A 67,233-nucleotide genomic window follows, 5' to 3' on the forward strand; every position below is an offset into this window, starting at 1 on the left:
GTGGCGGCAGGTGCTTCAACCACAGTGGCGGCAGGTGCTTCAACCACAGTGGCGGCAGGTGCTTCAACCACTTTGGCGGCAGGTGCTTCAACCACAGTGGCGGCAGGTGCTTCAACCACAGTGGCAGCAGGTGCTGCTTCAACCACAGTTGCAGCTGCAACAACTGTGGCATCTAACATTGTTGTGGATGTCCTTAATGTGAGTGATGCATAACAATAAATAAATAAGTAGAAAATATAGATTTTTACAAAAAAAAAAAAGAAACAGCAACAACAACAGAACCCAACTGGCAAAGTAGTTTATAGTACTATTGATGACATTCACATGACCTAATGCACTGAAATGCTCTTTATGTCTTTTGCAGACAACTATTTCAAGGACAGGCTGTGGGACCCAAGGGCTCTGTTTGTCTCAGCCCTCTTCGTGCGACCCCTCCACAGTGGGATCCTGCTACTTTCTTTCTGCTCAGCAGCAGAGTGATCAAAACTACACATTCAGTCTCTCAGGAATCTCAACAGGCTACATTGCTACCACTCTGTCACTTTCCAGCACATTGGTATGTTAAATTCTTTCACTTGTCACTTGTAAAAGTAGCTTGATATGTAACGTTGAGTTCATATAGATTGTTTGACGTTATCTATAGAAACAGGTTTTGTGAACTGTTTCTGTTTGTACTCTACAGGGAAATAACGACACAACTTATGTCTGTGCAAACAACAACGGCAATGTTAAATTCTTTCCCACCGTCCTCTACAACAACAACCTGATTTTGACAAACAATGTGAGTTCTACATTTCTCAAATTTGGAGCTTTAACCAGAGTATCTAAGCTGTTATAATATCAGACCACTGAAATTGTATGAAATTCTGAAATTCATCTGTTCAAATGTCTTTTCTCTCCAGTTGAAAGTGAAAACTGTGAAGGGCAAGGTCATTGGAAACAGAATCCAATGCACATTTGTTGCCCCAGGACCAAGCCAAACTACTAGAGCAACAGCAACACCAACAACTGCCACAGTCTCCACTGGAACATATGACAACAGTAAGCTAACCTGTTACAGAGATCAAGTCCCACACATATCATGAGCACTTTCCATTTTCATATTTCTCCATGTGAAAACCTATTTCTGATCTTGTTATCTTTCTCTTGTTCTCTCAGGCTCTGGCACTTTGGGATCTCCCACACTCCAATTGAAGGTCACTGCTACCAATCTGTCGGACCCTAACAGCCCGGTCAGCTATACTAACCTAACTGCTAACACCACAGCTTCCCCGAATACTACCAGCCACGGCATTATTTTCCAGCAGTCACTGACGCAAGGTAAAGACAAACAATATTGTGTTTGTGTTTTTTAAACTATATATATATATATGAGACATTTACAAAGAATCAAAGCAAACAATGTCTAATAATATATTTTTCTGACTTTCCATCCTTCCCCATAGCTCTGCTAATCATTTTGGGAGTTTCGGGTCTGGCTATGCTATGAGGAAACCGGAACCCCAATAAGTCAAGACAAGAAAATCATAATATATTTTACACTATTCCTGTCATATTAATAGAGATTTTTGTTTTCAGTTCACCAAAGATTGAAGTAGAAGCATGACTTCCACTGATTTGAAATGGTCTGAAACTAACAAGAGAATTCGTTCATAAAGAGGTTTAATGAATCTATTGAATACTCAGAGGTGTGGTAAAATGGAAAAACAGAATTACAACTGGAACCATAATGACTAATAACACATCAGTCCAGATAAAGTCATCCAGTACAGGTGTACATAAACAGAGGACCCAATAAGGAAGATTGTGTTAATGGTTTTCCTTCCTCTCAGAATAGGTACTACTTCAGAAAGACTTTTACAATGAAGCCTTCACTGGCTGATCTAATAACTATGTACATGTGTTTGTATGTATGTCAAGATGGGAGATTGACTGCTGACTACGTAGAATATCAGATGTTGATAAAAATTTCTTTTGCACCTTGAATTATGTAACAACTTTTTAAATGTTTTAAAACATATATAATAAATATTTGAAGCCTAATTGTCTGATCTTTGTGCCCCTAAAGTAGAAACAAATATCTATCAACCTACAGATTGGATGAATATCTGGATTACAAACTGTAAGTCTGCTGATAGACTATGGACATCTCATCTATTAATACTGAAGAATAAAGCATGGCCACTCCTGTGACTCAGACATCTATGGAAACATTTAAGTCTTCTTCACTTTAATCTAGTTTAAGTATAGCCGTTCCAATACTTTTGCTTTTGGTTCAAACAAAAGGTGCTATCTATTCTCTAGGGACTAAAACACAAATATTAATTGTCAATATTATCAAAATATTGTTAATACTAATAGCACAGATAAACAAACAGCAATTAACAATGATTGATTTATTATTTCTGTCACTCACACAAAGAAGCTATCTTCCTTATTGGATTCTATCTAAATACAGGAAAGAGTGAAGTTTCATGTTGACAGAACTCTGGTGACACTGTTCTACATTTTCATTTTGGTTTCACTACCTCAGTGTTAAACCGAAAAGTTCATTAAGTGGTTAAAGTAAGTATTAAACCACAGGGACTCTATTGATCTATCCCCAGTAATCAGTGTGGTGAATTCAGAAGACAGTGATGAAAGTGTCCCCCCACCGTCCCAGCCCCCACTTCCAGTTTTTACTCTGTGTTGTACAAACAAAGGAGTAGTTCCGTGAGGTGTAATCTGATTCAACCTGTCTGTTCTGTTTCTGATGCATCTTGCCTAGCCTGTAAAGCAGGGGACTCAAATTCGCGGCCCACGGGCCATTTGCGGCCCGCGGGACAATAATTTGTGGCCCCCGCCTTCATATAAAAAGTTTAGATCAGCTCAATCTATCTTTACAAACAGGCTACCCTACTCAGGCTAATCCTACTCGGGACTCATGGGTTTTAGCAGAGCAGCCTGTTAGATCTTAGTGCTGCATTCGACACAAGAGATCACAACATTTTATTACACAGACTGGAACATGTCATTGAGATCAAAGGAACAGCACTAGGGTGGTTTAAATTGTATCTATCAGATAGATTCAAGTTTGTGCATGTTAATGATGAATCTTCCATGCACACAAAAGTTAGTGACAAAGTTCCACAGGCGTCTGTGCTTGGATCCCTGCTTGGACCGATTCTTTTCACTTTATATATGTCCCCTTTAGGCAACCTAATTAGTAAACACTATAAATTTCCATTGTTATGCAGATGATACCCAACTATACTTATCTATGAAACCAGGAGAAACTAATCAATTAGTCAAACGTTAAGCATGCTTAAAAGACATAAAGGCCTGGATGTCCTCCAATTTCCTTCTCCTACATCCAGACAAGACAGAGATTATTTTGTTTTGGCCAAAAACCTCAGAGACACTATGTCTACAAGGGTTGTTCCTAACAAAATTTGTTAGTTTCAGAGGTAGCAGAGTTTTTGTCATTTCTCTTGAGTCTGCTGGTTTAGCCTGTTTTTCAGTCTGTTTCGATACGTTTTAAGAACTGTAGTTAGAGAGTTTTGTACTGTTGTTTGTGGTATTTTCAGCATAGTAATCACCGAGCATTCACACCTTTGATCTAACAAAGGCACACAAATTAGTTTGGTTTCTACCAGGGGGTTGCTGTAGCCAATTAAGACCATATTAAAGGCACCTGTTTTGATGGAGCATCAGTGGAAGTGTCAAGACCTGCCCGAGTTCGCCCTGAAGATGGCACTCCTCTTATCGTCTTAGGAGACCTCAACATCCACCTGGACAAACCACAGGCAACTGAACATGTTTGACCTGAGGCTAGTCTCTACTCCTCCAACCCACAAAGCTGGCAACAACCTGGACCTCGTTCTGATCCAGAACTGCACTGTGGATGACATCTCTGTCAGTCCTCTGCATTTGTCAGATCAGTTCTTCATTCAGCTCACTGTCTCCATCTTGAGACCGTCACATTCTTCCACTACTCTGGAAACATTCGGCCGCAACCTCAGATCTCTCAACCCAGAGCAGTTTTGTTCCCTGGTTTCTGCAACGCTTCCATCGCCACAGGTTTTCTCCACCTCTGACACAGACGCAGCAACGGACAGGCTCTGCAATATGCTTTCATACCGCCTGGATAGTCTCTGCTCGTTATCTTCTAGACCTGCTCGTCCTTCAGCTCCCAACTCATGGCTCACTGACCAGATCCATGAACAACGCACTGTGCTCAGGAGTGCTGAGAGAAAGTGGCGCAAATCCAAATCTCAACCTGCTCTTGCCGATTTTCAGGATTTGCTTCAATCTTTCTCTTACAGTATCATTAGAGCAAAGACTGAATACTAAAAGGACAAGCTCAGCAACATAACAGACACCAGAAAGCTGTTCTCCACTTTCAAGTCACTTCTCTATCCACCCCCACCTCTGCCACCCACCTGTCTCACAGCTAACGACTTTGCCTCCTTTTTACCAACAAGGTGTCAGCCATGAGCTAAACTCTCAGACTTGGGCATCTCTGGATCAGTTCTAGCCTGGCTTCGATGATACTTGTCTGAACAAACATTCAAGGTATCCTGGCAGGGGCATGTTTCCGACTCTCATAACATCTCCACCGGTTGTCAGACAGGTGTTGGGCTTCTACGCCTTGATTCTCCCCTCCCTCTCAGTATAAATAGTTACAGGGAGTCAACAGGTGTCAACAGGCTCCCAGCTCAAGATTTAGGAACATCAGAGGCAGTTCACCTCTAAGTAACATCTAAGAAGGAACTAACAACTATTCATCACATCATTTGAACTGAAGACAAGAACAACTGCAGGTAAGCTTAAATAATGTGTGTGCAAGATGTTAATTTATTATTATGAAATTAGTTCTGGAGGAATGTGCCAAAGTCTATTTGATTTATCATTCAACTTTCTATAAATAATTGTTGTTATAGTCTGTAAAGATTGTCACCTAGGTTGATCCTTTGCTTTTACTCTACTGATGCAGTAGGCAGGAAAAGGGCGGTTCACAGACTCACAAACTGGATATGAGCAAATCACACACATAACAGTTTTGCTCATTTTGTGATGTGTTCACTGCTTTTCTATTGGTCAACCTATAGAAGTCCTCTTTTCATCTCTATAAAAATATGAGTGTATGTCTACTCTCTAATAATTTACTATCTTGTCTTTTTAGTTAACTGTTCTATAAGCTGAAAACAAACCCTAATCTTAGTCAGTACATGATTAATTATGTTTAGGAAAATAGGTTGAATTCCTCTAAACTTTGGAATTTGGAAGCAGTTCACAAGCTTAAAGCAAAAGCAACGCCGAGGCAGCACAATTAGGAGGGGTAAAAAATCAAATGCAACTCAGATTAGATTAGATTTCAAATATTATATTACATTTGGGTTGGTTTGAACGTTTTAACACCTTTATATTACGATAAATGAGAATCTCTATATGAAATATTTTATCTGAGCTCAACTGGTAGAACCACCGTTACTGCAGATGTAACTTTAGGTGTAGTGTCCCATTATATTATTTAACTGAGTACCTTTCCTTAACTCCTCTAGATATGTACACCAAACTGGTCATCTCTGTCCTGTTTGTGGCAGCTGTAACAGTAAACACTGCAACAGCACAAAGCACCACTGGAGCAGGGGATACGGCTTCAACCACATTGGCAACAAGTACTGCTTCAACCACAGTGGCAGCAAGTACTGCTTCAACCACAGTGGCAGCAAGTACTGCTTCAACCACAGTGGCACCAAGTACTGCTTCAACCACAGTGTCAGCCAGTACTGCTTCAACCACAGTGGCAGCAAGTACTGCTTCAACCACAGTGGCAGCAAGTACTGCTTCAACCACAGTGGCACCAAGTACTGCTTCAACCACAGTGGCACCAAGTACTGCTTCAACCACAGTGTCAGCAAGTACTGCTTCAACCACAGTGGCACCAAGTACTGCTTCAACCACAGTGGCACCAAGTACTGCTTCAACCACAGTGGCAGCAAGTACTGCTTCAACCACAGTGGCAGCAAGTACTGCTTCAACCACAGTGGCGGCAGGTGCTTCAACTACAGTGGCGGCTGGTGCTTCAACTACAGTGGCGGCAGGTGCTTCAACCACAGTGGCAGCAAGTACTGCAAGTACTACTTCGACCACAGTGGCAGCAAGTACTGCTTCAACCACAGTGGCAGCAAGTACTGCTTCAACCACAGTGGCAGCAAGTACTGCTTCAACCACAGTGGCACCAAGTACTGCTTCAACCACAGTGGCAGCAAGTACTGCTTCAACCACAGTGGCAGCAAGTACTGCTTCAACCACAGTGGCAGCAAGTACTGCTTCAACCACAGTGGCACCAAGTACTGCTTCAACCACAGTGGTGGCTGGTGCTTCAACCACAGTGGCGGCTGGTGCTTCAACTACAGTGGCGGCAGGTGCTTCAACCACAGTGGCGGCAGGTGCTTCAACCACAGTGGCGGCAGGTGCTTCAACCACAGTGGCGGCTGGTGCTTCAACCACAGTGGCGGCAGGTGCTTCAATCACAGTTGCAGCAGGTGCTGTTTCAGCCACAGTTGCAGCTGCAACAACTGTGGCATCTAACATTGTTGTGGATGTCCTTAATGTGAGTGATGCATAACAATAAATAAATAAGTAGAAAATATAGATTTTTACAAAAAAAAAAAAAAGAAACAGCAACAACAACAGAACCCAACTGGCAAAGTAGTTTATAGTACTATTGATGACATTCACATGACCTAATGCACTGAAATGCTCTTTATGTCTTTTGCAGACAACTATTTCAAGGACAGGCTGTGGGACCCAAGGGCTCTGTTTGTCTCAGCCCTCTTCGTGCGACCCCTCCACAGTGGGATCCTGCTACTTTCTTTCTGCTCAGCAGCAGAGTGATCAAAACTACACATTCAGTCTCTCGGGAATCTCAACAGGCTACATTGCTACCACTCTGTCACTTTCCAGCACATTGGTATGTTAAATTCTTTCACTTGTCACTTGTAAAAGTAGCTTGATATGTAACGTTGAGTTGATATAGATTGTTTGACGTTATCTATAGAAACAGGTTTTGTGAACTGTTTCTGTTTGTACTCTACCGATTCTTTTCACTTTATATATGTCCCCTTTAGGCAACATTATTAGTAAACACTATAAATTTCCATTGTTATGCAGATGATACCCAACTATACTTATCTATGAAACCAGGAGAAACTAATCAATTAGTCAAACGTTAAGCATGCTTAAAAGACATAAAGGCCTGGATGTCCTCCAATTTCCTTCTCCTACATCCAGACAAGACAGAGATTATTTTGTTTTGGCCAAAAACCTCAGAGACACTATGTCTACAAGGGTTGTTCCTAACAAAATTTGTTAGTTTCAGAGGTAGCAGAGTTTTTGTCATTTCTCTCGAGTCTGCTGGTTTAGCCTGTTTTTCAGTCTGTTTCGATACGTTTTAAGAACTGTAGTTAGAGAGTTTTGTACTGTTGTTTGTGGTATTTTCAGCAAAGTAATCACCGAGCATTCACACCTTTGATCTAACAAAGGCACACAAATTAGTTTGGTTTCTACCAGGGGGTTGCTGTAGCCAATTAAGACCATATTAAAGGCACCTGTTTTGATGGAGCATCAGTGGAAGTGTCAAGACCTGCCCGAGTTCGCCCTGAAGATGGCACTCCTCTTATCGTCTTAGGAGACCTCAACATCCACCTGGACAAACCACAGGCAACTGAACATGTTTGACCTGAGGCTAGTCTCTACTCCTCCAACCCACAAAGCTGGCAACAACCTGGACCTCGTTCTGATCCAGAACTGCACTGTGGATGACATCTCTGTCAGTCCTCTGCATTTGTCAGATCAGTTCTTCATTCAGCTCACTGTCTCCATCTTGAGACCGTCACATTCTTCTACTACTCTGGAAACATTCGGCCGCAACCTCAGATCTCTCAACCCAGAGCAGTTTTGTTCCCTGGTTTCTGCAACGCTTCCATCGCCACAGGTTTTCTCCACCTCTGACACAGACGCAGCAACGGACAGGCTCTGCAATATGCTTTCATACCGCCTGGATAGTCTCTGCTCGTTATCTTCTAGACCTGCTCGTCCTTCAGCTCTCAACTCATGGCTCACTGACCAGATCCATGAACAACGCACTGTGCTCAGGAGTGCTGAGAGAAAGTGGCGCAAATCCAAATCTCAACCTGCTCTTGCCGATTATCAGGATTTGCTTCATCTTTCAATCTTTCTCTTACAGTATCATTAGAGCAAAGACTGAATACTAAAAGGACAAGCTCAGCAACATAACAGACACCAGAAAGCTGTTCTCCACTTTCAAGTCACTTCTCTATATAGATTGATTGTTTGACGTTATCTATATAAACAGGTTTTGTGAACTGTTTCTGTTTGTACTCTACAGGGAAATAATGACACAACTTATGTCTGTGCAAACAACAACGGCAATGTTAAATTCTTTCCCACCGTCCTCTACAACAACAACCTGATTTTGACAAACAATGTGAGTTCTACATTTCTCAAATTTGGAGCTTTAACCAGAGTATCTAAGCTGTTATATATCAGACCACTGAAATTGTATGAAATTCTGAAATTCATCTGTTCAAATGTCTTTTCTCTCCAGTTGAAAGTGAAAACTGTGAAGGGCAAGGTCATTGGAAACAGAATCCAATGCACATTTGTTGCCCCAGGACCAAGCCAAACTACTAGAGCAACAGCAACACCAACAACTGCCACAGTCTCCACTGGAACATATGACAGCAGTAAGCTAACCTGTTACAGAGATCAAGTCCCACACATATCATGGGCACTTTCCATTTTCATATTTCTCCATGTGAAAACCTATTTCTTATCTTGTTATCTTTCTCTTGTTCTCTCAGGCTCTGGCACTTTGGGATCTCCCACACTCCAATTGAAGGTCACTGTTACCAATCTATCGGACCCTAACAGCCCGGTCAGCTATACTAACCTAACTGCTAACACCACAGCTTCCCCGAATACTACCAGCCACGGCATTATTTTCCAGCAGTCACTGACGCAAGGTAAAGACAAACAATATTGTGTTTGTGTTTTTTAAACTATATATATATATATATGAGACATTTACAAAGAATCAAAGCAAACAATGTCTAATAATATATTTTTCTGACTTTCCATCCTTCCCCATAGCTCTGCTAATCATTTTGGGAGTTTCGGGTCTGGCGATGCTATGAGGAAACCGGAACCCCAATAAGTCAAGACAAGAAAATCATAATATATTTTACACTATTCCTGTCATATTAATAGAGATTTTTGTTTTCAGTTCACCAAAGATTGAAGTAGAAGCATGACTTCCACTGATTTGAAATGGTCTGAAACTAACAAGAGAATTCGTTCATAAAGAGGTTTAATGAATCTATTGAATACTCAGAGGTGTGGTAAAATGGAAAAACAGAATTACACCTGGAACCATAATGACTAATAACACATCAGTCCAGATAAAGTCATCCAGTACAGGTGTACATAAACAGAGGACCCAATAAGGAAGATTGTGTTAATGGTTTTCCTTCCTCTCAGAATAGGTACTACTTCAGAAAGACTTTTACAATGAAGCCTTCACTGGCTGATCTAATAACTATGTACATGTGTTTGTATGTATGTCAAGATGGGAGATTGACTGCTGACTACGTAGAATATCAGATGTTGATAAAAATTTCTTTTGCACCTTGAATTATGTAACAACTTTTTAAATGTTTTAAAACATATATAATAATATTTGAAGCCTAATTGTCTGATCTTTGTGCCCCTAAAGTAGAAACAAATATCTATCAACCTACAGATTGGATGAATATCTGGATTACAAACTGTAAGTCTGCTGATAGACTATGGACATCTCATCTATTAATACTGAAGAATAAAGCATGGCCACTCCTGTGACTCAGACATCTATGGAAACATTTAAGTCTTCTTCACTTTAATCTAGTTTAAGTATACCTGTTCCAATACTTTTGCTTTTGGTTCAAACAAAAGGTGCTATCTATTCTCCAGGGACTAAAACACAAATATTAATTGTCAATATTATCAAAATATTGTTAATACTAATAGCACAGATAAACAAACAGCAATTAACAATGATTGATTTATTATTTCTGTCACTCACACAAAGAAGCTATCTTCCTTATTGGATTCTATCTAAATACAGGAAAGAGTGAAGTTTCATGTTGACAGAACTCTGGTGACACTGTTCTACATTTTCATTTTGGTTTCACTACCTCAGTGTTAAACCGAAAAGTTCATTAAGTGGTTAAAGTAAGTATTAAACCACAGGGACTCTATTGATCTATCCCCAGTAATCAGTGTGGTGAATTCAGAAGACAGTGATGAAAGTGTCCCCCCACCGTCCCAGCCCCCACTTCCAGTTTTTACTCTGTGTTGTACAAACAAAGGAGTAGTTCCGTGAGGTGTAATCTGATTCAACCTGTCTGTTCTGTTTCTGATGCATCTTGCCTAGCCTGTAAAGATAGTTTAATAATATATATAAACAAAAAACCCTTTTTAAAACTGGTTCCACATATTACTACTCATAATCAATCAAAATGTGTTAGTTTCAGAGGTAGCAGAGTTTTGTCATTTCTCTCGAGTCTGCTGATTTAGCCTGTTTTTTAGTCTGTTTCGATACGTGTTAAGAACTCTAGTTAGAGAGTTTTGGTCTGTTGTTGGTGGTAGTTTCAGACTAGTAATCACCTTTGATCTGCCTCAGCGGAAGTGTCAAGACCTGCAAGTCTACCTGCCCGAGTCCACCCTGAAGATGGCACTCCTCTCATCGTCTTAGGAGACCTCAACATCCCCCTGGACAAACCACAGGCGACTGACGTGCTCGTTCTTCTGAAAATGTTTGACCTGAGACTAGTCTCTACTCCTCCAACCCACAAAGCTGGCAACAACCTGGACCTCGCTCTGATCCGGAACTGCACTGTGAATGACATCTCTGTCAGTCCTCTGCATTTGTCAGATCACTTCTTCATTCAGCTCACTGCATTGGAAAACATTCCGCTGCAACCTCAGATCTCTCAACCCAGAAGTTTTCTTCCCTGGTTTCTGCAACTCTTCCACCACCACAGGTTTTTGCCACCTCCACCAATTCCCCAAAATCAACGTTCTAGTCTTCTGTCAGTCGTGTAGATATACCCTTCACAACATCAGAAAGTTTAGACCCTACCTGACGGAGTACATGACCCAACTCATTGTACAGGCGTTGATCTCGTCTTGACTACTGCAATGCACTGCTAATGGCGTTACCTAACTATCTTAGCTACAGATGTAGGGGTTTGGTTGTGGATGCCAAAATGAAGCAGCACGCCTCATTTTCAATCAGCCAAAAAGGAATCATATCACACTGCTCTTCAGATTTTTGCATTGGCTTCGTGTAGCTGCAAGGATCAAGTTCAAAGCTCTGTCTCTTGCCTACAGAGTGGTTAACTCCACAGCTCCATCTTATCTCAGTTCAATCATTCAGGTCTACATCCCGTCCTGTCCACTGCACTCGACCAGTGAATGACATCTGGTGGTACCAGCACCACACAGTCGACACCAAGGAAAACTCTTCAGCTAAAAGAGCAGCCAAACTCTGCACGCTCCACTACCTCACTTTCAGTATTAAAATATCTGTATCTTCCTTTGCACAAAAAAATAAACTTTTCTGCTCTTTGGTACCCAAATCTCTTGAAACAGAAACACTTTTTTGATAGCACTTTGCTTTGATGTTTTTTCACCTTGGATTTTCTTGTACCTCACTTGTAATTCGCTTTGAATAAAAGAGTCTGCTAAATGACCAAATGTAAATGTGATCACATTCTTACCCTAGATGACTTAATATTAACCTCAAGTAACACTGTGAGAAATCTCTAAGTTATCTTTGACCTGGATATCTCCTTCACTTCATACATAAAAGAAATCTCTAATCTCTCTGCCTTTTTTCACCTGAGAAACATTGTTAAAATCAGAAGCATCCTGTCCCAAAGTGATGCCGAAAAACTAGTCCATGTATTGTTTACTTCCAGAGTAAACTGTTGTAATTGACTTTTGTAATATATTAGTGATGTCCCAATAACTCCTTAAAAAGTCTCCAGTTAATCCAAAATTGTTTTTGTGCCTGCTGTTCGTTTCTCTCTTTTCTTTTCACTCACCCCAACCAGTTGAGGCAGAATACTGCTCACCATGAGCTTTGTTCTGCTGCAGATTTCTTCTTCTAAAGGGAGTTTGCTTTTTATTCTCCATTGTTACCTAAAGCTTGCTCAAATTGGATTTTTGGGTTTTCTGTATCATTTTTATACAACTATACTTTGTAAGGTCTTAAACCTTACACTGTAAAGTGCCTTAAGATGACTTCCGTTGTGATTTGGAGCTAAACAAATCAAATTGAATTCAATTGGATCTTAAAAACAGCAGTCAGCTAACTACAATTATTCTGGCTCTATTAAGTCAACTGAAGAATACCATGACTTCACTAGTATGTAACGCTACTCAAATAAATACAATGTAAACATGTTACAAGAAGTTTATTTTACATAGTTTTGCATAGTATTAAATAATCTGAAATATGGCATGAGTTTGTTTTTATTTGGTATTACAGTAAACATAAATTCAGTGAATCTCTTCCCAGAGAAAATCAATCTTAGACTGTCTACATACAAATGAACAAAATACTGGAGAGGTGAGTAAAAGGTTAAAATACAACACTTAAAAAGGGATTCCTGAAGGGGATTTTTAAATGTAAACAATGAAAACTAGTTCAGGAATACATTAAAACAAAGCTCATGACAATATAATTTATCATTAACAGGCAGATTATTAACAGACAGAGACAGTTATACAAAACACTCATAGAAATACTTATATACAATCCAAAAGTATTTCAAATTACTTTTAAGGTGATAGTTACAATATCTTACAGTGTTACAGTGTATCAAATGAATTTTTAACTATATCAATGGAAGATACTGTATAATATATAATCTAGCCACAGGGGTTGCAAGCCAGTGACTTCTGTGCTGGTCCTAAGCCTGAATAAATAGAGAGGGTTGCGTCAGGAAGGGCATCCGGCATAAAAATTGCCAAAAACAATCATGCGAATCATCCATAAGACTTTCATACCGGATCGGTCGAGGCCCGGGTTAACAGCGACCGCCACTGATGCTCTTAACGTAGAGGGCGCTGGTGGAAATTTGACTACTGTTGGTCGAAGAAAGAGGCGAGGCAGAAGGGTTCGTCGTCAGAGAGAGAAGAGGAAAGGCAGGAGCATAGGTTTGAGAATAGGGACTCTTAACGTTGGCAGACATGATGGAGAGAAGGAAGGTAGATGTACTGTGTGTGCAGGAGACAAGGTGGAAGGGCAGCAAAGCACGTAGTATTGGAGGAGGATACAAACTGTTCTAGAGTTGAAAAGAGTCTCAGACAAGGTGATGAGCCTAAAGCTAGAAATTGAAGGGGTGATGGTGAATGTAGTCAGTGGGTATGCGACACAGGTTGGCTGTGAGTTAGAAGAGAAGGAGAGATTCTGGAGTGAGTTTGATGAGGTCATAGAGAGTATCCCCAGAGGAGAGAGAGTTGTTGTTGGAGCAGACTTCAATGGGCATGTTGGTGAGGGCAACAGAGGTGATGAGGAGGTGATGGGCAGGTTTGGTGTGAAGGAAAGGAATCTGGAAGGAGAGATGGTGGTGGACTTTGATAAGAGGATGGAAATGGCTGTAGTCAACACTTACTTCACGAAGCGAGAGGAACACAGAGTGACATACAGAAGTGGAGGTAGGAGTACGCAGGTGGACTACATCCTATGTAGACGAGGTCAGCTGAGAGAGGTTAGTGACTGCAAAGTGGTGGTAGGAGAGAGTGTAGCCAGACAGCACCGCATGGTGGTGTGTAAGATGACTCTGGAGGTCAGGAAGAAGAAGAGAGGGAAGACATAGACCTGCACCCATCCAATATCACCCCCACAGCTCTGACGTCACTGGACCTCCTCACATTAATATTATATTCTTTTATCTCATCCTGTCTTTCGGGTCACCTCCGATTATGGAGTCTGATCCTGACCCTGTGACAACATTTACTACCAGTGAAATACAAAAAACAATAAAATGAAGTGCTCTGCTTTGTTTTAGTTTAAAGGCTGCCAATGCTGCCTGTAACACAGTGTATCTCATAACATATGTGAGCATCTAGAATTTGTTTATTAATCTGCATCTGGGGCCATAATCACAAGCCTGTGATGCACCAAGCGAACAGTCAGCCAAGCGTCAAGCTGTTATTCACAATATCTATAATTTCTTGTGAGATAAGTGTTTAGTTTCTGACAGATAAATGCCATCACTGCTAAATTAATGCAGATGCATTGTTCTGTTGCCTTATGTCTCTGTGTGTTGTGATCACTTTCATTCTGGTGTTAGATGAGCACATCTCTTATAACCTGGACCACAAACATTATCCCTGCATGATCTAATCTGTTTGACATTTAATCACTGCTTAATAAACACTTCTATCAATTAATGTTTTATTCATATTCTTCCCATTTTCTTCTAATCGTCTTAATTTTAATGTGCTGTTACACATCTACATAGGTCATTTATTCTTACCTCCAAATCCCACAACTAGTGTGGCTGACCAGAAGCAGACTGCTTCTTATTAGTTTGAGCAAACTAGCTGATGTTTCCTAGCAGACGATTTCCCAAATCATCACAGTGCCTTTGCCTGTGTGCCTTCTTCCCATAGTGCATCCTGGTGCAATGTGTTCACCAGGTAAGTGCACTGTAAATTCTCGTTTAAGACTTTTGTGGAAACAGCATACAATATTTTCAAATTAAGTTAATCTAAGTATCTAAGTTTTGTATTTTCAAGCCAATTCAACCTAACATTTTAAGATTTAATTAAGAGAACTTGTAAACATCACTTGTTCTGACTTGTCTTAACTTAAAATTATGAGTTGATTTATTTTGTCTGTCTCTTATTTTCTCTTTAGAAACTGTCCTAAACTGTCCTAAAGACATGGGTTCTAGCAGATCTCTTCTTTTGAAAAACATAGTGTCCTGAGTTGTGGCAGGTCTGTGGTTCTTTAACAACATTTTGTTAACATTTCAGGAAATCATTCCTGTAATCATATAATACATTCACAGTAGAATAACTGCTATCCATTTATATGGCATGACAGAGTTGTGTAGCCCTGGGTTGTTAAACTTACTGATATATACAATGGGTGTGGTAAAACAAACTTAAAAACTTGTATTTCTATTAACAAACCAGTTTTATTAAATTGTGGCACTGGTCTTGTGACTAGTTTCATACATCCACATACTCTAACACCCTACATGGCCTGTCTTTTTGTATGTTCTGACCCCTTACGTTATGGTGGTGAATCTCTTTTAAAACAGTAGAGGCAGGATTGAAGACCCACTTTTGTTGCTGTCAAATGGAACATGGAAAGAAAAGTACATTTTAAACAAGAGTAAACATCTCTCTGACTTGATTAGGTGCTCAAAGATCTTTTCTATCACGTTGATGTTAATAACAAATGGCATAAATAGAGGATTTGGACTTTGGAGCAATTTAAGTTACAAAACACTGCCTAGAACCAGACTCCCTGCATTAGGATTGCCACAAAAATGTAAGTTAGAAAGACTGGACCAGCCCTGAGTGTGCATTCAAATTTAGAGATGGAGACACAAACATTAAAAAAAGTGAAACGTAAATCTTTAAACTATACTTAAACTAAAGCAATTTTGATATATTTACAACGATATTTTTATGACAATTTGTCTGTTTTTATCATGTCAGTCATCAAGGTTGAGAGCCCAACAAAAATCTATGATGTCAGACAGGTGTTGAGCTTCTACGCCTTGACTCTCCCCTCCCTCTTTATATAAATAGTTACAGGGTGTCAACAGGCTCCCAGCACAAGATTTAGGAACATTAGAGACAATTCACCTCTAAGTAACATCTAAGAAGGAACCTACAACTATTCATCACATCATTTGAACTGAAGACAAGCGCGACTGCAGGTAGGCTTAAATAATGTGTGTGCAAGATGTTAATTTATTATTATGAAATTACTTCTGAAGAAATCTGCCATGTGAAATAGAGTATAAGTTCTTTTCAAAGCCCATTTGATTTATCATTCAACTTTCTATAAATGATTGTTGTCAAAGTCTGAAGGGGGAATGACTTCAAGAAGTATTCATCAGTTTCCCTGATATTGTTACTACTGACATATTATTAACACTATTAAAAGCTATATTGCTGGTTCCTTGGATTGGAATCTGATCCAAAAGATCATCAAGGCCAATTCAGATATAGATTAAGCATATGCATGAACCAGAAAACAGATTTTTGTCAATCAAATGCTGATCCCTCTTTGCTGATGCAATGGGCAGGAAAAGGGCGGTTCACAGACTCACAAAGTGGTAGTGATAGGTACTACTCGAGAAAGACTACAATGAAGCCTTCACTGGCTGATCTAATAACTATGTACATGTGTTGTTATATGTACACTTGTTGTATATCAAGATCTAAGATTGCCTGCTTACTACTTAGATTACCAGATGTTGGTACCAGATGATGATTTGCACCTTGAATTATATAAGATGTTTAAAGATGTTTTAAAACATATACAATAAATATTTTAAGCCTTATTCTCTGACATCTATGGAAACCTTTAAGTCTTCTTCACTTTATTCTAGTTTAAGTATACCTGTTCCAATACTTTTGCTTTTGGTTCAAACAAAAGGTGTTATCTATTCTCTAGGGACTAAATCACAAATATCAACTGTCAATACTATCACAGTATTGTTAATACTAATAATAGCACAGATAAACAAACAGCAATTAACAATGATTGATTTATTATTAATGTCACTCACACAAAGAAGCTATCTTCCTTATTGGATTCTATGTAAATACAGGAAAGAGTGAAGTTTCATGTTGACAGAACTCTAATGACACTGTTCTACATTTTCATATATCTGTATCTTGTATCAATTAAAATCACTGGGACTCCATTAATCTACCCTCAGTAATCAGTGTGGCGAATTCAGAAGACATTGATAAAAGTGTCCCCACTTCCACTATGAACTCTATGTTGTGATAGTGACTGCAATAAGCCTGACAGTTAGCATTTAGTATATACAAAGGAGTAGTTCCATGTAGTGTAATTCTGATTCAACCTGTCTGTTCTGTTTCCCATCTCCATGTTTTTAATACTGGGTGTTGTGAGCAAGCAGGAATGCAAAACACACTGATGGGAAGGTAATTAATAATTAATTCAACACAATATTCTTTAAACCTGTAAGGCAGGTGAATAACTAAAGCAGCTTTCACAAAATCCCACGATTGCACCAGAACCCATGCACAAACTACCCTACTGAAAAATAATAAAATCATTATTAAAAACATCAAGTAGAATTGTCAGTATAATGAGATTAAAATTTGTCAAAATTTAGCAGGAAGTTTCAATATGAGCAGAATTGACTATGACAATAGGTTATTTTTCTGTAGGTTTTTAAGATTATAAACAATGTGCCAAAGCAAGTTATTAGTTATATAGTAGTTAATATTTTCCTCATGTTGAACTGTAATGAAAAAACCTCTTGTTTTGAGTTTACCCTAAAGCTTCAATGGAGTCTTATTCAGTATGATGCACAGTACGACCATAACAAATGTGGAGTAATTTCACTATACATATTTAAAGAAAATTTTAGGTAAAGTCACCAAAGTTGTCAAAGGTAAAGTTGTCCAACAAACTTCTAACATGTTTTAAATATTGCATTCAAAACTATTTTTTAAGGCTGAATGAAGCCAGGAAGAAGCGACATTAAGGAACAGGAAAGGCTGTGGTAGTACCGTAGAATTCAACACTACTTTTGTAATGTTTTGTATGTTAGTAACTAAATTATGTAAGTAACTTTTTATCAACAGAACAACTATTAACAATAAAAGACACTAAAAGTTTCATCCTAAACTAAACTGCAGCAACTGCATGTGTGTATGTGTATCCAGCAGTGAACAGGATCATGGTCATCTGTTAATCCGTCTTTGTTTTGTGGCTGCACTTATTGTTTATTGGGGGCATGGTCGCGGAAGTAAAAATCTGTGTACAATTGCTGCCACAGTCAACCCTCTTGCCAACAAAAGTGACTAATGCGGTAGGCATGACATGTCATTCACCCCACTGGATCTTAAAACAGAAATTAGCTAACTCAACAAACCTTCCACCAACACCAATTATTTTGCCCCCATTAAGTCAACTAAAGAACAACATGAATTCACTAGCATGTGTAAGTGCTAGTCAAATAAATACAATATAAACAGGTTAAAAGATCTTTATCTTACATAGTGCAGCTATTAAAGAATCTGAAATCTGTTTTTATTTGGTATTAAAGTACACACAAGTTCAGTGAATCTCTTCCTGGGGAAAATCCATCCTACATACAAATCAAGAGCACTATTACAAATATAAATGGAAACACTGGAAAGGTGAGTAAAAGGTTTTGATACAACAATTCAGAAGAATTCAGAAATGGACAAGAGCTTGACAAAAACACAACCAAGACATTCCTGAAGGGGATTGATAAATGTAAAAAAATGAAAACTAGTTCAGGGCTACATTGTGACACAGCTAATGACAATAGAATTTGTTATTAACAGGCAGAGATAGTGTCACACAAAACACTAAAGTATTTTAAAACTCATTTAGGTGATAGTTACACAAATATCTTACAGTGTAATAGTATATGAAAGGAATTTATTAACTATATCAATAGCATATACAGTACAAAATATCCACTCACATGATTACACCAGTCAATCAAAACATTACCGCCACCTGGTGGTTTTAATGTTGCGATGAATGGGAAGCAGAAGAGACACTGACTGGTCCCCACAATCCCATAAACAGAAAAAGTATTATTCTAAAAAAGTCAAAATTAAAATATATATATATATATAGCATCTGGCAGCTTCATGTGGATGCCAAGTTTGTCCTTCGGGAGCTTAAAGAAGCCTGACCAGAAATGTTGTTTGTGGAAAGGCAAAAGTCAAGAAACCTTTAAAAAACATTTATTAGAGTAAATGTGTATTTATTTAATATTAAAAAACCTTATAAATATATCACAATTCACAACGTGCAATCTCATTTGTATCTGTAACTACTTCAGTTCATTAGTAGAAACATTTAGAGTTGCTTTGCGTTGTCTTTAATTACAGAGAGTGACTGTAGAACACAATGGAGATAATGAAACAAACTCAACAACTGGTATTTATTGACAAACCAAAACCTAAACTTGTGCCTAGTGTGCTGCACCCACACCCACACCCACTGCGTGCATGTACACGCACACCTACACAACCTCTGTTCTGTACCTTATTTCCTTTTACTTTACAATGTTAATAATTTAGAGGAGGTTTATGTGGAGAAGTCAATTAAGGGATATTAATGGCAAGTGGTAACGTGTTGAGATTCAAGCTTTTGTTTCTACTTTCTACATTTCTAATAAAACTGAGCTGAAATTAAAGTTGCTACTCACTCACTATGTACAGGTTTCCTAATGCAAGATTGCCATCAACATGTAATAAAAGAGTCAGCCCAAATTTGTCATCTCTAGTTTGTGAAGAGTCATAAAGTATATAAGAAGCCTAAAACCTCTTGTAGCATGTATATAATATTTTTACATTACTAACTATGACTTCATCTTAAAAATGACTCATAAAAAGTCCCATTTACCCTCCACCCCACCCTTTACCAAAGATAAGTGACGTCAGAGCTTATTTTCTTGTAATTGCATCCAGTAACCTGATCTTTCCTTTTACCTGGCTATAAATAGTGACACGGAGTGAACAGGTGTTACATTTACATCACAGCCTGTTAAGAACATCGGAGGAACCTGAATATAAAACTGCACAAGAAGCAGCTGTTTTCCATCATCTGAACAGAAAACCAGAAGCTCAACAGGTAGGCTAAGTCTTTATTATCTTTAACATAAGTTGTATGGAACTGCAAAAGTTTCACATTGGGACCTGTTGAATAAATAAATAAAGATAATTCATTATTGTAAAAAAAAAACAATTACAAAGCTCAGTATTGGTCCTGATCTAAGCATATTTCAATTGTGAGTTCAGCTTTAATAGAGTTTTTTTGTTTGTTTTTTTGTTTTTTGTTTATAATAATGTTTGTATTTAGGGATGTCTTCATCCTCACATCTGGAGTTCACATTAGCAGTATATAACAAAATCTGCCAGTACCACATTCTTTGCCTCCTTGTCAACAGTCATCTTGCTGCAAACCCAAATTCATCTTTGAAGCAGTATATATGGATGTTTACTCAACCATACAGTGCTCCTGAAAGTGTTGTGAAAAAGTTGATTACATAGTTAATTCAGGCATGTTAATGGAAAACATCCAACAGAGTACAGCGACAACGTTTGAGTGATAAAGGAAAAGCCAGCACTGAAGCAGCAAACTCTAGTGTTGTAATAATAATAATTATTATTGTTAATATTGTTGTTATCATTATTAGCAGTAGTACAATTTAAATTATTATTTTAATTTAATCTCATACACAGTCTTTATTGCCACACTTTAACAAAGTTAGAAGTGACCTATCATATGAATAAACTGAATATTGCCCTATCTATTGTAGGTATGGACGCCAGACTAGTTGTCACTGTTCTGTTTGTGGCTGCTGTAGCAGTAAACACAGCAACGGCACAAGCCGCTACAACAGCTCCACCCACTACGACAAATGTAACTACAAACGCCACCACAACAAATGTAACCACTGCAACAACTGTACCCGTCACTAGTTCATCACAGATCGCCGGCATCCCAGCAGCTAATCTGATTGTGAGTGACGTAAAAACACTAAAACACAGCATAGTGGAAAATGGAACATTAAAATAAAGTCACTTGTGTTGAAAAGTCCACACTATTTAATCCACTGAAATGCTCTTTATGTCCCTTGCAGACAAGTCTTTCAACCTCAGGCTGTGGGACCCAACAGCTCTGTTTGTCTCAGCCCTCTTCCTGCGACCCCTCCACAAACGGATCATGTTACTTTGTTTCTGCTCAGCAGCAGAATGACCCCATCTATCAGTTTGGGCTCTCAGGAAACTCATTAGGTTACATCGCTGTCACCTTATCTCTTGACAGCACATTGGTATGTCAAACGTTACCACGTTTACCAAGTCTAATATTGAGTTAAATCTATAGATTGATTGACGTCAAACTGTTTCTGGTTGTACACTACAGGGAAATAACGACACAACCTACATTTGTGCAAACAGCAGCGGCAGTGTTCAATTCTTTTCCGCTTTCCTCAACGGCACCACACTGAATAAGACAACTGTGAGTTCTACTTCTCTGAAACTGGTGGTTAATGATATTTAGGATGTTGAAGAGACTTTCCCAGCAAAAAAGTAGACAAAGTTTACCATTTGAAATGTTTTTATTAAACCTATTTAAATATAATAAAGTTAATATAATTTTGAAGTTAAAACAGAGACTTAATGTTCAATATTTCTAACATTTTGCCTTTTTGAACATCCCTGCCAAAAAATATCATGGCAAACTAGAATTTAGACCAGACTATATGACAACAAGTTGTAATGGCCCACTAGAGAAATCGTACTGTCATCTGTCTTTGTTCTACAGGTGGCTAACACCGTGGTGAACGGCAGTGTCAATGGAAACAAAATCCAGTGCACATTCAATGCCACAGTACCAACCCAAACTACTAAAGTGGCATCGAACATGAGAGTTGCAGTCTCCACTGGGTCTTTCAACTGTAAGCTAACCTATTTGAAATGCATTAATTTGTTATAAAATGTGATCTGATCTTCATCTAAGTCAAGAGTATTAATAAATATGATGTGCCTAAAATAATAACATCAAGTATCTTCTCTTTACCCTTGTCTCACAGCTTCTGATAATTCTTTGGGACCTGTAACGTTCCAATTCAACAGAACCGTTGCAAATCTGTCAAATCCCAACAGCACCGTCACGGAGGGAACCAGCAACCACGCCATCACTTTGCAGCACTCACTGACACAAGGTAAGCCAAATACATGAGGTGTTTTATTTTTTTGTTTTTGTTTTTTTTTTTACTGAAAACTAAAACTATAATATATTCTTAAAAGGAGCAAAGCTTGTACAATACCTAATCATTGTTTTTCTGGTCTTCCATCCTTCCCAATAGCTCTGCTTATCATTGGAGTTGTGCTGGGTCTGGCTGTGCTGTGAGAATACTAAACACCCCAATGAGTCAAGACAAGGAGACGATAATGCACTACACACTGGTCGCATCATATTAATAAGGCCCATGCACAGTTTAAATGGAGGTTGCTCATACTCCATCCGGCTACCATATTAAATTCCTTGACCAATAGTCAGCAACATTAACAATTAATAATCAAGTATTTGATAACAGTTAGTAAAATACAGTGCAGTTTAATAAAACTGTTTAACCATTACCACAAGATTAAGTCTGCAATTGACAATTGACAGTACAGTTTCTAGCACATCCTTGTTCTCGGCATTATCAGTTTACATATTTCTAATCCAATAAATTCTTAATGGCAATTAACACACACAACGATTTACTCCTCTCCTGTCACTCATAATGACGTCAGCAAATGGCAGATGTGTTTTTGTTAGTATCATTATGGAAGTTTTATCATTTTGTCCTCTTTGGTGTGAATGCACATATTGTTGTTCAAAGTTCAACAAAACGTTTACAATGAAACCGTCACTGGTGGATGTTTTTGTGTCTGTGTGTATATATACACAAATATCACATACAAATGAGCTGTTGCTCAAAAATGAAGCTATGTGTGATACCATATATTTATGAAGCTGATTCTGTCACTGTGTTATGTAACAATTAAGCTGTTGTAACTTGTTTTTGAAATAAATACTTCAATACAAGGCTAATTTTTCTTGTTTCTGTGCAATTTATCAAGTTGTCTCACAGTTGACAGATGAAAAAGGCTGGATGGTTGTCAACAGCACAACTGAATTTAAAGCTGTAGCAATTTAGTCAAATGTCTTAAGGTTCTAAAACTTTGCTGATTTAACTGAGCTTTTCCACTAAAAGCATTTGTGTTCATTACTGAACATTTTAGGAGCCCCAGCACAAATGTTAGGCACAATGCTTACAATAAACAATTTCTTTTTCAATCTCAATTGTATCATTGCAAAATGTTTCAAGAATAGAATTTCCAGATGGAGAAAAGTCAAAATAATATAATTACAAATGTAAACATAACTTTGCTGATAAGCTGTATATATTTTTTTATTTTATTTGAGCCTCGTCTGTAGACTCATTATTAAAAGGGCAAAGTGTTCAGTGAGACTTTGAGAGGACCAACCAGGAGGTGGGGTGTGGAGAAGTGTAAGGGAAGTTTACAATCAAATAAAAAAAGAAGTATTTGAATGGCTTTGGCAACAGGGTGGTACACGCACTTGCACAGTACAAGGAACTGTGCTTTGGCACTATTTGGTCTGAAAAATCTTGTAACTTATGTCCTAAAAGACTCACTGTTCTTGTGCAACATGTGCACAAAAATACACAGGGAGGTAAAGTGCATTTCTGGAAACAATAGAAGCACTGTGATTGTCTTTATAATCAGTTATTAGATGTCCTGTCTCCCGTCTATCTCTCTCTCTCTCTCTAGTTTTCTTACTTTGTCTCTCACTATAATAATCTGTGAGCCATTCATACAAATGAAAATCAATAAACCCAAGTGGTTCGCAACATTTTGCGGAAAAACAAATTGGATTAGGATTTGGAGAATGCTTAGCCTACCTTCTCAACATTAAAAATAAGGTGTATCAGATGAACACTTAAAATATCCTGACAAGTGAATGAATAAAACTCTGATCGTTGTCCAGACTGTTCAACTGACACACACCAGATGAAATTATTACATGCTTGCAATAGTAGATTTCTGCCTTCTAATTGCTTTAAAATTATTCTAGATATATACCTAACATTAATTTAGCCTATCATTTGAATCATTTTTACAGAGTGTTTTCAAGCTATCTTTGCATTACTTAAATTAGACTGAACTCCATTCAGTGAAATGATCAGTCACTGGATGGAGGCCACCAGACATCGTTGAATTTGAAGACAATTTTCTTGATTAGTTAAGATTACTGCCTCAATAATGCAATGACCTTGTTGATGACAAACCATTGTTTTCAAACGGGAAAGGTTATTACCTTGAAAATATTTTAAAGTTGTGCGGTGCTTTCTTGTGAGCACAACATGTCAACAGTGACTGTCTCTCTCTAATCACCTGCTTGGCAGGTTTCCACCTCAGCACTTTCTGTGGTTCTTCCCTATCCAATCATAACACCAAACATGTAAGGAATTTGTTTTTGACGAAAACGAGACGTTCAGCAAACGGTGGCACTGAATCAAAAATGCTTTTCTAGTCTTTACAAAACAACACCTTGGGTCCTGTTGTCACGGCATGTGATGGGGACCTGAGAGACCTGATGTTAAGTGGATGCTGCACCCTCACTAGTGAAGAGTCCCTGGACGAATGTAGACCTGCACATCGTGGTGCACACATGGACTGTATCTAATGTATCCAAGTTTTTGGTATTAGTTTTTGTAATAATTGTGCATAGGAAGCATCTTTCGGGGTCAGTTTATCATATGTGATACTGCCACATCAAAATAGTTTTTGTAGCCTTCAGTCCAGAAATATGAGTCAGCGTGTGATGTGTATATACGAGGGTCATTCAACAAATAAGGTGAATTTTTTCAGTATAAGGACTTCTAATACAGATAGAAGCTTACTTTTTTTTTTGTTTTACTTTAAAAACCTTGAGAGTTTTGGTGATTAACAAAGATGGCCGACCAAGAAGCATGCTCCAGGATTGAATAGCGGTCAGTTATCAAGTTTTTGGTTGCTGAAGGGTGCAAACCTGTTGAAATTCATCGGAGAATGTCAACTGTGTATGGTGCCACATGTTTCAGCCAAAAACATGTCTACAAGTGGGCTAAATTGTTTAAAGAAGGACGGAGCAGTGTTGAGGATGAAGGCAGGCCTGGGAGGCCTACAGAAGTGAGGTCTCCTGAGGTGATCGAATCAGTCAATCACCTCACTCAGTCTGACAGAAGAGTGACAGTGGATGACATTGCAAAGACTTTGAAGAGAAGAGTAAGCTTCCCAGTAAATAAGCTTCTATCTGTATTAGAAGTCCTTATACCGAAAAATTCACCTTATTTGTTGAATGACCCTCATATTTGATGCTTTGTGGCATCATAATAAGAAATAACACATAACTCTAACATACTGTACTTCTGTTATTATTTTATATTTAATACCCAATGTGGCACTATAAGCAGATGTCATCTAGTCATCAGCGCTATCTTTCTTAATGGGAGACAGCACTGATTCTGCCACCAGGGTTTCTGTAGCCCCACAGCAGAAGATGAGACCTGCCCACAGTGAAGGGTGGGCCCAGGACAAACACAAACACACAAAAACAACACAGACAAATGAGCTAAGTCAAGTTCAAGATTGGCAGATATCATGATGAGCAGAGTTTGTTGTGGAAAATGTAATAAAAGCATAGAAAATGAAAGAAAATTCTTTAATACTGTGACAGGGATTATTAAAGCTAAAATCTAACCACTTTTTTTTTAAACAATGAGCACATTACTTTCCACAATGTGTTTCTTTCATCAAATGTGGTGTCATTTCATCACTAGATGGTTCATCGACACACACCTTACCGTGTTATTACATCGTTGTGATCTTCCACAAAGTATATGAGCTTCTGTAGTATGGCCTATCATTGAAGAATGGCCTCCTAGAACCAGTATTGATGGCTTCTGAAGCTATCATGTATACAATAATAGATTTTTTACTATTATGTGCAGTTTTTTTGCCATACTTTCTTTTACTTGGTTTATTTTATTTGATCATACAAAATCATTTCTTCATAAAATATGGATCTGTTCCACTTTGTGTGGTTACACAAACAGGTGTTTGAATTATTGATGCGCTCTTTTCGCTTTCCAATCAATGTCGTCTTGGCAACCAAAGTTTCAAGAAAAACCTGTTCGAAGTGTTGATAGCATAATTTACAGGTGAATGATGCCAACAGAAACCAAAGTAATAAATTTTTCCTGGCATTTGTGTTTTCATGTGGCTTCTTCATGTCCACCAGGGTGAGTGGTGACAGTGCTTACAGGTATGTGACAGTGGTGGAACCTGCTCAACTTTCACATCCAGGAAGAACAGAGCAAAGTGAAGCAGTCCTTTTCCCCCTCACAGCCATTTCTGGTCAGGATTGTGCGTTATTGACGCTCACATAAATACCGACGTTCTGATTCTTGGAAACTGCTCAAGATGATAGCCTTGAGGTGGTTTCTCAGTTGCATGACAGCCCCTCTAAAGTTACAGTGAGTTTTTTTCGGCATAGGCTTTCATCAACAACCTTTCATACAGGAAGTGTGTTATACAACCTTAAACAGGAAAAGGGGTTAAGATAATAGATGGATAGGTGGCAGTTCTGTACATATCATTATAAGGATGAGGCTCAACTTTTCTATATCTACTTAAGTCATTTCTGTATTAAACAGTAACATTTTATAAAATAGTAAATGTGTTTCAATGGATGTGGTTGTGGAGGTGTCCCTGAATGCCCTTAGCAAGTATGTGGAGGAGCAGCTGGGTGGACCAGCCCTGGGAGGAGCTCCTCAGTTTCATCTGCCTTTCAGGTTTAGGTGCTGAAGATGGCACCCAAATTAAAGATCGCCGCCCTCCATGTGGAAGACCAAGGTTTGAATCCCAGCTGTGGCCTACAGTATATGCAGTAGACGTCCTAAGGCAAGACCTCCTTGCCCTTACCCTGCCTGCCTTTGTACCTCACTTAAGTCACTTTGGATAAAAGCGTCAAATGACTAAATGTATTAGTACTCACAGTACAAAATATCTAAAGTCCCAAGTCCATAGAAGTGAAAACAAATTATTAAATACACATGAATAAGTTGTCATGCTCTACTCCTGTGAGGATTTTCCAATAAGATTTTGCATTTCTGCTGTTTGTGTTTTCGTTACTCTCCTGGACTTCCTGCATGCCCACCAGTGATTTAAACAGTTATGGCCATGTAAATACTGTATTTTAGATGTATATCTACATCTGTATCTACTTACTCACTAAATCATCATCACTAAATCTCCCTAAATCAAGGAAGCATGCATAGGGCACACATCTGCTTGGTGCTTGGTAGTGTTGTGCAATCCTGTAGACTGAAGGTGTGTTTATGATGGCATGTTGTATGATTGTGCAATTAATTAAAAATAAAGTGATCCTGGTTCCTCTTGTCTGTCTTCTTGTGAGTTGTCTGTTTTAGGTGTGTACTTTCACCTGGCACTGTTTCTGTGTCTATTGTATTTAATAATTCCAGTCCAACACACACTACATTTCTAAATGGATCAAATGCTTTGTGTAGTGCTAATGTTTGCTGATGATAGGCTTCTACAATATACATACGTACATTGTCCTTTACAAAAAATCATTTACAAGATTAGCAATGTCTGCACTGTATTTATGATGAATTTAATGTTATAAAATCTGCTTTTCTTTCAAAAACATGGTCATTTTCTCAAAAGTTTCTCCAAACTTTTGACTGGTAGTGACCTATTGACATAGATGTTGTTTAATTAAGTGTGTGTTTGTTGCGGGCGCTGGTTCTACTGCAGGCTCTTGATGTGTTTGGTGTGTAAATGATCCTTTTATCAGTTGTTTATTTCATAAAATCAACTTGATGATGAAGAAGTCTCATATACAAGTCCCTCATTGTACACACACAAACAAATTGATCTAAGCTCATCTATCAACAACATGACCAATTAGTCTCAGTTTCAGTTGGAAGAACACTTCAATCATGTGTCAAATTGCCTGGGAGTAGTTTAACTCTTTGCTGTTTGTGCTTAGAGTTTCTGAGGGTGTGTTTAAACGTTTGGGGAAAACCTGTAATCGTACACCACGTCTCTTCACCGTACTCCCTGTACTCCTGTTTCATGTTTGTAATAGCACGTAATAAACACAGGGAGGTGCTCCCGCTCTATTTGAAGGGATGCTCAAAGTGACACATTCCTTCACTCACAGCAGTGGAAGCTAAAGGTTGAGTTTAGCAGTGCTGTAGCAACCAGTGTGACATTATTATGAGGAAATAAAGAAACGAAAGACATAAGAAATAGTGAGTCATAGCAACCCAAAGCTCAAATGTGACTATGTTTATACATGTGGGAAAAAGTAAGTCCTCTTTCACCGTGCTGTAAACATTTCTCTCCTGCGGGACTACTGGATGAACACTGTAATGTTGTGTTCTCTGTGTTGTGTTCTTTGACAAATGACAAATATATTATAGCAAATACTTGATGTGCCACTGATTTTACAAGTGAAAACATTTCCCACTTAACAGTTGTGTGATTGTTTTATGTTCTTTGGAGTGAAACAGTAAAAGTCTGAGGAGACAAAACGAATGACATCATCAACGCAAACTGATGTTGATGATATGCAATGTGATCCTTCTGAAAGATGCTGCTGAGTTGCATTATGGGAAATGTAGTACCCTGGTAAATGTGCTAGCATGTTTGGAGCTTGGCCCATGGTGCGGACTAAAAGTTGCCATATCTTGATTCTGTCACTAATTTGCTTTTAATGTGCGCTTTGGGAGCACAATAGTAAAATAGCTGGAGTAGCCCTTTAACCCTTCTTTAATGTCAAACGTGTGTCATCAGAGCAATTTCAGACCAGAAAGGCATGCACTTCTCTGAATTTACAGCTTCTTCATAGTTTTCTGGTGCACTAAAAATCCGTTTTAAAGAAAGGAAAGATACTAAATAATCCGAATGAGCTATTTTGAAGTGGAGCTCTGTTTGTGTTTGTTACGCATCGTGTAAAATGGTTAGGGTTCTCCATAATTATGCGCCATAATAGCTGCTAATAACAGAGCACGTGAAAGTAAACTTTATTTCATTTTTTTTTTATTTTTGGTGAGGTGGGGGAGCGGATCCTCTTTGTCTATTCATCTAAGTTAACTCTTGAGGGGAAAAACGGAAAGTTTGAGTGCGCAGGGAGACTGAAGCGCTCTTGTTAGGTGAGAGGAGGAGGAGGAGAGAGGGGGGAGAGAGAGAGGAGAGAGGGGGGAGAGGGGGGGAGAGAGAGAGGAGAGAGGGGGAGAGAGAGAGAGGAGAGAGGGGGGAGAGAGAGAGAGGAGAGAGGGGGGAGAGAGAGAGAGGAGAGAGGGGGGAGAGTGCGTGGGACAGACGGAGAGGGGAGGAAAAAACACAGGGGAGGGGGGCTCGGACGTTCCCAGGCTGGGTAATATAGCGGTGAGAGTGAAGGGGAGGAGAGAGCCGTGCCATTACGCGCTGAAATCCTACAAAAAAAGGAATATTGAAAGGGCGGAGATCGTTTAATGGAGCTAATGGAGGCTGATTATAACTGAAGGGAGAAAGTTTTTTTTTGCAGAGAATGCGGAAAGGAAGCGAATCTGTGTAAGGAGCTGAGGACTATGTAGGAATTCCTGACTGAAGTCATGGTAAGTTCCCGTTTTCTAAGCTGTGGAGAAGTGGAGCTTGTCACAAAGTGCTAAAAATATCTTAACTTTTCTTATACAGCAGATACAGATATCATGTTTTAGCCAATATCAGGAAACATTAGTCATACAAGTGCTGCACTTTTCATGGACACAAAGTACTTGTGTAGTGGCTTCATTTTCTGTATTGAAATCTTGAAGAATGGGGTTTTCTGTTTTAAAAGCTGTAACATGACATTGTACGAACATGTGTTTCACATTTGCATATACTTAATATGGATATTTTGGCATTTTCCTAAGACCCAGACTTCCACATGTGCTTCAAAGCCTCAACACAGCATCACTTTTACACAGGCCTATAATTTACTTTAATCATTCACTTGTTACAAAGACACGCATCTGATTTGGGAAGAAGTACAGTCAGCAGCTAGGACTCTCAGTTTGCATCTTGCAAAGCTGTCAAATCCCAGTGGCAAGAAGTTACAATGACATGATTTAAGTGGTGTGACGTTGGTGATTTTTGTGGTTGACTTGCTGAGGGAGTTGGAGGCTTCACTAAAGCAAAAGAGCTCTCTCTGTTGCATCTCTGGGGAGTTTGTTTATCATCCCCACCCACTTATGGTCTGATCAGTGACACACAGAGCCAGAGAGACAGGGAGATGCCAGACACATGAACGTACACACACACACACAAACGATTATATATATATATATAATAAAAACAAGACTGAAAAAGAAATTAACAAACAAAAGATTTTGGCAATATGGATGCTTCTGTGTGTTGGGCAGGGTGGAGCTGTTTGGCAGCGAGAAGGACCAAAAAAACAGAGGAAGAGAGCCGGAGTGGGAAAGAGCAGAATAAAAGAGGAGGGTAGGGTTACTTTTTATTTTAGGAGACTTGGACTGCAGCAACGGTGGTTTTGGTGATGCCGCATTTTCCACAGAAGAGAGGAGAGAGAGAGAGAAAGGGGGAAAAAAATGAGAAAGAAATGGGGAACAAGGGATGGCATGGTCTTCAGAACATGTGCAGTACCTCAGCACCCAAGTGGGAAAGTTTGCTAATGAAAAGAGTAACGAATGCACAAAACTTGAACACGAGTCATGCATCTATAGTAACTGGACTCTTCCTATAACACCAGGTTCACCTTATAGTAAAGGTTGTGCTTTTAATAGAGCTGTGGAAGCAAACAAACAACACGAAGAATGAATTTATGCACACATGCCTGCTCAGGACATACATGGCTGTTAACACATGCACATAGGTGTTAAAATGCACCAGCAGACCAGAGTCGTACAGTGACACACACACACACAGACACAGACAGCAGTGTTTCTTTACCAAAAATATGTGGCGGAGGGTGTTTTCATGCCCTCTCTCTGGTGAGTTCGGATTTTGACACGCTAATGGGAACAGACTGATAATAAAATAGTCTTGAAATGAAAATTAAAAAAAACAATTTGTCGTGTTTGTTTTAATCTGCCTGGCGTACCCAGTGGGTGGAGATAACATCAGACAAAGTGAGCGGTGTTGTCAATCACGGGAATCTGGAAACTGAGTTTCCTGTGATTGTCAAGACTCTCTGACACATACAGTGTGGGCAGACCATGGATGGCTATTTTCAGTTGGCTGCAGATGCAGCTGGTCTGAAGTTTGTCTGTTGCCTTAAAACCCCAGAATACAGTTCAATCACGAGTTTAAAGGTGCTTTAATTCATATTTTTATATTAATAGTGACTGAAATGATTTTGTGTAATAGCTGCTGCTTGTACTGTACATTTGCCCTCAATTTCATGGAGCACTTTAGCGTCTCTCAGCAAACTGTTTTGACTTTGAGGCCCACAGCTGTGCTTTTTCAGTTTGGTCTCATTGTTTTGACTGCAGCAGTCAGCCCATTTTAGTGGAAATGTACTGACATCAATGTTGTGTTTACAACTTGTGGCACTGAACCCAAGAGGCCAAAAATTAATGCTTAGATAAACTTGGATTCTCTTGTCATCTGTTCGGCCATTGTCATTATAGAATATGATGCACTCTCCAGGTTCATAGCTGGCATGTGGGAACCCTGCTGCATCTCAAAAAAGGAAAAGTTGTTATAATATAACCAGTAGAAGTGACAGAACCAACACAGCAAGACCCAAATTTCAATAAAAAGAAATGATTCTTCGTTACTGTACAAAATATCCAGCTACACTATGGTGCAGAATTTTATTACGGGAACCTGGTTGCAAACAACTTTGGTCGACTACTGACTTCAGCACAAAGTAGTTGGCAGCAGATGTCTGCAGAAGTTGCACCTTAAAGATAAAAAGGGTTCGAATTAGCAAGCCATAGATCAAGCCACGGTAAGACAACAACTTCCGGCCAAGGTTAAAAGTCAACCTCCTCGTCTGCAGGCAGACGCCTCTTAAATGTGTGTGTAACCTGACTCTTAAACAAGTCAGGTTACATCAGAAGATGTCAAACACAAGGGGAACCAGCAACATCCCTGTACTGTATAGAGAACGACAAACATCACTCCTACAGTACTAAGTGGGTTTTTCTCATGTGCAGCATGTCTTTACTCAGGACCCCAACATCTTATGTGATCCACAGTAGGACAGGTTAGATTACACAGCAAGGTTTAGGAAAGGAAATCACATTTGGGGCTCCCTCTTTCTTCTTCCTCTCCCTTGGTCCGTCTCCTCCCTGTACCTGCGCTCTTTCTCATTTTTTCACCCTAATCATGTGTCTTCCATCAGCGCTCCGTCCTGCGAGCTCCACTCTATTGCTCGTCCTTTCTTCTCTACATCTGGTTTCTATCATGGTTGCTGCCGCTCTTGTTTCCCATCGATCTCTCCCACTGGTCAGCCGCCTCCTCCTCCTCCTCCTTCTCTTTTTTCCTTTCTGTCTGAACCCTTGCTTTCTGTCTCACTGTCTCAATGTCTCTCTGTTACTCTGTCTCTTTTCTGCTCACGTACACCACTTCAATAAGCTGAGCTGACATATATATAAATGAGTCCCACTTTATTCTCATTTCTGCATTTGATTACAGCGCTCAGCGAGACTCTCCCTGTCTCTCTCTGTTTTTCTGTCTGTGCCAAGCATCTGTTTTGGAGACAACCACTGTCCCTTCCGTTTCAGTTTACGTAGAGGAGAGAAAGACAGGAAGTCTGACGCAAGAATGACATGCCCTAATTCTGTACTGTGACACAAACAAGAGGATGTACACTCATGCACACTGTACCGACTGTCCTCATCAACAGTCTATACAACGTTGGACAAAATGAGTGAGATGTCACTCATGGGTTTGTCATAGGTGGTTTTGAAGGCAAGGCACTTATGTTTGTGGTTGGTGTCCACATTAGAGATTAGAGATTATATGTATTCTGAACAGACAGTCTAGTCCAGTCTTCCTTTGTGGACAGAGATTCCTCAGTTGTCATCTCTAAAATATCAACTAATTCAACCGTTTGTTTGACTCAAATCATAAGTCGGTTCATGTTCTATAATAAACCAACAATACATTTTCTCCACTCACGTTTAAAGGCTTTTAGTCTTCGACCTAGATTATTTTATTTGTCTGTGGCGTAGACTCAAAAATCATCACTACTCTACTGTGTCTTCGTTACAAAAATGTGAGCTGAATATATCATAAAACGTAGTCGCAAAGGCAGCATCTAAAGTAAGTAGCTGCAACACCTTTCAACACTGGCTGTTCAGAAGCTTTGGTGCAACATTTAGAAAAATATTAAGGTCCTATCTTTGGTAGTGAAGAAACAGGTCATGTGGCGTGGGGACTGCTGATGTGTTCTTGAACAACAGTGGAGAGCTACAGATCTACAGAGCTGCAGATCTATCTTCAAGCTTCTCCGGGACATTTTTCCCATGAGTGCATGTTTAACATTTTTACAAAAATCAAAAGACTTGGTGATTTTCAATATCCTTTGAAGTAGATGTATTTAATAATGTTTTCATTATATGTTTCTTTACACTCTCCCACAATTCAGAGGAAAGATATTACACGTATTTCATAACTTCTCTAATTACTTTACAGATTTGGAGATTACTACAAAAAATATAAAAATGCATACAGCCATATATATAAATGATAAATTAATTATGGAGTATAGTATCCATCTGTACCACTTATACTGTTAAGGGTTGCAGGGCCGCTGGAGCCAATTCCAGCTGTCAATGGGCAAGGTGAGGTACACTGTTCACATTCACATCCACACCTCTTGGAAATTTAGAGTCAACAGTTAACTAACTGTATGTCTTTAAATTGTGGGAGGAAGTTGGAGTACCTGTAGGAAACACTCACATGCACAGGGACAACATGTAAACTCCACACAGAAAAGCCACAGCTGGCCGACTGGATTGAACCCATGACCTTGGAGCTGTGAGGTGGGCGTGCCGCCGCTTTGGTGCCGGACTACAGCGTGTATCTGGTAGAATAATTACATGTATTTAGAAGAAACTGTTCCATCAGTACTCTTATACCTCCTTGATAGATTCCATCTAAACCTAAAAAGTACTTTCCCTGCTTTTGCGTTGAAATACAAATGCACCGAGGAGTCACGTACAAGTCTGGTAACTTCATAATCAAACTGAAGTCACGTGCCGCCTCTGTCGAGGGCTATTCCTAGTGTGCCTAAAATAAGTTGTCATGTTTCTTGCAACGCTCTTAAATTAGATCTGTTCTTCATCACTGCTCCAGTTTGGTTTTATTTGGTGATAATGTGTGCACAGCTAGTTTTCCAAAGGACATTGAAGATGGTTCAGCAGCTAAATGTTAATGTTCTGTTCCAGATAGTGAATTAGTTTGGTTTAACACCTTCCTCCAGTCTGCAAAGAAATCGAATTCAAAACATTTGATCAGGAATGCTTGGTTTTTATGTGCACCTATGGATCTGTCAAGAATATGTCTAATTGCAGTAGATACACTGGTACTGGTTAAATAAACTAAACAACTTACTATAAGTAAGACTCGACAACACGCACACAGTAGTTACAGCATATTATTGAAACACCCTCATTTTACTGGCTGGTCATTCACTGATATCATTTTATGGTGGAATAACAGCAGCATCTTTTCCTCTTGCTAATAAACCTCACACACAATGCATCACAGCGATTGTGCTTCCATCTGCATGTCACACATCCAAACTAAATATTGTTGTAGGGTAGCTAGCCAGTGACTAAGCAACTAAGCTACATGGAGTGTGCACGGTCTGCCAGTTTCAGAGCAGAAGTGAGCCTATTTCCACCAGAAAATATGATTTAGTTTTTAATAGACAAATTAAAAGGCGTAGAAATGATGTTGGATGACTAGTGCGTTTTACTATGATTTAGTGTTTCGTTGAATTAACTCGACTGTTGTGAGAAGCTTTGAAGGGCTTCAGTGTAAGAGGAAGTTCCTGCTGGCTCGCCTTGCCATCCCTTGAACCCCCCACTGTGCTTTTACTAGACTCCGTATGCTCTGTCAGTGAGCCAAAAGGCTGTTTGAACCTCGTTTACAACCATCACACCTATAAGACCATGCTCTCCAACAGATGGTTGTTTACTATAGTCCAAGCAAAGAGACGCCTCCTCCTGTATGCATGAGATCTTTGCACAGAACTTCAAATGGCCGACTAATAGTGTGTTTCATCGTGTCCGTTAAAGCACCTGTAGTTGACTTTACACTTGATGTGTTATCCAGGTGGTTTTATATAATAACATGTACACTAAATGATTTTAAAAAGTCCACCATACATGCTCGTTTGATTTGCTTCCCATGTGGATTGACTCATTTGAGGTTTTCTTGTCAGCTTTGTTTCCACTTAATGCCTTTTAAATAGATGAATTATCTAATGTTGTAGCTATAAGCCAAACAATTGGCAAAATAAAAAAATAAAAAAATAGAAATGGATACTTACCCATGTCCAGCTTCAAAATGGCTGTTTTATGTGTGGTTTCCAAAACCAGTCTCTTGGTGATGGCCAGCAGACTAACGTGACCTTTAAACCGCTCTGCTTCTGGAAAACTGAGGAGTGTTTAGCAACATTCATCTCTGTTTTGTCATTTGTGTTTTTTCCAAGTTGCTATATAGGTCCTACTGAAGCCTCTCTGTTACTATGGAAAAATAAAATGACAGGAATTCGAGTGCTGAACAATTTTCTTTGTTTCTCCTGTGAGTGACTCTGAGCAACTTCAGCCGAGCAGGTTTCAAACCAGAGTTGTACTGCAGAATTTAAGCATCCCGACTGATTTTAAGTGTCAAACTCTCTGTTTTGTGCCTCAGTTTCTATTTTCTCCCTCCCTTCTCCCAACTGCAAATAAACCCAAACATTTATTTCACCCTCAACGTCAGTAACTGCTTTGTTGAATTTATTTTGTCAGAGCATTTCAACCAAAGTTGCACCAGTCGTTAGTCACAGAAAAAATGTCTCAAAGACTTTTTTGGTTTTAATAATCATTCTATCCTCCACTGTGGCTAACCTCAAACCCCATTTGTACACAAAAACAAACCAAACAAAATAATTTTCAAATACTGTGGACCCAGGTCTTCCATGAAACCCCCGCACCATGACCAGCTCATTCCCTCCTGGCTCACTCACGAGCCGCTTTGCTCTTTTTCCATACGCTCTGTTCTCCCTTGCTGGGGTTTCTCCCATAGCTATCTATCCATCCGCTCAGTTCTTGTAGTTATTCAGTACAATATAACGTCTGTTGAGGAGAACCTCGGTGTAATTGTTGTCAGATGACATTTACAGAGTCAGATGGAGGTGAAACAAAGAAAGTTGGTTTTAGGAAAAAAAAAATGGAGATGAGGGGAAAAAAGGAGACCAGGGAGAGGGGTGAAACTGAGAGAGAGAGAGAGAGAAGCAGAAGGGAGGGTGAAGAGGAAATGTGAGGGGACGGAGAAAGAAGGAGAAGTTGGAAAAGAGAGAGAAAACACTGCAGGTTGCCATGCCAACAGTCCATGTAGAAAAATAAACACTGTATGTCACCCTCACCCTCACTAACCGTCCACATGATGTGTGTGTGTGTCGATGTGCATGCAGCTGTGCATGCATTTATAGTGTGTGTGTGTGTGTGTGTGTGTCTGTATTGGGGAGTTGCATTGCTATCTGGATTCTTTTGTTCTGGGGGCTTCTTATATTTACTGGGCCTTGGAGGAAACGCCCCAGACCATACAACAGGAAGTTGAAAGTAGGAGTGAGGGTGTATATTTGTCCATAAGTGTGTGTCAGCAAAAAGTGAGACAAGCTGGCTGTTAAACACAAACACAGACATTAGAGGTTCAGTCAGTGTCCCGTTACGAGTTAACCCCTCTCTTACCTTCTATGTCCCTTCACAGAGTTCGGAGGCCATGGAGGATTGTGTGCAGGGGGCGCTCTCGTCGCTTTATCCTCCTTTTGAGAGCACAGCACCACCCCTCCTCTCGCAGGTAGAGCTTCCAAACACACGCCTCCACATCTTTTCAGCTACATACAGGATGCTATAAATTATGGAGATTGAATTAAATGATAAGGCACTGCTGGAGTTTACAGGCAAGATGATGTTATGCATCGATAACCTTTCCCAGATATGAACTAATGCGCGAAGCCAAAACAAACAGAATGTAGGCAGTGGGTCAATTATAGCCAAACCAGCTTCCTCAAACCAGGAGCTTGACATGAAATGGTCATTTGACCAAAAACTGCAGTGCACACTGTTTCTGCTTTTAAGTCATAACATTATTGTAAGAAATAGCAGATAGCTGAGTACAGTCACATTTGTTGCCATAAAAACTAAGCAGCACTTGAGTCAAAGCTTTGGGCCATTATCAGTAAATGTTTCTAAGAATTCAGTAAATCAGTAGTTCCAAGTTTCCATGTAACTTCCAATCGAATTTTCTTGTTGCTTTGGAAAATGCTGCCTCATAAAATAACGCAGGTTTTCATGTTGTAGCTTCTGATTGTAGATGCTGCTAAATTGAGAATATTCTTCCACTTTTAGGCAAAGTTAAGTACTTAAACACTCAAAAGTTGATACTGATGAAAGATGAAAGGTGATCATCAGGCACAAAGCTGAATCATCAGATGTTCTGTATGAAGTGTTTTTGCACCTTTTTGCATATTTGTCCAGGTCTTTTCAGTCCTGGAGTCGACTTATCAACATGACAGTCTTCGGTACCTCCTGGACTACTTTGTTCCTGCCAAGCACCTACTGCACAAACTCCAGCAGCACGCCTGTGTGAGTTCAAACACACTTCGGATTTGTTAATTTTGTGTGTGGACAGAGCCATCAAGACTATAGGCCAATTAGTCAAAGTCAAGTCTCAAGTCAGTCAAGACAAATGTAAAGTCAAGCTAATTTGTCTTTCCCCATCAGGCCTCATGGGGAATGACTATTAAGACAAGTCCAAAACAATTCTCAAGTCTTAATGACAAGTGCAAATGAGACCATAATTCTTCATAATGCACCCCTCATTAAAAGTTTTTTGGTGCAAACAGTGCAGCAAATCAGTGAGGACAAGCCTCAAGTCAAATCTTCAGTTCCAATAAAAAAATGAAACACATATATTTATATGCATCATTTGATTTTATGTTATATAAGACAAATGTTATGAGAAGCAAATTAGAAGTTAGTCCCACGGTCTTCAAACTCCCTGAATGCCGACCAATAAAATGAAACTTTTTACCTTCAGAACTGCGTTGTGTTGCATTTCTAAATATAAACTTACTATTCAAAGCAACAGCTCTTATAATTACATTTAAGGGCAATGAATGACTTGTGTGGTGCTGTCTTATTTCTTTTTTTCATTATTTGGGGTCAGGACATGACTTGAATATTTTTCCTTGCAAATATCAAGTGAAGTTTTGGGACTGTTAAATATCACAGACATCACGTGTGAGTCATTCTCAAGTTCACATTTGTTCCTTGGCTCCAAATGTCAAGTCTTCAGTCTAGTATCACAGCACGTGGTGCATGAAGACTGTAACTCTAAAGCAAAGTTCAAGGCATGCCTATTTTGGCTCGTGCCTGAAACTATATTAGTTAGTAACTATAAAGTACATAGTAAAGTCTGCTTTAAAGCTTTAGCTGGCTGGTCAATTAAAAGTGAAAATGAAAGACACACAGACAACTGAATAGACCGAGATTAATTAAGCAAAGTAATATAAAACATAAAAAAGAGTTCTGGATGTAATCTACAGAAAAAAATGAAAATTCCTGGTTATGCTAGTATCATATATTATCCAATCACTTATATGCTATTCAAACACTGTGCAAACATGCAACCTCCACATTGTGTCTTCATGTCACTCTTGTACTTTCTGCCTCTGAGATGCAACTTTCCACTCACCTCCACCGTTTAAGGCAGATGGCCGCCCACCATGAACCTGGTTCTGCTGGAGGTTTCTTCCTCTAAAGGCAGTTTTTTCTTCTCCACTGTTGCCTAAAGCTTACTCAAATGGGAATGTTGGGTCTTTTATATAATTTTCTATATAATTATACTCTGTAAGGTCTTAAACCTTGCACTATAAAGTGCTTTGATATTACTTCTGTTGTGATTTGGCATTATACAAATCAAATTGAGTTGAATTAAGCTTTTGTTTAAGTCGAAGCACTGAGGTTTATACTGAACAGCATTACTAGATACACACGCAAAGATAAACAATGGACGCTGTTTAGCACGAGACTACAACAAGAACCTTCTCATATTGCTTTATACAGTTTTCCTACACTTATGCACCGGCATTGTGAGCAGGCCATGTTTTCATTGTCGCTGAGTGGAGCTGCCTGAGACGGGAGTTAGACTGTGAGTCATGATGATAATTCTTTCCACATGTGAGTGTGTTACTGCTTTGAGAGAAAGAGAGCGTGAGTAACAGAAAAGCAGTGGGAATCGAGGGAGAGAATGAACATGGCTTTCATTCAATGAGCCTGCGTGCACTAGCGCGCGTCCGAAAAAAGGGAAGATGTAGAGGTTGTAGACTATAGTAGACTGATTGAGGAATTTTTAAGGAATGGGAGGTGGGGAAGAAGGAGCAAACACTGGGGTACATTGAGGGAGAAGCAGGCAGAGGGAGGAGGGCCAGAGCAGACAGAGAGTTGCAGAACGTAACAAACTTTGTTGAGACAGTAGAAAGTGCCTTTAAATAGTAACATACACACTAGCAGATCAGTTTCTCCCTGAAGCTGTGCTTCAAGGAAGAAAGGGAGAAAAACGTGAATGAAGGACAGAGAGGTAGAAATAGGAAGGTGGAAGAGAGGTCGATAAGGAATATAATTTAATCACATCTCGTGAGTCTGGAGGGCACAGAAGTGGGAGGGAGGAGCCCCGTGTCTGTCAATTAGATGTGACGGGAAACAGCAGAGAGAGATTCTAGATGAGACTTTTACCTCAGAGCACAAGAAAGAGGATAGAGATCTGACACAGGATTGATTAAGGTGGGAATTAAGGTGTTTTTCCTAAAGAGGTCTGTTGATTAATGAGACACGATACCACTAGGGGTCTTCGGTCCTTAACGTAATTTCACAGAGGTCTTGAGCAAATGCTTATTGCCGTTAGTTGTGGGACTTTAGATAATTATGCTTGTGTTGTTTAGTGTGCTTGTTTTTTTTTCAGTCCTACATGGCTGCTTGATGTGTTTCCACTTATAAAAGTGTTTCAACTATAGCTAGATGTTGGTCATTCGTCTGTTTCTGTCTGACTCACACCAGCTCTCTAAAGCTATGTTCAGTCTTCTCAGCGGGTCCTGCTAGGTAAGCAGTTTTACCCTTCAGACAACACAGCGTGAGTCACATGTTTCCCATTTGTATGTGGCACTGGCCAGTTGAGTTGGTGAATGCTGTTGACTGGTCTGGTATCAGTTCTAGAAATTTGACTCATCAAAATAACTAAGCCAAACACAGACTCCAACAGGCTCCTGTTATTTATGATTGGGAGAGCCGGGTTGTACGTGGGCATTAGAGTAGCTCTGGGCATGAAGTGACTCTGGAGGTGAGATTTCTAAAACTGATACTTGGTACACAAGAATTAGCTTAATAAGATAAAATAATTACTATGTACCTCTCCTTTTGCTTCCCTTTTAGTCTCAGTACCTGGGCTGCTTGTTTCTTCACTCTGGCTGGCCTCTGTGTCTGGGCGAGAAGGTGGTCGTCCAACTTTCTACGTTGGACTGGAGACTCCTGCGCAGTAATGACTTCTACCTACAGGTGGTGCCCTTCTCGACACGCTGCCCTCGGCTGGCCCTAAAATGTCTTGCCCCGGGGGGGCGCACAGTTCAGGAAATCTTGGTACCCGAGTCACAGCATCCCCTTGTGTTCACCACTGAGTGGCTGCATAGCATCAACAAAGAACGAGGCCACAAGAGAGAAGGTAGGGAAAGGGAAAGGACGTCCAATACTTCCTGGAATTCAATTATCTTTATTATTATTGTAATTGGTTATGACTTCTGGCCAGGCCACCATACAAATAAAATGTTTTTTGATCATAAACTGCTATTTAGTGTCAGGAGGTTGTAGGTGTTGAGAAAAAACGAGCATGTAGAGCAAAAGAAAGGCAACAAGCTTAAACATTTGCTTTTCAGTTAACTTATATTGGTTTCTTAATTTAAAAATACAGAATGCAACTTTATATATATATATTTTAGAAATAAAATTCACGTGGAGAGGTGCTGTTGAAGCCTGTGATCCAGACTAATTAAAACAGCAGTGAAGAGGCTTGCCCTTCTTTGACTAGTAATTTATGAATCATTTTCATTTATTGTAATTATATAACAACTGTTACCTGAAGGAGAGGAGATTCTGCCATGCTGATGCTAGATTAAGTTGCATATTGTAGCTATAAGTAAGAGTGTGTTTTGCCTAATGTATAACCTCAGTAAACACACAAAGTTTACATTAACTTTGTTCTCTCTCATCTTTGAATAGTTGGAGGAGGGCTGGACACCTGCCTGGTCAGTACATGTGATGGTGTGGTTCGACTTCCGTGGAAGGAGGTAGTCTATCCAAAATTCATCCACGATCCTTGTGAGGAGGTGGGCCTGATGTCGAGCCATGGGACCTCCATGTCCAACCGCCTACCCAGTGAGGGGGGCAGCAGCCTTGGCGGCTGGGGTGGCTCATCCTCTGGAGAACTGGACTCTTGGTCCTGGGACGAGGAGGAAGATGACAATTTACCACCTGATGGCTTAGACTCTGAGACAGCACTCACCCGGCGAAGGCGCAGTGAAGATGGTCTTGGGCGGACAACAAAGCATGGCCAGCTTGATGGGGACTATGTGGAGCTACTGGAGCCCAGAGGGGGTCCTGATGGGGGTGTTGACCCAAGGCAGCGGTACCTAGAAATGCATGGGATCTGTAAGACCAAGACTTTGCCTCTGTGCAGGAGAGGTAAGGCCATCAAAATCCGCAAAGGAAAAGCTTGGGGATATGGACGAATGGAGAGGTCAGGCAGCTTTAGGGCAGTCCTTGGTGCCAAAGGAGACACTGTGACCCCCAAGGGGGATGTATTACCTCCTCGGCCTCTGCCAGGAGTCGGTGAACCTAGCAGAGGGAGGCGGTCTTACTCCTCCTCTGTTCATGACTCAGATGAAGGAAATAAAACAATTGGAGACTCTGAAGGTGTAGGAAGTCGCCAGCTTTATTTTGTTGGCCCATTCAAAGAGAGGAGGCCTGGTGTGGGCAGGGAAAGAGATAGCAATGGGCTTCTGCAGCCATGCAGAGATGTCCACAGAAATAAAGACTCAGAGAGTGGTGACAGTTTGGCCACAAATGAAATTCATGACTTGTTGAACCACAACACTGGGCACATTGTAGAGGGCCACTCAGATCACGGATCTCATTCTGACTCGGTTTTTGAGGATACTGATAAGCCACAGAGTGGAGACAGCGATGCTACCACCCCAACATCAGATGCATCAGAGAGGACATTTACTGGAGTTTCAGAAAGTGGAATGAAAGGACCTAAAATGAGGAGTTCATCTAACACAGAGTTGGCAGAAGTAAGGGACGGAGGAAAGCTGGATGAAAGAGTTTGTCCCAGAGGAAAGGAAGTTAAAACTGCAGGATTCAGAGCACCAAGGTATAGATTTCTTGATTATTTTCTATACTTTTATCCAAGTTGTCATTTTTACACTTACATATGAAAGTACAGATCAGTAACATTGAGGTGCCATCTCTTTGTACAAGGTACGTGTTGTCCAAACTTACACTCTAATAGGTCAGAAGTCACCTGAAGATGAACAAAAGACACCTAAACACATTGTAAAGACCATTATGGGCAAACAATGTAAGTATTAACTTTCTGTTGTACCTCATTAAGAACTTCCTGTACTTTGTCTTTAGGAGGAAAAGGAAGGGAAAGGGGGCCAAAGGGAGGGCTAGGTCCGGAGGGCGTACACACCAGAAGGGCTCAAAACCACAGGGTAAAGCTCCTCAACCAAGTCCCACTGCCAGCTCTTCTTTAATAAAGCTACCAGTCAAAGAGGAGAAGCCACAGCAAACAGAACAGATCGATGAACGTGATGGAGTGTCCACCAAAACTAACGAGGGGGATGAGGACACAAAGAAAAACAGTGCAGGTCTGAAGAAATATTTTTGTATGCAAATGAAATCCTAAGTCCTGAGATAAAAGTCCTCCAAGGATATTTGTTATAACTTTTGCATCTCTTGACAGAGACCGAAGCCCAGTCTTTGCCTGTGTGTAATGGGCAATCGTCCTTATTTAATCATGACAATGAGGAGGTGGGCTCAGGAGAAACATGTCCGGACAACCTAAACGGCGTTACCTCTAAAGAGCCTCCCCAGCTTAGGGATCTGGACACAGAGCTTGTCCAGTCAGGGAAGCTGAAGTTGACAGGCAAGTGTCTTTCAGGCCTTCTGTGATTTTTTTTTATGCTAACCAGAAATCAGCTGAATATTTATCAGGAATAAATGTTGGAAATTCACATAGAAATCCTAGAGGAATGATGCATCTTATAACATTACATGTAGTTTCATAATAATAATATTTGGAAGATTTAATGTTGCAATTGTTTGTTGTTGTTAACATAATAATATAAACTGGGTCAGTGTGTAGCCTAAAGCTAACTCACTAAGTTCAGAACAACATTGTCCATCCTGCTTGCATCCTGTGCATTACTGTAAATGTAATTCCTAACTGATTTCTCTTAGCCTGCCCACTCAACTCGCTCCTTACTCTGATGCTCACTAACCACAGGTACAGTGGACAGGTTGGGACGTGCTCTGGTTGTCACAGAGACAGATGTATCGGAGGAGAGTTTCTGTGAGGAGGAGATGGCCCGGGTCCTGGCCTGCTACCACAGAATCACGCGGTGAGTAATTCAGTGATGGTTTGTTTTAGACATTCCTTTAATATCCTAAGACTTGATAAGTTTGTTCCCTGGCTTTGTGCTGATTTTGCCCTCATAGTGCAGGGTTAAGGAAACACAGCAAAGAAAAGTAAACATTCCTAAGCTTGCCATTTTTTATTGTTTTATTAAGAACTTCTAAATGATAGGTTATGATGAAAATGGCTGGTATCACACTTTTCACCTCTCTCCATCCCTACTCATCAGGCCTGAAGCCAAAGAAAAAGGTCTTACAGTTTTAATGGACGGCAGGCGTTCTCCACCCTCTGCTCTCTGCCTCTCTGCACTTAAATCATTCCAGGTGGGACGAAAAAAAAAAAAAGTTTATCCAAATGTGCTAAATATTTGCTTGTGTGCTTTAATTTGCTTGCATATGTTATCAGCTAGCTCACCCACATGCCTTTGTGCGTGTGTGTGTTCCAGGTGCTGGTTCCTGGTGGTCTTGGATCTGTTCTGATTTTGGTGGAAGAGCAGCAAGAGTCCGTTTCCCATAATCTAGAAGGAGCAGAGGTGACCTCATAGAAGTCTCACAGGCATTTTGCTCTTTTCCTTTTCCTCTCTCTTATTTGCATGATAAGAAAGACCTTCATGAAACTTCTATAAAGTGATTAAAAAAAGTTCCCCAGCTCGTGTTGCTCACATATGAAAAGCAAAATGCACCACAGGAAGCAGCATTTCATAAACTACACTTTGTTTCATTCCCTTGCCAAAATTTGATCAGTGTCAGATCTTCTTAGCTGCAGTGCACATTCACACTAGTGCTTGAATTTAAAAAAGCCTTATTTCCATAGAGTTTCCATATTAGAGTTTGCGAATAGCTCCTATTTCCCCAGTAATTCGGCTGATTGTTTTGCATTGATCAGCAGAGGTCTTTCCTAGACACACTCATGAGAAGATTCTTCTTCTCCTGCCATGTGTTTTGTATTTAAACCTGGCATCATTCAAACGTTGCATGTTAAAAGGAAATCCCACCCAAAAGATGTTAACACTGCTAGAAAAAAAACTGTTGCTGGCCCGTTCTGTTGTTTGGTAGTAGTCGCTTTTATCCCTGCCAATAACTTAGCTAATGAAGATAATACACGTGTAATAGGAGGCCACGCTTTCGCTTTCTCAGCTTTTTTTTTTAGAAGAAGCCAAAAAATCAAGAAGGAAGAGTCATTATCTGTTGCCATGAGTTCAAAATATTATCAATATTGTTTTGTTGAGTCTATATTAAAGTGAAATTCGCGCTCACATAGCACTTGAACAAGAGTTTATATGCTCAGTGCTACCAGATCATATCTTCATGGCTTATGTTTTTTTGGTCTAATTTTATAAACTCGCTTTTTATTTTTTTAACATTCCCCTTCCTTATCCTCTGTTGACTTATCGCTTCATTTCCTGCACTTAATTTGTCTTATCTTGGCCCGTCTAGATCCACACGGTGCGAGGAACAGGGGTCCTTCAGCAATATGTTGATAAGCAACAGCTCCCCAAAGAGATGGATGGAGACTTCACCCACAGCCACTCGGACTGGCTGGCCTTCAGACTAGTGAGAATCTACAGCGTTTTACCTTTCTCTTCAAATAATAATGAAACAAGTCAATGTTTAGCTGCCTTCCTCTCGTTTTCCCTTAAATTTCTACATAGTGAGGATTTTAAAAGGTAAAATAAACTCCAGATGTTTAGGGGGACATTTGAATTTTCTCTCAGTGTTTGTATTTGTTCAGATGGATTTTTGCTTGTTTCTAACCACTGTGTTTTCTTTTGTGCACCTCAAGTTTCACATATTAAGTAAAGTTTGTAGAGAAGAGTGATTGTGCAGAGGGTGTCGGCAATGTCAGGCTCGTGATGAACTGGGTGCAGAGGATAACTCAGGGAAAGAAAGTCTAAGAAGAATCTTAATGACTCTCAATTACTTTTCCCAGACAGCTTAAGATGTTTTATCCAAACAGATGAAAACATTTTCCTGTCCTTTGAACTTTCTCTGACCTCTCACGTGGACTGGAAACAGGAGAAAGGAATGCAGATTCATACACTAAACCTGTACTGTCATTTCTTACTGTATGTGTTTCAATTCACTTGATGAAATGATTAAAATACTTATTGCAAAGTATTCTCTCTCTCTCTACTTTCTTCCCTTCAGAGTCTGGAGAGTCTGACAGAGCGCTGTGAGAGCGCCCTCTCACTGCTAGGAGAAGCACTGCAGTCTATGGACACTGAGCCACTGCCAGACAACATCAAGGTGCAGGAGGCTAATATGATGACTTTTTTACTCAGTGTGTCAGTCATATAGTGACACAGGCCTGTGTCCGGGAGACAGACACCAAATGCATATTTCTGTGTGCAATTAGTGCCATAATTTTAAAATAAATAATAAAATAATAAGCACTTTGATCTTCTTCAGGCAGTTCCACTGAGCATCAACAAACACAGGCAGCTCATGGCGAGCGTGCTGGCCGACCAGCGCTTAACTGAACTGCAGCAGAGGGGTGGAGCCTGGCTTGCAGGACTAACCAACAGCACATGTGGACTGGCACAGAAGTCTCCAGACTGCAGGTACAGTAGCACCAGGCTAAGTTGTACACTGTACTAGAGTGGGGATAACTTTGGACATTCTCAAAAGGACCATGTTCAGTGATACTGTGGTCTCTTCAAAGCAGGAAGCGATCAATATTGTGTAAATAAGTGTAATCAAATTGTATAATACTACAAGTAATATACAGATTTAGAGGAACAGACTCCTTATTTACAGTAGAAATGTGTGCATCTGTTACACTTGGATACCCGCTTGCTTCTTGTTTTTATGATGCTAATGAGACTTTACACAGTTGTACTATAAACACAGGCCTGTTTTAGATAACAAATGAGCCATAAGATACAAAACAACTTTTAATTATGTCTGTGACGATTCTCAGTCATAAAGGTCAACTTCCAGATCATTTTCTATTATGCAAACATTCAGACATACTGAAACCACCTTAGAGTAACAGACTGGTTCAGTAAGGGTATGTGTGAGTCCTTTAGCTTTCCACGTCTTGTGTTTGACTGGAGGATTTTTTTTGTAAAATGACTTTTAGGTTAAAAATATTCATCACAAAAACAAAGTTGTTTGTTTTCAGTCAAAAAATGAAAACCAGCTGGAGGAGAACAGGAACTTATAATCAAATGGGGGACAGAGCAGCTTGCAGCTTGTTTGTTTGTGCCCAACTACAGCTTAAAGATGATCTAAAGGCCATTGTATTTGTAGCTGTTCCTCCTATCCAGTAATGAGTTTTGGCTCATTCAGCACAAGAATGAGGCCAAATACAAGTACAGGGTTGTTACCAGACATTTGTCTGCAATTCATTTTGTTTTCCATAATTATATCTTTTCTACCAGCCCACATGTGTGATTTTTGGCTAAGACGTCTTATTGTCAGTAGAATTTTAATTTGAAAACACACACAAAAGAGACTTTTCGCTTTTCAGTAAAAATATTTCCTGTTAACGGTTTTACCCCTTTAGAGCTGCTCTTGCTGCGACCTCGAAGCTCTATGACAGCGTGGACGATGCCCTCCACAGGCTCGTACAAGTGTCCAATCAGAGAGGTCGTGACCTGGAAGCACTGGGGCGACTGGCAGGGCTGGTGGACAAGCTGGAAAAGGTATGGTCGGTTTTGTTCTGATTAGATTGTTCACTGCTCATCCTTGCCTCTCCGAACTCTGGAATTTCATAAATAATTGTAGAAATATAGGACAGAAAAGATCAGTTTCTGCAAGATTGTTTTCCAACTTAAGATATTTTTAGAAAGACGTTTTGCCGTGGAAAAAGCTTCTGGGTTTGGGTGGGTCTGAACTCCCTCCTCTCCCGGTGATCAGTGACTTCTCTACTCCCTGTCTCACACAGCAAGACAGATCTAGTTTAGAATGCAACATGCAGCAAGATCCAAATAAAACGATAAAATTTGGAGTAAAATGTGCTGTGTCCTCCTCTTATCCCTCTCTCTTCCTCTTTGACTCAATTCCAGTGTGATAAGGAGATTGAGCAAGTGCAGTCACAGCTGGAAGAGTACAAGGATCCTCCCCTTTCCCTCAGCAGACTCTCACTCAAACAGCAGAAGTTCAAAACATTCAGAGAATCAGCCAATGTGAGTGGTCAATGTTAAATTATTTGTTACAGTGTTTGTTCAAACTTTTATAAAGCAGATAATCATCTGCATATGTGCATACATTATATATATATATATATATATATATATATATATATATATATATATATATATATATATATATATATATATATATATATATATATATATACACATATATATATATACACATAGTATTGTAGTATACAAACATGCTGCACTGAAGTTCCATTATGAGCATATTTTTGTGTTAATTTCATGTTAGAATATACATTAAATCACTCATAATCACAGGTGTGTTCAGAAAATTAAAGCCGCTGTAAATGGGATTTTAAATTTCACTTGGTAAAATTTATTGGTGGTGTCAAGAGCAGTTTGTGGATGGTGTGGACACATAGATTGCACCAATTTTCACCAGGTTTTTCTTGTTTTCCCACAAACAGCAGAATATGATTTCATACTGTAATTTTGTAAATCACCATTACAGTACTACAGTACATGCATGGCTTTAAATCAAGACACATTAAATACTAAACAATTTTTATCCCTTAGCAAATTAAAAAAATGCATTACCACCCACAGTACTGGTATGACGATGGTGTATGGGTTGGATTTATTTTTTTTTTGTTTTTTAGCATGTGATTACATGTTTTCTTACTTATGGAACAGAGCCCAGGCCTTTTGGTTTCACAGCATATGGAGGCTCTTTAATGTCACACAGTTAAACAATGAGCCTAGAGTTTTACCAAGTCGAGGATTATGAATCCTATTAGCTTACTAGAATCCTATAGGCCCCTTAAGATACACATGCCATTTTGAATGACCTTCTGCAAAACTTGAGGAGGCAGTGCTATAAGTGTAAAGTGTAAGCAGATATGTTTGGAGTCCTCTCTGCTGTCCTGTGGTTTGTTTGTGTCATACTTGTGGATACGAGCTAATGTTGAAGTCTTGTATTCCCAGCAGGGATACTTACTGAACCATTATCTGATTCGTGATTTCCCAAGTGTGACTTGTCAAACTTTCTCAGTAAACACTTGAGGCAAAGTCTTTAAAGTGGATATTCTTTACTCCTTTAGGAACTGCACAGCGAGACGCTGGCAGTGCTCAGTGATTTGGAGGGCTGGTGCGAACTGGACTGGGCAGGCCTGAGTGACGTGCAGATCCGACTTCCCCCTGTCAGAGAGAAGCTGAGAGACATGTCCCACTGTCTGTCTGACTGCTGGACCACCTTGGATAACACACAGAGGTTACTATCCACACTAACTGAGGTAAATCAGCCCTGGAAGCCGTCAGTTACATTGTGAAACCATATTGGTTAAAAATCTTTTTAAGACTACTGTTAATTTTCTTTCATGTCTCACATGTGCAGGCCACCCAGTGGTGCGATGCAGTCTCCTCCACCTCTTCTTCCTCTTCCACCTGCCCTCTTGCCTCCCTCCCTCCCATCCCACCATCTCGTTTCCAGGATGCCCGATCCTTAGCCATAGAGCTCGGTGGTGGGGCGCTTTTGGATCTCTGGACCCAGACTGTAGAGCGCTACCAGCGGACTGTAGCACAGGTCAAACCCCGGTTCCTCCAGACTGACAGGACCCAAAGTCAAGGCCAGGGGAAACCCAAGACACCCTCAGCCAACAGCCTATGGGATCTGATGGGTTCTGAAGGAGAGGGCGACTGGGGGCTCGGAGCTGGTGGAGGAGGAGAAGGAGGGCTGCAGTCCTGGGGATCCCTCGCATCTTTGTTCAGACCACAGACCTGCTCCACACTGAAGATAGGAGAGGACAAAGGGAACAAGAAAGAGGGAACCGGGGGAGGAAGTGGAGGAGCAGGGGGCGCTGGAGGAGGGAAGTTCCTACAAAACCTTCTAAATCCTGCAAAGAAGAGTGTGAGTTTGTGCTTATGCTGCTGAGAGTGACTTGTTTTTTTATGGACACTTGCTTTAGACAATTAAAAACAGCAACAGTAAAAATGTGTTGACTGGTTGTTCCTCCATGTTAGTTTTTAAGATGTGCAGAAATAAGCTTAGCAAATAGGAAGTGTTTAGAAATGTTTTATGATTTTTAACTTACTTGCAGTTTTCAGGTATGTTACAAAGAGGCAGCGTCATCGTGTTAATATGTTAAAATTATAGCACAGGTTGAACGTCAGGTTGTCTGAGCATTGTCTATTGTAGCCCCGTGTTAATATCCATCTCCTTTCAGCCCACAGACACCCCACTTCCTCCTAAGCCACCCAGAAAGCGCCACCCAAGTTTTGACCTCCAGGCTCTTCTGGCCCCCCGCAGAGGCACGGCAACCCCCAAACCTGCAGAATCCCCAGTGGGTGGTGTGAGCCGTAACTCCCCCATGTCCTGGCTGGGGAGACGGGCGCTAGCGGACCCGGTTATCACGACTGGCATGGCTGCAGCTATCCCTGGGTGGGGAGGAGGAGCGGGAGGTGGCGTACTGATCCGAGGAGTGGAGGTCAGCAGCAAGGAGGTGGTGGATCACACAGGGTCACCGCGGCAACACGTGCTGCTGGGTAGGACCGAGAGGGAGACGGGCACAGACAGGGCTGGTTCCACTGCCCAGAGGTGTGTGGTGGTATCAAGACTGACATGTATATTATATACATTAGCAAAAGGCCAGACTGAGATGAAGGAGAAATGATGAATGGATGAACTCAAACTTTATTTTTGTCTCCATCCATGCTGCAGTAAGTTGTACCTGCTCTGGTGTAGGATGCTGAGCTCAGAGAGGCAGTACGTCACTGTGCTGAAGGGGGTAGAGGAGACATACCTCCCTTTACTGGAGCTCTCAGACACCCCAGCCGCCATCAGGGGGAAGGCAGACACCTTGTTCCCCATCTGGGCCAGCCTCAGCACCTTTCACTCGCAGAGCCTACTCCCTGCCATGGAGGGCGCCCTTGTGCAGAGCTTGTTACAACAGGACTGTTTCAGCAAATTTGTAAGTTTAGGAGGGAACAGGGGGGATACAAAGGAAAAACACACTGTTCTCGTAGGGCTTTATTTATGTTGTCGTTTAGTATTGCTTTAGTAGCACCATAGATTTACTATTTAAAACCAACCTTTCTGGTTTGAAACTCAGACAAACTCTAATCCCAGGTGTCATGTGTTTGAGGCGTGAGCAGATTCACCAAAGATGAAATCTTCCTTCTCAGATAAATCTAGTGAAATAGAGATTTTTTTGGCTTCAGGCAGTAAAAGTATCCACCAAAGAAATTTAAGAGACAAGGAAGTATAAAAAGAATGTGTTATTCCCTATATTATCAAGAATGGCCTGTCAGATTTGGGTGTTGCAGACTGAGGCTGGAGACAGCTAACATGCACAAATTATGCATTGCAGAGCCTTTTTATGTTAAGTTTTTAATGAACTGCTATTTTGGAAGGAGCATTAAAGAAATGCAAAAATAAGGCCCATATTGTAAAAAGCTTTTCTTTAAACTGCCATGCTCTAGTTTTACTGGGAATATCTCTGCAAAACAGTATTAACTTTGTTAATTCTACTTTATTAAAGAGATCTTTGATGTAGAAATCTAATTGTCTGAGCTTGTGAAGTAGTAGTTCACTTATGTATAAGAAAAAAAGCAAACATGTAAATAACAAAACATGAATTCACCCTAAGTCCTCTTTACCATTTATACTTTTTTCTGACACAGCGGGACCAGTTTCTGCAGTATTCCCACTACATCAGGCATAAACCAGAACTGGACTCTCCGCTCGTCACACAGGCTGCCGACTTCTTTAAGGTAAAAATCATCAGCTAGCTGCTGTCAAATGAAACCAGTAATTCTCTAAAACATTTGAGGGGTTAAATATGTTTATTCCTAATGTGTCTTAGTGCTTAATAAAATACAAATTGTATTTGTATTTTCTTTTTTGGAAAATCTGTTCAACCACACTGTGAGAACTTCATTGTAAATAATTTAAGAGCCCATCACAAGCACAAACCAATTAAAGTTGCTTTATTCAACAGTGGCTGCAATTAAAAATGAGCTGTATACAGTAAAGCTAATTACATGTTTAACGTACACTAGAAAAGCCAATTAAAGGAGGATTATAGACAGAGTAATTTGAGCTCGCAAGCTACAGTTAAGTCAAACTAATACATCAACAGCACTGTGAGATTACTGAGAGGACTTCATAAGGAGAGATCACAGTGCTTAAGCGCTCTGAAGCGCTTGTTATTGTCACATCCAGGAGCATTTTTACAAACCACCAGCAGGAGGCAGTGCGGGCTCATGTCCTGCAGAAGCCTAAAAAGCAGCTTGAACACATTGTGGGTTATGGCTACAGGAGGCTTTATGGTGATCGAGATGGTGATAGACATTAAGCCGGTGTTCAGGCGACATGAAGATGGTAATCACTTTGGTTATGGTGGTGATGATTGTTATGACACTGAGGATGTGAATAACGCATATGGCTACCTTCACATGGTTTCTCTGTTTAGAGGAAATCCAGAGGGAGAATGTGATTTCACCAAAACAAAATATAAATAAATAAATAAATGCCTGAAATGTCATTATGTTTGCACTATACGTGTGCGTTTCTACAAATAAAATCAAGCTTGGCTCCTTGAAACTTCAAGATGTAATGACCAAAACAATAATTATACTGATTGCACACGCCTCAAGTGGTAATTGTAGCAGATCAAAAGACCTTAGCCAGTTCTTATCATCAAATTCAACCTACATGTCATGTAATAGTCATCAGTGAACAGTTGCGCGGTTTATTTGGATATGTTTCAAGTATGTTTGAAGAATCAAACCACAATCAGCTTAACCTGAAAAAGTGTGTTCAGCTATTAGAAACCCTCACACAATACAGATCTTTGTTTGCTAATGGCAACAATGTAGATGATAAAACAACCAACTTGGTGATTTTAGTCGATATTATAAATGTATAAATGTAATTCAAAATGTAACATCATATTAGAGTGAGTTAGCTGAGGTAGCCAAATAATCAACCAAAGGAAAAGTCATCTATTAAAAATGTAGCATAGCAAGAATCAGGTAATACTTCAGTTCACTGAATTTAGCTGTCTTGATAGTAGTAGTGTAAAGATTGGAAAAGAAATATCAGAATGTAAGAGCAGATGTTTTCTGATCATTGAACATGTTAAAAAGTCATCAGTGTCACTACGTGCAATCTCAAATCAATCATCATTAAATAACAAGAATATTTCACGTCGAGTGCCTGTGACCTAAATCATAACATGCATAGAGTCGACCACACGGTAATACTGACGGATCACACGAGTCGCACTCGGACACTCTCTACTAAATGTAGACACATCTGCAGATCTCCAGTTCAGACACTAAGTGATACATAGATGGTGGAAAGTTTGTATAACCTTTGAACCCGGATCAAACTGTGCATCGAGAGTGACATGATGAGTTCATTAAAAGGTCGTAGCCATGACAAAGGTCATGAGCACAATGCATCCTGATGTTGCACTGTGGCTGCTGTAATGTAAAGCTGTATTTACTGATCATATGGACAAAACTACACCCTGGACACACTGAGTGTCATCTGAACTAAGCGATTGTTGCCTTTTCATGACCTCACACCAGAAAGACACAACCAGGTCTAATATTGTCACATTTTTTGCTTCCTGTGTCTCCCCGCTTCTTCTCTTCTTCTCTTTGCCTGCAGTCCAAACTCCCTGCAGCCTCCCCCCTGTCCCCCCTGGCCTTCCCTCACTGTCTGCAGGCTCCCACTCAGAGACTGGAGCAGTACTGCGAGGCCCTGGAGGAGCTGGGAGGACTCAACCCCGCCTCTGACTCTGCCCTCTCCATCTTGAGACACGCCCAGCGGCATGGGGAGGACCTCAGGGCCAGCGACCTCATCGTCGGATGTCCGGTGAGAATGCCTGTCCCAGTTTATGACACTGCAACTGTGCAAGTCCCACTTTCTTTTCTCAGAGGGTTAAAAAGTAACTCATCTTGATGGTGTCAGACTGGTGGGAGAGATGGAATTGTTTTAGCAGTTTTCGAGAGAAGGGAATGTATGGGGCTTTATTTTGAATATAAAAGGCATCCATACTCTTTAGGTTAACCATGTTTTAAATGCACCTATAATGAATATTCGAAGTGCATAAGAAGAACCTTATTTACATTTTCTTAATTTTTTTTTTTTCTACATTATTTGGAAAAACAACAGCTTCTTAGGGTGCGCAGAATAAAACCCAGGAAACATACAATTTTTAACGTATTGATCCAATGAGGTTTTGCTCAGAACACAAATGGAGGAAAGTAAAAGAAAGTCTTAAATAACTAGAAAAAAGAACTTTGTCAAAGTTCATATGGATTCCAGAAACAGCTTTAACCTTTATCCTTTATCAAAAAGTCAGAAAAGACCATATAACACTTGCCCCATATCGTGCTTCTCTGACACAGCAGTATTACTCCAAGCTAGTCGTGACAAATGTTTGACTCCCACACACACACACACACACACACACACACACACACACACACACACACACACACACACAACCTCCTCTCCTCCCCCTGTCGAGCGAAGGGAGAGATTATGGCAGCACAAACACTCCCATTGAGCTACTTCAAATTGCGCTGCAACAGCTCTCCAAGTAAAACGCCTGTCAGTGCAGGTGTGTGTGTGTGTGTGTGTGTATGAGTGGGGGAGTGAGGGTGTGGATGTGGGTGTTCATAATGTGCATGAAGCATCCTTTAATACAATGACCCACACATCTCTAGAGGTTTAAAAATAAAGTTCTGTGTCATCAGTCGCCAGTAAATGATCAGTCCTTTTAATTTTATTGTCAGTGGTTACGGTTGAGATGCTGCTTATGTTGCTCTGTTTGTTTGTGTCTAGTGTTGAGTCCTTAAGGAGCGTTATATAATATTTGACTTTTTATCAACCTTTATGTGCCTCTGGTAGGAGTCACAACAGCCTGGCAAAAATCTCAACGCTGTAATTGACATGAACAATAAAGTCAGTTTTTCACAAAAGGCATGAGTCAGTTGGCCAATTAGAGCGAAGATCCGACAGAACGAAGCGTCCTTATGAAGAGGGAATATGTCACCATGCAAAGTACTGAATAATAATACTCCTTTGTCCCTTTCTTTATTGAACTGAGAATAAAGCGTCTCAGTCTTTGTAGTTGAAATGTCTTGCAACTTGAAAATTTGAGTAGGTGGAAGGATTTGAGAATTTAGAAAAAGAAAAATGACAGCTGGTTTCAGGTAGTAAATGTGTCGAAAACCCTGCGAAGACCCTGAAAAGTTCATTTTTGTGCTACACAAGTGCTTTGATTTGTTGTTGTTTTTTTGTTTTGTTGTGTTTTGTGCTCAACAATGGAAAAAATCTGCAAAAGATCAGAAATGATTTCAAATTCTCTTGTTCAATGCTTCAAAATATTACTTTTTTTTTTTCAGCGTAATCAGTGAACCAAATCAAAAAGTGAAATTACTCCACACAACAGAAACACGATCGATTTCAACTCAATTCAAGGCTAAATGGCCCTTTCAAGATGGTATCTTTAGCAGACGAAAGCTGCGGGCTTGGGCCCGAGGCCAAGATAAGTGCATCCTAATAATGTGTGTGTGTGTGTGTGTTTGTGTAACGTGTGATTGTAGATCCCCGTGGCGGAGCGTGGCGAGCTGGTGCGACAGGGCGAGCTGACAGTGTGCGGGGGAGCTCGGAGGAAGCGGGTGGGCGTGAGAAACATTTTCCTCTATCAGCACTCTGTCATCTTCACCAAACAGAAGAGCCCCGGCCCGGGACGCACCACCTACAGCTACAAACACAGCATCAAGGTATAAAACCACAAAAATAGCCACTCTCTTTCTATTTCACACACATATACTGTGTAATCTTTTATGTCAATTTTCATTATCTCCCTCCGTCCTAACCTCTAAGTGTTTGAGGAGTTTTAGAAACTCTTTTTGCATTGATTCATTTCAACAAACTCAAGCTGAAGTGGGTTTTCTTCTTTTTCACTTTTTTGATCGACTATTCTGCCACACACTCCAGTCACTGCAAACTAATTTCTTTGTCTCAGGTTTTATGTCTTTATGTTTATTTGTTGACGTATCCTCTTCCCCCTGCAGATGGGCGAGATGGGTCTGACTCAGAGTGTTGGAGAGGATGGAGTGAAGTTTGAGCTTTGGGTTCGTCAGGCTCCGCGAACCAAGGACTGCATCACGCTGCAAGCACAGGACAGGGAAGACAGGGAGGCCTGGACTCATGACATTGCCCATCTTCTGTGGACACACGCCATCAACAACACAGGTAAACTGTGACCTTTGACCCCGTAAACCATTGATTTTGAGTCTCAAGCTAAGCAAACATTGTAACTTTAACTGAATTGTCTAAAAAAGATATTTCATTTTATAATTTTATTAGCCTGAAAATCATTAGGCGGAAATCATCTGAAGACATCAGCAAAGATATTGTGTGGGGTTATTTTATTTAGAGGTTTAGTTGCAGAAAACGAGGACTTGACTCAAGTTAGGAGACAAAATGAATCTGATTCGTCTCTGTGTAAATATACTCTGTCTGGGATGAGTGGAGGACACGTGAAAAATATCTGCACCCTTCCAGTGTGCTGTTACATTTTTGTTCATCTGTTTACACTGAGCTTTCCAAACACAAGGAACTGCTGGCTATCACATGTCATGTCCATCTACATGTATCCATAAAAGCTCGCAATGCTTCCTGCAGTTGGATAAGATTACAGTATCGCACTCGATAAGATGCGCTGCAGCTGGCATAAAAAAAAGGGACAGACACATTTTTTGGCACAGTTACTTGGTTTTCAGTGGTTCTGTTCTTACCCAACAATAAACATCATCTCTGCCAAATTTCTTTTAGCATTTTGCAAATACAGGTGCAAAATGCTAATGCATAGTTTTCTTCACTATGTGGTTTCTATAAAAACACAGTGAAAATTATGTTTATAAATGATTTCTCTGCTCTGCTCCTCCCTCTCCCCTCTCCCAGAGTTATGTCTGAAAGAGTCACTGTGTATGGGAATTTCCAGTAAACTGCTGCTGGACGCCACAGGAACTCCAGGCTCAGAGCTGGACTCCATCTATAGTCTGAATGATAGAGGTAAACTATAGCAGGCAATGTATGTGTACCACAGTATGTGTTAGAGGATGCAGGGAGTAGAATCACTGTGCTGTTAGGGGAACTGCATAGAAAAAGAAAATATCTTCAAGACTTGAAATTTGGAAAATGTTTTTTAGGAAACCACTAATATGTGTCCTGTGATCTCAAACTGAATTGATATCTACAGGTACATAACTATGAAAACACAACACAAAGATGATGTTTGGGAAAACAACTGATTGGTAAATTTGAAACGCTGCAGTTCCACTTTTCACTTTACAGATACAAAGGGTCTGAAGAATTTTTCAGTTCAAAGTGTCTTTAGGAAGTCAAAGAATTTAGTGTGAATAGGTTGGATTACTAGATTCTTCAAATATGCTTTATAGGCTGAAAGTGATGTTACCATGAGAATACAGGCAGGAAACAAAATGGGTCCTAGGTGTATCTCCCATGTGACAAGGTAATAATGTGGTACATGTTTTTTCTTTTGTTTATTTGTTTTTTTTTTCAATCTCTTGCCCCTGGGCTGTTCTATGAATTTCTGACATTTGTCTCACACTGAGAAATTTTGAAGAGCAGTGACATGCCTGCACAGAATAGGTAGCGCAGTCAAAGTGCTCAAACGTGGAAAAATGTGGAAACATATTTTACTTCTGCTGTGATGCAATCACATCACAACCTTCCCCTGTAAACCCCCTGTAACAAAAAGAACAAAAATGGTTACTGTTAATAAGTTATCATATCCTTAAAGCTGTGTTAATTGGTATTTTTGGCCAGTTGGGGGCAGTGGAGAAAGCTGTAAACACATACAGTAACATAATAGCACCTTGATACGTGCTTACAGCCAACGTGTTAGCAAGCAGTGGCCTGTTTCCATATTGAACAGACACTGTAATGTTGTAGCATCCACCACAGGAATGTACGTTTGAAAGGCTGCACATTGTCAAATCAAAACAATGAACTAAAAGATGCTAAAACGCTACAGAACTACAGATCGGCTTGGTAGTTTTTTGAGAGTTTGTTAGTGCAAGCTAATGTATTTCATTATACATACTGATTGCTAACATTTAAAAAATCTAAAGTGCAGCTTTAAGAAGTAAGGATTACTATTTACATAGCCTATAAAAAGTATTCATCCCCTTGGATGTTTCATCCTTTTATTGTCATTATAAATCAATCATGGTCAATAAAACTATTTCAGAAGAATACCTCAGTAATGTCAAAGTGAAAACAGATTTCCACAAAGTAATACCAATTAAATAAAAATATGTACAGTGAAATCAGTGTTTGCATTAATATTCACCTTCATCAGTTCAATATTTAGTAGCTGCACCTTTGGCTGCAATCACAGCACGGAGTCTGGGAGGATAGGTCTCAGTTAGGCTTGCACATCTGGACACTGGAATTTTATGCCATTCTTCTTTGCAAAACTGCTCAAGCTCTGTCAGGTTGCGTGGGGATCTGATGTGAACAGTCCTTATAAAATCCATCCACACATTCTCTATTGGATTGGGGTCTGGGCTTTGACTCGGCTACTCCAGAACATTCACCTTGTTGTCAGTAAACCATTTCTGTGTGGCTTTCGCTCTATGCTTCAGGTCAGACAACCATAGTTGTCTTGCTGACTGGATAAGATTGTCGTCCAGGATTGTCCTAAATTTTGCTACATTCCTCTTACCCTCTACCTTAACAAGACTTCCAGGGCCGGCTGCCATGAAGCATCCCCACAGCATAATGCTGCCACCACCATGTGTCACAGTTGGGATGGTGTTTTTGTAGTGATGTGCAGTGTTTGGTGTGCGGCAAACATAGCATCCAGAAAGTATCATTTTGGTCTCCAGACCACAGAACCCTCTTCCACTTGACCATGGAGTCTTTTCACATGCCTATTGGTGAACTCACTTTCTGATTTAACATGAGTTTTCTTCAACAGTGGCTTTCTCCTTGCCACTCTCCCATAAAGCTTTGACTGCTGAAGAACCCGGGCTACAGTTGTTGTATGTACAGTGTCTCCTATCTCAGTTGCTGAAGTTTGTAACTTCCTCAGAGTACTCATCGGTGTGTTAGTGGCCTCTCTCACTAGTCTCCTTCTTGCAAGGTCACTCAGTTTGTGTGGACGGCCTGTTCTAGGCAGATTTAGACTTGTGCCACATTCCTTCCATTTCTTGTTGATATTGCATTTCACAGAACTCCAGGGGATGTTAGGGATGGGACTACTAGCACCAAATAGGTCAGTCATTTTAAAGGGGGTGAATATTAATGCAAACACTGATTTCCCCTTACATATTTTTATGTAATTGATATTACTTTGTAGAAACATGTTTTCACTTTGACAATAATGAGGTACTTTTCTGACATTTCTTTGTCAAAGTTGCCAACTTTTATTAACCATGATTGATTAATAATGTTTTAAGTGTTTTAAGTGTTTTTATGAATTTTCTCTCTATGTTCAGGCTGTAATCCGAAGAAAAAACTGTCACTGACATCAAGGTCAATAAAAAAAACCCAAAAGAGCAAGATATACTTAAACATAAATAAAAAACAAACATAAAACAACATGATCTTACTTTTTCTTTAAACCATCAGCAACATGTGCTCGCTCTCTAGCTAGATATGATCAGCAACAGGTTCAGTTCCCTATTGAATACACTTAAGTACAATTATGAACTTACCTGAAAATGTGGGAAATTACTAACTACTCAGTACTGAGATAGAACCAAACAAGCATACTGTGGTAAAGATATGTTTTAGAAAATGAATCAAAAAATACACAACACACATTAAAATTATCTAATAATATCATGAGATATGAGTTTCACTTTAAGAGAACAGGTCTATCCACAAGTTTAACACACAAACATTAAAATAAAACACTTGATCTGTAATACAGTTCCTCAGATTACAGGCCCGCTGGAGCTGCACGGGAACCAAAGTGATTTCCCATTCATAGCTGGCTGTAATGCACATACTGCTCACCAGGTGTCTCATTGAGTGCAGCAGCTCAGGATTTCAATGCATGAATTGTCCTCTGGGACAGAACACTGTGTTAGAAATTCATTGAACAGGACGAGAAAAATGCCTTCTCACTCTCACTCCTCTCTTTTTGTGTCCCCTATACCCAGTCTCCCACCATTTTTAATTTGAAGAAAACATTATTATGCAATGATTCTACATAATAAAAGTGCATACACAGAATGCTAATTCTTAAATCCTGCCTGAATTCAGAACTGTAGTTATATTTGAACTTGTTCCACTACATTGCAATAAGACAAAAATGCATAATTTAAGTAAAAATAGCTGGCTATATTGCAGTGCTATGTGTTAACCTGTAACCACACACACCGTCTGCTTGTCTCTATTCTTCTCAGTCCACAGCAGTTGCTCAGACTCGTCCTCTGTCGGCAGTCAGAAGGACGGGGGATCCCCTGCATCTGGGAGGGACCCCAGGAGAAGCTCTGGATCAACGAGTTACTCACAGGTGGGTTAAAATGTACCCCCATATCACATATCTCTCTACCTAAGATACATTCATCTATCGATGAATGATAATTTAATATTAGTATTAAGTATTTTTATACATTATTCTTAAATTGTTTTCCCCAGTACGACCCCCTTTTCTCCTATGTCTGTTATTACTAAATCAAATATGTAGTGGTTATTTGTGCACAGCAAAGCCACTGTAATAGAACAACTGACAAAATTTACTTTTGTTTCAAATTTAGTTACTAATACTCCTTGGTTCTTGGTACTACCGTGCCTATAGGATCTATTTTAACAAGCCTTCCAAGACTGGCTGCCAAGAAGCATCCCCGCAGCATGATGCTGCCACCACCATGTTTCACAGTGGGGATGGTGTGTTTATGGTGAAGTGCAGTATTTGGTCTGCACCAAACATAGCATCTTGTCTGATGGACAAAAAGCACCATTTTGGTCTCATCACACCAAAGAACCCTCTTCCACTTGACCATGGAGTCTTTCACATGCCTATTGGCGAACTTAAGTCATGATTTAACATGAGTTTTCTTCAACAGTGGCTTTCTCCTTGCCACTCTCCCATAAAGCTTTGACTGCTGAAGAACCCGGGCAACAGTTGTTGTATGTACAGTCTCTCTTATCTCAGTTGCTGAAGCTTGAACCTCCCTCAGAGTAGTCATCAGTGTGTCTTTTTACACGCCACTCAGTTTGTGTGGACGGCCTGTTCTAGGCAGACTCCTATCATTTCTTGATGATGAATTTCACTGATGTTCAGTGCCTTGGAGATGTTTTTGTTTCCATCCCCTGACTTATGCTTTTCAATGACCTGTTCTCTGAGTTGCTGGGAGTGTTCTTTTGTCTTCATGGTGTAATGGTAGCCAGGAATACTGATTAACCAGTGACTGGACCTTCCAGACAGAAGTGTCTTTAAACTGCAATCACTTGAGAGGCATTCACTGCACTCAGGTAATCCCCATTTCACTAATTGTGGGAATACTAGCACCAAATATCTGGACCTCTGTTGGATTAGGTCAGTCATTTTAAAGGGGGTGAATATTAATGCAAAGACTGATTTCACCGTACGTATTTTTAATTAATTGACATTAATTTGTGGAAAACTGTTTTTACTTTTACATTAATGAGGCATTTTTTGTGTCAAAGTCGCCAACTTTTATTGACAATGATTGATTAATATTGTCAATAAACGGATGAAACATCCAATATAATGAATACTTTTTATAGGCATTGTATTTAATAAAAAAAAAAACCCACGTGTTTGGCAAAACATGTATCGACTGCTTTGGAGTAAAATGTCAGCAATTTGTATGTAACCTGTGTCTGAGATTATTGAAGCCATTCTGAGTGATTTATGCGTGTGTCCTTCAAACAGCCAAATCTGTTCTATATGTGAGTAAAGTGAAGACAGAGTGCATGCATATTCTTAGCAGAAAGGAAGCAGCATCTCTACGGTGGAGTCTAAATGAATTTGCTCTGTGCACACACACAAACACACACACACACGCATTCTCTCAATCTCCTTATCTTGCAAACAGAATATGACAGATTGGCAAACAGACTGCGTTGGGAACAGATTGACAGACAGACGGACACATGCAGCCCAAACAGATAGGGCAAACATACAGACAGCGATATGCACATATTCAATAACAGAGGGAGGATTGCCGCTTGTGCACACGTACAGGCGCGCGTAGGAGCACATGCACACTTTTGAGCAGAATACAAAATGTGACTGTTTCTGTTTTTTGTTTTTTTTCCTCCCTCCTCAGAGTCACTCTCCCTCTACAGCTGTGTAACTGTCATCTCAATAAGAGTAAGTTACTGTTTATTGCGTGTTTCTTTCATCTTTTTTTTTCCTCTCTGTTGTTGCTCTCTTTACTTGTGCTGCTCGTGTCACTGCGGCACTGCGTCACCCACCTTCTGATTGTGCATCTTTTACTGAGTTCTTACTTTTTCAATGTATTCTGGAGAATGTTTAAGAGTCTTAGAAAGGTGTTAAAGATTCACTGCGTAGGAATGTTAATATTTTACTGTCTTTTGCTTTCTTCCAATCAGAAACTGGAACCTGGACTTTTTTAAACATCTCATCGAGCCAAACTGGATTTCAGGGAGCAAGAAGACAAAAGAAAGACCCTTGGATTCCATTTGAACTTTTCCTAAATACTTGCTCGTCTTCCACGCTTCCACTTTCCCCCTTTACCTCAGTAAAACAAATAAAATGCCGGCAGATTATCCAGGACTTTCCCTCTTTTTAAAACTCCCAGATCTGATATGATCCCCCAAAGAAAAGCTGCATCCAAAAAAGGATCAAAACTGCCCCGTTTAAACCATGACAAGCACCAGCAGGGCTCTCTGTGCTCCGCCATTTTGGATCTGCCAGTCTCAGTTGCTGGCAGAGTCATTGACACCAAAGGCACTTCAGCCACACAGTGCGGCCATTGTCTGCCCCACGGCTCCCCACTAGGCCAAACCACTTGGTCTGAACCACTGACTGCCTGGCTGGCTGACTGTACGCATCACATGCTCCAGCATCTGATAATAAACAGGAAGTAATATGCAGGGCGTAAATCCACCGTAGGATTGCAGATTTAGAATGTATCATGTACTTTATCATTTTCATAACGCTGAATGGAGTACTGTAGGTTTTTTTTCCTCCTGCCTATGTGGAAACACATGGCAGAGGCTAGGTGTGATTGCATCTATGTAAATGAAGCAGGGGTGGTATGAGCATGCACACACACACACACGCACACACATACACACACACACAATGCCTCTGAACACATGCAGTCATTCTTATTGTTGTGAGACAGTAGAGCACTGTTCACTTCACATGCTCACACACACTCACTGTGGCCAATTGACAGCCTGGTACAATGGCTAAATCAACGACAGGCAAGGTTACATCTGAACACGCAGGCTACAATGAGCGTTGCCTTGATGATGAACGGAAATGTTGTACATTACATATTAGATTGTTATCCATACTGTCAGTGTGTTGAAGCTAACTGTATTGTTGTCTCTACTAACAGTGGTAAGGATTTAAAGGCAAAACGGTATTTAGCCTTCTTTAAAGTGTAACTTATGTTGAGCAACATGAACATCTTGGTGCCTTAAAATGTTATTCAGTGTACTGATAATGAGTTTAATATTATAGCTTTTAAAATGCCATGTTCTGGGTGTCTGTGCAATGTTGATCTGTGTACAATGAAGTGTTGTTTGTATTGCCAGCTCTCCTGATTGGCAGGCTCTCTCCATAAAATGGAGAAACATGGATAAGTTTGATTGACTATATTCTGGTTTTACTGGTTTGGTGCTTGCGGCCGGGACTCATGAGCAACATCTGATTGTTCTTAAAGAGGCGCTTTAATCAAGTCTGACCTCCAGGTTTTTTCTCAATTTGTTTGTTTTGTTTTGTTTTGTTCAGTTTTTTTTTCAAGATTAAGATTGTTTGACATGGCACGGTCATGGTTGTTGCGGATTACTTTAACCTAAATTTTGGAATGGAAATGTTTTCACTCTTTTTGGCAGGAGTTGGAAGGACTAGATTGACACCACTTTCATCACTGTGTGATACATACAGTCAGTTAGCCTGGCTTAGCACTAAGACTGTAGGCAAAGAGAAACCAAAGACAACAAAAGCTCATGTTCTATAATGTTTTTTGTTTTTTTTAATCTGTACAAAAGTTTCATGCTATGATTATCTTGGCCAGAGTTCTGGTTAAGTGTCATTATCTCAGTGATAGCTGAAATAAGATAACAAATAAGGGCTGCAATATGTCAGGAAGGTTAATGTGTCACTGCCTTGGCTTAGAGACTCTATCTAAAGGTTTAACTACAGCTGGTCATCCTTAAACTTGGGCTTTTGAAATTATTACTATTATAAGTGCATTATTGCTTTCAGTAATTCACTTTAAAGTTGTCTCTGCTCCCATTCCTTGTGTCAAGCAAAGCAGTCCAGCTCCAGACAGTCGTGAGAGTGGTATCAATGTTTTTATCCAACTCTAAGCAATAAAGTGAACAAGCATATTTCCCAAATTGTGGAACCATTCCTTTCATATCCTCAAAACCAGTGGAACAAGAGATAAAAATAGCTTCCACTTGTGTAGAACAGCAACTTAACCTCTAGTACTAATAGCAATACATCCACATTTAAACCGACTGCTGAGTTTACATCGAACTCTCAGAGCTTAAAATGCTGGTGGAGATCTCGTATGCATCACTTCAATGCTACATTGAAAGGAAATGTGAGCAAACAGATGCACAGGATATCTAGAACTAGTCATTTATGTTATAATAGAGCCACAAAACGGTTCCAATATTTCACACAATGATGTAGTTCATATTTTATGGCAGCAAGCATTCAGTCGGTAAAACCAATCAGCATCCACTCACCGGTTTGATTGGATAGCACGTGTATCAAACAGTATGATACTTAAGGTACAATATGAAACCATCGGGTAGCGAAAGAAGGCAGCAGCACGAGGTCATGCTTGTGTCTCCAGACAGCAGCAGCAGTTTGTCGCTGTTATCAGATTTAGCACGTTTCATATCTGCATCCAAATTCAAAAATTGCAAATGGCTATCGAGCCACTTCTGAATCAATATGTAATTTGTTGGCTTGGAGAAGCCCCGTACACTTCATGGCCCTTAGGTGTTTGGTACATTGCGTTATATTGGAAGCAGTGTAATGAGCACCATCTTTCATTCTTACTGCATTATAGATCGTCATATGCAGAATTCCTCACTTCCGTGTGCCATTGCAGGGCAGTATTATGTATATAAACCTTCCTCCTGCTCTTTTGCGGCGACACGCTCTGCCTGATGTTTACATTTTTTTTTGGAAGGAATGTTGGAAATGCATGTTATGCCTACTTGATAATTGTTTTATTTCACTTTTCTGTGTTGAATTAAAACTGGATGGAAGCTCCAGACCTCTCAGATGGGATTTAATGGAAGGAAGGGGAGGGGAGGGGGGTTGAAGGTTGTGCTTGAATCGTGTAGCAGGTCTAACCTTAAAATGAGGCCTGTAACCTTGTAACCTCAAACTTGCTGTAATGAGTGGGGTCTCTCCTCTGAAAGCCAGCTGTGCTGCTTCTTCCACTAGGCCTCACAAACAAAAAAAACCCCGAATGATTAGATAACTACAGAGCAGCGCCATATCAAATAGTTCCAGGGATCAAATTCTCTGAAGGAGGGGAGGGCAGTTTGAGAGCATGAGTGTGTGTGTCCATCTGTGCATGTGAGGGACATAGAGAGAGGAATGAGAGATAAAGGGTGGGCAAAGAGACGGGGGGAGCAACAGGAAGGGGCAAAACTGAGCGAGAGAGAAAGGGAGCGACAGAGGAGAAGGACAGGAGACAGTAGGTGGGAATGATGGGAAATGAGCGAGGGCGAAGGGGCAGACAGACAGAGAGGCACAGTCAAGGGGAGAGCAGGAGCACGAGGGGGAGAGGAGGCAGGGGGAAAAAAGAGAGGGGGGCTTATAGAAAGAGGGAGACACAAAGTAGAGTTAGAACTTTTTTTTTTTTTTTCTAATGGAGAGAACTAAGAGAGGGCCGAGAGAGCTGCAGAATGGATGAAGGAGAGAGAGCGAGCGGGGTAAAAGGGGGGATGTTGACAAAGCAGCGAGACTGTGGCGAACAAAGAGAACGTGAAGAGAATGAGTCGGGGGAAACATCAAAGGGATTTTTCAGGCCTGGTTACCGGGACAACAGACATTTGCATGCGATTAGCTTTTTACATCATATTAAGAAGGGTTAGGGTGAGGGAGGGAGGGAGGAGGGGAGAGGGTGATGGAGGGAGGGAGGCAGGGAACTATAGATCATACACACACACACACACACTGTATGAGATAGTGCGAGGCAAGAAGAAAAAAAGGGAGAAAGAAAGAAAAAGAGGAACGTTGGTCATCTCACGCGGATAAACTGACTTATAAGCATCCAGCCAAGCGTTTCTTTTGTAAATGAGAGTACATGTAGAGGGGAGATATAGTAATATGCCGGCGCAGACATTTTGGTGAAGGAAGGTCATGAAAGCTAGTGTTTAGCTTTTCATTTTATTCAATTTTATTATGCTTTGACTCCAACTTTGACACCAAAAAATTGAAAGCACAGAGGAACAATCTGTCACAAAAAAAGACAGAAAGAAAGAAAGAAAGAAACCCGTTAAACAACATGAACACCGATTTCAGGTTGACAGCGTAATTTGTGTGCAACGATATTGTATCAAATTCATCAATAGAGTTTGTTTTTTCCCAACTTAATTTCACCAGAACTACGCGGAACGCAGCGCATAACGGAGACGTTATTTAATAAAACAGAAAACAACACAAAAGAGAGAGCAAACCAAGCATTTGCCATGATGCATTTGTTTCCATCAGATGCGATTACATTTCATATGAAAACGCATCATCGCATCACAGTTTTTTTTTTTTGTTTTTTCAGATAAACTGAAGGGAGACGTGTTTTTTTTTTTTTTTTTTTTTAGATCATTAAAAGGGACATTGAGGAGATTAATGGTGTTCTCAGGATAGCAATATACATGTAAAGATCCCCCGAAATAACAACATAAAATCACAGCAAATAACTGATTATCAACAATACATCCAAAAATGTGAACCAACCAACTGTAAACACGCCTGCTTGTGCACATATGTAGTCAC

At 40.1% G+C, this 67,233-nt stretch overlaps 2 protein-coding genes across 2 annotated transcripts; both read left to right on the forward strand.

Annotated features, from left to right (window-relative positions):
• The first annotated feature begins 19,817 nt into the window (after positions 1-19,817).
• On the forward strand, positions 19,818-22,932 carry si:cabz01007794.1 (putative ferric-chelate reductase 1). The gene is made up of 7 exons (XM_026353600.1): positions 19,818-19,960; positions 20,649-20,851; positions 20,973-21,164; positions 21,257-21,352; positions 21,659-21,791; positions 21,927-22,058; positions 22,203-22,932. Exons 2-7 carry the CDS (start codon positions 20,651-20,653, stop codon positions 22,244-22,246), a joined length of 798 nt encoding a protein of 265 aa, XP_026209385.1. The 5' UTR covers positions 19,818-19,960; positions 20,649-20,650; the 3' UTR covers positions 22,247-22,932.
• Positions 22,933-29,360: 6,428 nt separating this feature from the next.
• Positions 29,361-62,377, forward strand: arhgef40 (Rho guanine nucleotide exchange factor (GEF) 40). The gene is made up of 26 exons (XM_026353233.1): positions 29,361-29,576; positions 36,895-36,984; positions 37,665-37,772; positions 40,617-40,902; positions 41,457-42,609; positions 42,873-43,108; positions 43,204-43,386; positions 43,747-43,861; positions 44,105-44,198; positions 44,321-44,407; positions 45,312-45,428; positions 46,023-46,121; positions 46,284-46,435; positions 47,383-47,521; positions 47,885-48,004; positions 49,081-49,272; positions 49,374-49,886; positions 50,203-50,573; positions 50,697-50,946; positions 51,659-51,748; positions 53,655-53,861; positions 55,601-55,780; positions 56,075-56,255; positions 56,967-57,077; positions 60,446-60,555; positions 62,339-62,377. Exons 1-26 carry the CDS (start codon positions 29,574-29,576, stop codon positions 62,363-62,365), a joined length of 5,214 nt encoding a protein of 1,737 aa, XP_026209018.1. The 5' UTR covers positions 29,361-29,573; the 3' UTR covers positions 62,366-62,377.
• The last annotated feature ends 4,856 nt before the right edge of the window (positions 62,378-67,233 follow it).

The sequence above is a fragment of the Anabas testudineus genome, chromosome 18, assembly GCF_900324465.2.
Source record: "Anabas testudineus chromosome 18, fAnaTes1.2, whole genome shotgun sequence".
In the NCBI taxonomy this organism is placed as follows: domain Eukaryota; kingdom Metazoa; phylum Chordata; class Actinopteri; order Anabantiformes; family Anabantidae; genus Anabas; species Anabas testudineus.

Excerpts from the sequence above, each read along its gene's own strand:
- si:cabz01007794.1 (XM_026353600.1), top strand. The coding sequence starts at position 20,651 with ATGGACGCCAGACTAGTTGTCACTGTTCTGTTTGTGGCTGCTGTAGCA. Across the intron at positions 20,852-20,972 it reads TCCCAGCAGCTAATCTGATT|ACAAGTCTTTCAACCTCAGG; the intron begins GTGAGTGACGTA and ends TGTCCCTTGCAG. Across the intron at positions 21,792-21,926 it reads CTCCACTGGGTCTTTCAACT|CTTCTGATAATTCTTTGGGA; the intron begins GTAAGCTAACCT and ends CTTGTCTCACAG.
- arhgef40 (XM_026353233.1), top strand. Across the intron at positions 37,773-40,616 it reads AACTCCAGCAGCACGCCTGT|TCTCAGTACCTGGGCTGCTT; the intron begins GTGAGTTCAAAC and ends CTTCCCTTTTAG. Across the intron at positions 43,862-44,104 it reads TGCTACCACAGAATCACGCG|GCCTGAAGCCAAAGAAAAAG; the intron begins GTGAGTAATTCA and ends CCTACTCATCAG.